Below are 57,352 nucleotides of genomic sequence, written 5' to 3' on the forward strand. Positions count from 1 at the left end.
TTGGACTGTACTTTCGACTTTTGAGGCTCTTCGCCAGTACCCAGCTTGCTGTGGGACTGGGACTGGGCCTGCATACTGCTGCCTCTATGAGCGATAGGTTAGTCTGGTCCAGCCTTTTTGTTGTTGTTGCTGTTGTTGCTGCTGCTGTTGTCACTTTATAATTAATTAGAAGTTACTAGTGAACTTACTAGAAATACCATTTTGGATCATTCACTAGTCACTTGACAATTTCTACATTATTCATAGTAAAGTTTAGTTAAGGTCAAAACAGTTCGTATGTCATTTATTCAAGAAATATAACATGGCACTATCTAGAAAATTGGAATGCCACAAATGTGCAAACAAGTTGGGGTCAAAAGGAGTAGTAAACAAATTATACAAGTGCAAAAAAGAAAATGGTCTGATCTGAAGTATTATAGAAACTTGTCTGATAATCTCTCAAGAAATTTCTTATCTTGTTAGTGCTGTGAGCCTGTGAACTAAATAGTGCATTAGGTTTGATTTTTGCGAAACAGTGATTAGCAAAGATATGAATGAGAGGTGGTAGCTTAGTGGAGTACCACCCTGAATTTCAAGGCATTGTCCAGGTTTTGAATTCTCATTCTAACAATATATTGGGGTATTTACTTTTGGGCTGTTTAGCCTTGTACCCAAACTCTGAGGTGGTTTAAGTACACTCTATGAGAGGAATAAAAAAAGAACAAGGACACAAGTGTTTCATCTTTATAACCATAGTTAGATAGGAGAGGACATTCAATAGAACCAACTACAGGAAAACAATGAAAATGTGCAAAGGTTGCAGTGAACGTAGTGTTACTGTGGTAGCCTGGTAGGTGGGGATGTTGGCAGCACATCTGCACATCAACACATGTGTTGTCGATGGTCTCGTCTGCCAAGGTACAGAGAATACCCTGTAGCCTTAGTACCTCGCCGACGAGAGCTCGAGCTTGGACTCCGTCAAGGGTATTTTGGTAATTTTTGCTAGAAATTGGTATTGAAAGTTTCAAATTGCCATCTTAAGTGTTTAAATTGGTACCGAAAATTAGTATGAATTCAACACTAAGTATCACCATCATTACCAATTTTAAGCTAAATTGACCAAAAAAAAAACCTTTTGGGAGCTCAATCTGGACTTTTGAGAGTTCCTCTCTTAGGGTGCGTTTTGCTCAACTTAAAAAATTAAGTTTCAGGTCCAATAAGTTCAGATAAATTCAGATAAGTTGCAATAAGGTCTAATAAGGGTAATAAGTTCCAATCAGGTTTCATGAACTAATGCTTGCTTTTTACTATTAGATAAGTATATTTTTGGTTGGGAGTTTGTCTTGTAAGAGCCCTTTTTCGGTAATTAGTTTAATTCATTTAGTGACTAGGTCTACTTTTATTTTAAAACTAGACCGTCAATTATCTACATTATATACCGTGAAAAATAATAATAAGTGGAACGACTATTAGAATGAGGATAAAGGAGGGTGTAAAAGCACAAAGATAGGAATCGGGGATTATTACTATTCAAAAATCAATGAGAACCCCTATTATAACCAAATAATTGCCAATGACGTCTATTGCTGTGGAGAGAAAAATAGAGATAATAATCTTTATTTAGAAAAAATATATTTAGAAAGAAAATAGAGATACATATCGTAAATTTAAAAGTTTCACTTATTTCAAAATGGTAGAAGTATCTTGTTTATAATATCGGACATCCATAATGGTTATGATCAGCAATTCTTTAAATAAATTATGCCCTAGCCCTACAAGTAACTCTTTATTAAAGAAAATTGGCTTCTATTTTAAAATTGTTGCTGGCATAACCCTACTCTATTGCTAAGCTTTTTGGGTGTCAGATGTGTGGTATGTCACATTTGATCCTTCTTTTCCTCAATTTCCTGAATACAAGGATTGTGTTCGCCATATCAATCCTTACTAATTACTCCATGGGTTTTAAAATATAAGGCATTTTCGTTTTACGAAAATTTATTTTGACCATAAATATTTCATAATATGATAAATAAAAATTATATCATTGAATCGTCTTGAAAAATACTATCATAACATTATTTTTTAAAAAATTTCTATCAACATATATTGAGAGTAATTAACAGTTAAAGTTCGATCTTAAACATTGTACGACACATGTCTTATATTTTAAACGGGGGAAGTAGTCGATAGAATTAATAAACATTTTGAATAAGCGAAAAATTAAACACCCCCACAAAAGTTATTTCGTTGTTCACAACATGTCAGTTCTGGTGCTAACAAGTATCAAGCATGCTCTTCCCTTCGAGTTTTATTGGACTCCACGTACTACTTTAAGTAAACAAATAAAGTTTAGAGGAGTTTAATGTAGTAACTAATTACTCCCCTTGTGTGAAGAATATCTGTATGGGTATAATTACTTTATTAATCATAACTTTGCCTTAAAAGATTAATTATGCTTCTAACTTTTAAGTCATCAATATTTCAAACCTACAACTCCCTTAGAAAAAAAAAAACTTACAACTTGCACCATGCTCATAGCACATTCAGCCGGGCTAACCCGATTCGATCCGCTCAACTCGACTCGAGTCATTAAAGTCAAATCTGACCTTGCTCATTATACTAAAGCTAACCAAATTTAACTAACCTAGACTGACCTAGTTATTAGCTGGTGAACCAACGAACTTAATTAAACTCTGTTCTTTTGAGCACAATCTCAATTTAATTCAGTTACTTTCTTCTCATAATTTTGCTTTTTTTTAACGTAGTTCAACCCCTAAAAAAGGGTTTTATATATAGTTAAATGTCACTCCTATTACCTACTCATCCGATTAAATCAACCTCTCAACCTAATACAACTCGTCCCATGACCACCTTTATTTGCACGAGTCAACTTTCTCACGAAAAATATATACTACACCCGTTTCGTATTATTTGCAACGATGTAACATAAGTGCGAGTAAAAAATGTCTAATCGTTACAAATAATATTAAACGGATGTACTACATTTTTTTTTTCCTTCATGGCTGGTCCTGAGGCCGTAATCAGCGTAGATTAATGCAAGTACTAGCTTCAATTTCATACACAAAACACATGTAATGTGCATTATTAATTAGTAATACACTCCACGTAACTTATAACTAACCACAAAATTAGCATTTGTTGACTAACATACAACTTATATAACCATCCTTAGACGCCATAATAGTTTTCATATATTACTACTACATCCACTCTTCTTTCTCTCTCTAAAAAAAATGGCAACTTCATCTTCATCTCAAAAACCACGTCACCATCTCAACCACCTATACGGTGGACCCACGTCAGCTCCACCACCAACACCATCATCAACACAATCTTCTCTCTCCTCCACGTCAGATTCCGCCATGGATACTCTCTCTCGTCTTCTCCATCGTCTTCCTCCTAATCTCTCTCTTCCTACACGACGCAAACCCTCCACGTCATCATCATCGTCATCATCTCTTCTTCCTACTCTATCTCTCTCCTCCACGTCATCACCACCTTCTTCTACGTTTGAACTCGGTTACTTCCAACTCAGTCACCATTCTATAACTCATCAACTCGCTGAGTCAGCCGAGTCTGACTCGGTCTCTCTACTCGAGTTACCCCTTGATGATAAAGTTAACTCCTTCCCTAGAGAATGGCCTTTGGGATTTTTTTACGACGACGAGGAGAACGACAACGATCACAAAACGGAGTCGTTTTGCTTGGATGGTTAGTTTTCTACTACTAGTACTAATAATAGTAACCATATTAATAATAATACTGATGATAGTAATAGTATTAGTAATACTTCCTTCGTCTCATTAAGGTCGTCTCATAAAAGTAGGGGTTTTGTGCTAAAATGAATTATAAAGATTAATTTTTTGAGTGAATAGAAAAGATGGAAGAGTTATAAATGTTTTTTTTTTTTGAGAAGAAGAAAAATAACAAATAAAGATTGATCTCTTTAAATTTATAATTAGATTTAGTTTTTTTTTTCCTTTAGGCATACCACTAATAGAATAAGGTCATTATATTTCGGAGTCCTGTACAGTTGCTCATAACCGTCTTTGTGTCTCTGATACCCACATAATATGTAGTGCTTTTTTTTCCACATAGTTTTCAAGACGGATTTTTAACTTTTAATATGTTTGATATTTTGTTAATGAAAAAATATGAAAAATTGATAGTATTATGAAACTAAACATTAACTTGTATTTTTAGAAAAAGCACGTAAAAGTGTGGACGAAGTACTTGTACTTCGGACCTTCCCCTGTCCCTCAAATTAAATTATTGTCTAAGTAATTTTGTAGTAGATTGTAATAACTTTGTATTTGAACCTATTTAAGTAATGCATTTCTCTTTAACAAAAAAAAATATTGACTCGAATTTAACAAATCTCGCAAGAGTATATTTTATTTTATATATCATTGACAATATTTAGTTAAAGTGATCTATTGAAATTGAAACAGACACTATATTATGCGACGAAGAAGGTAGTGATACCGAGTTGAAGTTAGCGAGTTTGAAAGGGTTGACTCGTGAGTTGGAAAAGATTGGGTTGGAGGTGGTGGAGAGGCTATCATGCGCCGGTGGGTTTGTGGGACCCAACCCAAAAGAATACAGTACGTTGATGTGGGTATCATCAGAATCGGACGGTGATAAAGCAAGGAGAGTGTACCCGTATGTGGTGGGATTGCAGTACCAGATTAGGCCAAAGAAGTGGGACCTGCTGTCTGATTCGGGTTTGGTGAATGTGGAGCCCCAGGTTGGGTCTGTATTGGTTACAATTGGAGACATCGCTCAGGTAACCACTACACTCGACAAACTTTTTTTCAGTTGTTTGGTGTAAATGATATGAGTCGAGTTTGAGTTTGAGCCAGTTCGATTTGACTCATGAGCATTTCAAGTCAAACGAGTCAAGTCCGGGTTGACTCGAGTTCACTTGAGTCGAGTTTTGATCTAGTAAATTTTAAGTAGTTTACAAGTTTCTCATGTTAAAAGCAACCTTAAGGTAGAAAAATGCTAAATTTATGTATTTTGGGTATATGGATACTCGAGCTTTTCACGAGTTTTTGAATCGAGTATCGAGTTGCTCAACTTGATTTGCTAATATCTCGAGTCGAGTTTTGATTGAGTCGATCACGAATAGTTCGCGAGTTATCTAATTTCCTTTACACCCCTAGTTTCATATTTGACATTTTCTTTGTATAAAAATATATAATCAAATGGAATCTTGAAAAATACGTCTCAATATATATAATTTTCAAATATCAACTTTTTCTAATTTTTACTTATATATAATTAGAGATATTTAAAATATAAATTATGCGTTGGTAATGTGTAAAGGAGAAAGGGAACCACTAGAAAAAAGGAAGTATTATTTTAATGTATGACAATTTATGAGTTTATTTGATGTTTATTGATTACCAATCCAAAAAAATTATAAGTAGATGTTGACATAATGCTTTGTCCACATACTAGTATCTATTCTTTTAGTCATAAGATCTTAGAATTGTAGTTGAATATATTGATGGCCTCTCAAATAAAACAAAAAAAAAAAGCTAAATATAATGATGGGATACAGATAATATCAGGTTAAAGTTGTATTAGTAGTTGACAACTAGTTGTTGAATTGATTAATCATATATTATATCAATTAGGAGTTTTTTTTAGTACAATAATGGTTGTGTAATATGGATTTATAGCCCATTTACATGTTGAAAATCGGGGAGGTTTTTAAGGAACTTAATGAGACATTATTAATTTACGTGGCAAGATTGTTGTATTAGAAAACTCTTAATTATCATTGTTGGTGTTAATTTGCATTTGACAGTACAACAATAAATCAATAATATGTAAATGTAATGCACGAATAAATATATACTTAAACTAGTGTTTTCTTCTGTGTTGAAAATGACAATTGACATGCACCTTCTAGTGGTTTTGGTGGAAACGTACGTAAGGCTGCTTAGCGCAACCTAATTATATGCTCAGCCAAATACCTTAGTGGCATAAGTTTGAAATTGGTAGCATCTAAAATTAATGAATAATAAGATAAGGGCACAAGAAGTGGAGTAGATAACAAAAGTTTAAGGGTGCCTCCTAGAGGTGATTGTGGGCCGGGTCGAGTCACGTCTAAAAATTACCCATTGGTCGGGCCAGGCCAAATTTTTGTGCCCAAAATTTGTTATTTCGGGTCAAAATGAGCGGGCTTTACGGGTCAAAATCTGATCAGGCTGAAAAAAAAGACTAAAAGTCATTTTTGGCTTGCCCCAAAAGCTCGGCCCAAAGCCAAAAAATCGGGACGGACCTGACCGCGGGCCAAAAAATCTTGCCCACAACCCATCCAAATTTGGGCTGGGCTGAGTTGGTCAGCTCTAGTGCGTCTTAGGTGTAACATATTATATCATAATTTATTGTGTAACATGCATAATGACATATATTTCAACAAGAATGACATGGATTATACAGATGATAATATAACGACTTTCATGTCATTCATTTCATGTCGTTTAAGTTTCTTTTACATAATAAGCGGTAGTTTATGACTTGTTACATCATAAATTATATTATATTGTAACAGCTACACCTATGGCATGTTGAATCTATTTTCTAAAAATGATTACTAGTTAAATGTGATTCATTATATAGAGATAAAGGGAGTACTTCAATTTGATAATGGCATTATTGTAGGATTAAGATCATTAAAAAGAAGAGGATATAATTAATGATGGAAAGAAAGGTAATTAGTTAGGTCATAGGTGCACTTGATGAGCTTAAGAATATCTAGTATTATTAGTGATATGCAAGTTTCTACTTATATGGAACAACCTAAAATTGAGAGAATTGACAGGTATGGAGCAATGGAAAGCTAAAGAAAGTAAGAGGAAGACCAGCTCCAATTTCAGATAAGGATGGAAAATCAAGCTTATCAATGACATTGTTGCTCACTCTTCCTCTTGAAAGCAATGTCTCACCTCTTCTCAAGAACCCTAACAACTTCGAAAAAGAAGCTTATTGTGAAACAAAAGTGATTAAGGAAGAAAACAATAACGATGAGCATCAAAGCATTGAGTCAATAAGTACGAGTGACTATGGTATCAACGACCATAACGAGAATCAAACTGTTTTTAACTCGTTCTCTTTCGAGGATTATGCATGGAGAGTTTACCATGAACGCCTTCTCTTAAAAGATCCCCTTGATAGATATCGTGTTATCGACTAATTTGGCTTGTTTTTGGATAATAATGTGTGTTAGTTGTATTATTGTGCTTGGAGGATTTGCATTTACATGTATGTCTTTTGGTTGGAGATTGGAGAGTTTTATTCTTTTGTTGGTGTTAGGAATTGGAGGAATGTCTTCATTTTTTTTTTTTTTAGAAGTGCTCGTTTTGTATGGGCTTTTAGTTTAATGTTTTTATTTAAAAGACGTGGTTATTGGCAAGAACTTATTGCATTTATTGTTTGGGTTCATAATAAATTAAACGGTTTTTTCACCAGGTACCCCTGTACTTTAACAAAATTCATGGGGTACCCCTAACTTTAAACTAATGCACAAGGTACCCTTATTATTTAAGTTAAATGCACCAAATACCCTTACTGACTAACGGTGTCAAGTTTCCGTTAGTCATTAGGGTTAATTAACTTCTCTAATCCTAATTAAACTCTAATTAAACCCTAATTAAGCCCTAATTAAACCCTAATTAACTAACTAAACCCTAACTCCATAACTTGAAACCCTAACCCCCAACCACCACCCAACCACCACCCAACCACCACCACCTCCCTTCCTCTCCCCTAACCCACCACCCCTCCAACAACCCCAGCCCCCCTCGCCGGCATTCCTCGCCGGCAACCCCTCTCCGTCGCCGGCAACCACCTCTGATCCCTCTCGCGCCGCCTTGCCGACAACCCCCTACAGCAAGCCTCATTCCCCCTTGATTTCCCCAACCCACCGCCATCCCCCAGCCCCAACCCCACGCCCACCCCCAACCCCACGCCCATCCCCAGCCCCTACAGCGTACCCCCCTATCCTAGCAGCAACCACCACCATTCTTGATTTCAAAACCTGTTTTCAAAAATCAATTTCAAAAACAATTTCGAAATCATTTTCGAAAACATTTTCGAAATCAAGAACCATTTTCGAAAAGGTTTTTGAAAATGGTTTTCGAAACCTTTTGCGAAAATTTGCAAAAACCTTTTGAAATCATTTTCGAAATTAGTTTTGAAATCAGTTTTTGAAATCAAGAAAAGCAATGAAGAAGAAGGAGAGAGAAATTAAGAACAACATTTGCGGGGTGGGGGAAATCGACGGGAATGGGGGAGGGGATAGGGCTGCGAGGGATGGGGGAGGGTGGCTGTCGTGGGGGTGTGGGAGGGGTGATGCGGGGGGCTGGGGGAAGGGCGGCTGCTGCGAAGGGTGGGTAAAGGAAGGGAGGGGTGTTGCAGGTGGTGGTGAGTGGGTGGGGAGGGGCTGGGAAGGTAGAAGGGGATGTAGTGGGTGGGTGGTAGTTAGGGTTAGGGTTTAGGTTGGGGTGGGTGTGGAGGTGTTAGGGTTAGAAGGCTTAATTAGAGTTAGAGGGCTAATTAGGGTTAATGACTAACGGAAACTTAACGCCGTTAGTCATTAAGGGCATTTGGTGCATTTTATTGAAACAATAAGGGTACCTTGTGCATTAGTTTAAAGTTAGAGGTACCCCATGAATTTTGTTAAAGTACAGGGGTACCTGGTGAAAAAACCGTAAATTAAAAGTTGTTCGTGTTACATACTTAGCCTAGAGTCTTGAGCATTGTACAAGCTAGGACGTGCTCTAGGAGTAACCCTTTTCTTTTAATAACCTACGCTATTATTGCCTCTCTAAAAATTGGTTGTATACTGCTAGTACTTGGCTTCCCTTCCATATAGTAGCTAGTGTATCAGAATGAGCTGAATCTGAGTGAATTATAAGCTTTCAGAAGTTCTTGCAGAACTCTTTTTATTGTAATAATATTATTATTGTGCTACAGTGCTAGTATATATGGTATTGGATAGCAAGTGAACCTATTGATCAAGTTTTGATCCCTAAGGATATCTTTTCATATGAATAATTCAAAGTTCGGTCATACTTTTGCCATATTAATACGCTTAAATGATAAAGCCGAACCTTTACAATTAATAAAAGACAGAGAGAGTATTATACAACAGAAGCTCTGTTCAAAGACTCGTATATACCTCAAGTCGAAAGAAGTGATTGATCAATGGAAACCAAGCCTTTTCCAGCCATATTCTAAAAATGAAGCAAAAGCTTGTATTGACAAACCTCTTATATAGTAAAAGTGAATTAGACGCATGTAATTACCCAACCCGAAAATTCAGTTAAAGCTAAATGTGAATTAACCCCTCTTTCCACCCATATAAACACACTTAAATGATTGGTATCTATATATGTGATAACCTTTATCTTTTGGGATGATATCCTAGGAAACTAAGAATAGTTGATGGAATTATCTCTTCATTATTTACCTACATTTAGCAACCACTAATATGGTGATTGATGATCACTAACTAGTAACTATAATCAACATAATTGAATTTTCAATCATACAACCTGACTTTCCCAATACTTAGACTTGGAAGTGAGTTGGTGATAGAGTATAAAAACCTAATCAACCATAAGCTTAAACTTTTGGTTGAGATGATCCTTTAACATAGTATCAGACCGGACGATATTGACCCATTATGAAATGCAAGATGGAAGGTGTTGAAGATCTGTTTGGAGCAAATTAAGCCCAACAGAATTGTAATGGCCCCAAGACGGGACCCAGTTGATCTCATGTTGGAGGTCCAAAGAGGGCCCAACGAGTATGTTCTGACCTATCCAAATTGCAAGATTGAAGGTGGCTCACATGTGAGGGAGAGTGTTAAGAGTAAAGCCCACATGTGAGTTAGGAATAATTGTCCCACATTGAAGTAGAGGTGATCATGGGTTGGGCTGCGCTTAAAAAAATTAGCCCAATAGTCAGGCCGGGCAAAAATTTTGTGCCCAAAACACGCTATTTTGGGCCAAAATGAGCGGGCTTTTCGGGCCAAAAAAATAGACAAAAAAATCATTTTTGGCTTGCACAAATCCCACACAAAGCAAAAAAAATATTTCGGGCCGGTCTGATCACGGGCCAAAAAATTCTCCCAAAAATCCGGCCCAAAATTGGGTCGGGTCGGGCTAAAATGATCAGCTCTACATTGAAGAATTAGAGAGAGAATGACTAACATATAGATTGATAGGTTACTCCACCTATCACCAATTGGTTTTAGGATGGAAACCCGACCAACCTTTATGTGGTCACTCACTCACTCACTCTCTCACTCTCTCCTTTGACGTGGGCTTGTGTACGGGCCCAATGAAGTTTATGAGTTGGTTGGTACTATATAGTATGATCTGAAAAATGGACTAAATTTTATGTTATTATATCTGTGTAACAATAGTTTGCTTGCCTTGGAAAAAAAGAGATGATATACCAATCACAAAGATAAGATTGAGATATGGTTAATGAGTATATGACTAAAGGAAGTAAAGTTGGCGGATAGTCGAAGTACAAAGACAAGACCAATTATAATGTACTTAGTTAGCTACGCATGGTTAGAAAGGTGTGGGCTTTTCCTTAGACTCTACTTTTCTAGAATAGAAAGCTACTAATTATTAAATAACTTATAAGTTTGGTTGATTTGTTTCTGAACCTAATCTTATGTCAAAGCTTCTAATGTCTTTGCTAATGATGCTTCAACTAGCACTTAATAATGTTGTTTGATCTAATTTTGCTCTTTACTACATGCTGGCATGGGTACAAGTTGTTACTTGTGTACATGCTAAGCATATTAATTAAAGACAGGAGCTACCGTACAATTATCCAAAAAATTCTATTTTTATGAATTTGACGTTATTTTGTCACTTATTTTATTTCATTTGAGACTTCTTTTAAAAATAAATGGTGTGTTTCTATGTTGTTACATTCAAAGTTATAGTGTAATAGTTAAACCAAAATTTCATAATAAGAGTAACCCAATATTATAGGACTAACTATTTTTATTACTAGAGTAGGAATGAATGTGAGACGAATTCGGGGTAGGACTAACTATTTTTATTATGTAGATCGTAAATTTTGATGTGGATCCATAGACTCACAAGGTCTAGAAAATCTAGACTCTTACCCAAATCCAATAGGTTTGGCGGGTCTTGGGTCCAAAATGGTCTCAAGCTTATTATAAGAAATCTCATTGTTTTTTTAATTCGTATTTCTTTTACTTTCATTTTTTATTAGTTATTAAAATGATAATAAAATAATAGTCTTATACTTCTAGAAAACATTCCAAATTAAAATATCCATATTAAGTCGGCTTAGTCCCAGTCGAGAATGGCTAAATTGAGAAGTTTAGGTTTCGAGGACTTGAGTCAATGCTGTATGTTTGAAAATCTAAAATTCCTATTGTTAGGTAAAAAGTTTCAAAATGAGTATGGTTTTGAATCTACTAATTAAACCCGATCACAAACCCATTTTATAGACCCAAACCTTAGTTAAGAGTAACCTCATCCGCCACGGGTAACCACATTTATTGTACAAGTAACTCATTTAATTATACGACAACTTCATTTAATCATATGAGTAACTCCAGTAGTTTACGGAGAGTAACCAGGACATTGATTGAGTGACCCTAAGGGTTGCCAACCCTCTTATTATTGAATTTTCCTTGGTTAGGAATATATTAAAACATTATTTTAATATCTCTTCTTTCCTCATTTATTACATACATATCAATATTTTATTCTAATGTATCTAAGAGGGTTGACAACCCTAAGGGTTACTCAAACATTTTCCTATTCATACGAGCAACATCGATCATTCAATCATAAGAATAAGTCACTAAACTGATTAGTATCCTCTTTTTGTCATAAATTTAACCTCAATTATTCATAAGTATGCCTTTTTATTGTTAAGAATAATCTCATTCGTCAAAGTAACCACATTAATTCATGAGTGTAACTGTATCCGTTAATAAGAGTAACCTCTTTTATTAATTAGTATTTTAGCTATCTTTTTAGAACTTAGAAATTTACCATTTTGTATATTTATGTTTTTGGTATTGCGTTCAAGGTCATCACTCCCACACATCGAGCATAAAAGGGTTGTTCATTGGGGGTAACACAAGATGTTTTCGAAGTGTGCACAAGGAAATAATTTATGCATAAGGGTCAATTTCAAATAGACGTTTTTCACAACACATTTAATATTTTAGGGAGATTTAAGTTAGAGATAAAATTTTAGTTTAATATCTTTCCAACGCATGGTCAAAAGCTCAATTCCGAAGAAAAAAGAGAGTGAGATATGACATTATGAAAACAGCTGATGGACCCGCAACTATACGGAGAACGCGTTGATTATGGAAATGTTTAGCTTTTTTTCCCATCTACCCTCACAAAAATGCTTATACTTCCAATCATTCTAAATAAATTAAAGGAAGGAAAAATTGACAAGAATAATTTCAACTTTCACCAATCTTTTCAAAATAATCCCAACTTTAAATTATTTCAAAATAATTCTAACTTTTGAGATTATTCATGTCAATTTTTCCAAATTAAACGACTACTCTATTGTTTGATTTATATGGATAAATTCATCATAAAGGAAAAGAAAATACAATTCAAGGCCCACAGTCTTTCTCCTCTCAATTGGTGCTAGGGTTGACTCGTCATACCAAGCATGGCTACCAATTTCTAAAGGCCCACAATCTTTAATCCTAACTCTTCTTATGTAATTAATTTTATGTTATACTAAAGAAATCTATCTTCAAAGAACATGTAACAAACCAAGATGTTATTAATTCTCTGAATTTCATGGAAAGAGCTACATGGTATATGAGCATTATTTTAAATATGTATACATTTAAAGAGGAATCTTCAATCAAACACATTTCCCCTGTTTTCATTTTTTTTAAAGAAATATTTTTTTACTTTTTTTTTTTGCCATTTTTTTTGGCAATCCTTAATCTAACTCTTCTTGCCATCCATACCCCATAAACTTGAAACCAAATCCATGTAATTAATTTTATTTCATACTCTTTTCGGTCTTTATTAATTTAGGGTCCGTTCGTTTTTTTTTTTTGTTTTTAGTTTTCAATTTTTTTAAAACTAAAAACCAAAAACAGAAAACCAGAAAAAGTGGTTTTCACTTTTTAGTTGCCAGTTTTCAAAATCATCATGTTCCCAATAAATTTGACTACTTTTTTATTCATTATAAGACATACATCATACTCCCTCCGTCCCATAATATAGTGCCTACTTCATTTTTGGTGGGTCAAATTTCAAAATCTTTGACCGAATATTCTCATTTGTATATATAAAAAAACATATTCATGTGAGATCTTGTTAGATTTGTCTCAATGTGTAGTTTCATAATATCAACTTTTTATATTGTTTATCAATACGGAATTGAAAATATTAAAGGTCAAAGTTATGTCTTGGAGACCGTATAAAAAAGAAACAAGCACTATATTATGGGACGGAGGGAATATGACTTTGAAAATCAAAAAACCAAAAAACAGAAAACCACAGTAATACCGAACGGGCCCTTAGCCTTTTGTTGTGGATTATAGAAAGAAAAATTATTATTTTATATTAAAATTGAATGTATGTGTCAAAAATAAAAACAAAAGAAAAAATTAAAAAAAGAATACGGATAAACTAACCGGAGGGAGTTGAAATCTATCTTCTTCCCCCTTTACCACATGTAACAAACCAAGATGTTATTAATTCTCTGAATTTCGTGGAAAGAGCTACATGGTATATGAGCTTAATTTTATATTATGTATACATTTAAAGAGGAATCTTCAATCAAACACATTTTCCCTGTTTTAATTTTCGGTTTTTTCACCAAATACCCCCGACAAATCAAAAAATTCACAATATACCCTCAATGTTTCAACAATTCACCATATACCCTTGACTTTTCATTTTTGTGCACCAAATACCCTTTTTTTAACCACCGTTAAGTCACCTTTAGCTTTATTTACGATTTTGCCATTATTAACTCCTAACCCTAACTTCTAAACCTAATTCCTAACCCTAATCCAAACCCTAATCCCTAATCATAATCTAACCCCTAAACCACCCCACCCCCACCCTAGCCCAGCCCCAACTGTCGTACCACCTGACCCCCCCCCACTGCCCACCAGTCTACAGCCCCCGCAACCCCCTCCCCCGTCAGACTCGCAACCCCCTGCAACCCCCCTCCCCCTGCCTCGCAACCCCCTTCCTCTGCCCCGCATTTCCGACGGACCCACAACCCCCCTCCCCGCCTCGCATTTCCGACGAACCCGCAACCCCCCTCCCCGTCAGATCCGCAAGCCCCCTCCCCCGTCAGACTCGCAACTCCCCCTCTCTCCTAACCCACCCACCCCCCACCCAGCCCCCCTCCCCCACGCCGGCAACCCCCACCCAGCCCCCCTCCCCTCCCGGCAACCCCCCTCCCTCTTCCGGTTTTGCCCCCCTCCCTCACTCTCTTCGCGCCTCCCCCCCCCTCCTTCCTTCGCGCGCTCCTCTTTCCGGCAGCCCCCTCCCCTCCCTCGCTCACTCTCGTCGCTCGTCGCGCGCGCCTCCCTCCCCCTTCGTCGCGCCTCCCCTTCCCCTCCCTCACTCTCGCCGGCCGCCGCTGCTGCTATTGTTTTCGCTGCTGTTGATTCGCTGCCGGAAAGAGAACCGCGAAGGAAGGAGGAGGGAGGGGAGGGGCAAGCCGGAAAGGCGGCGTGAGGGAGGGGCCGACGGTGGGAGGGAGGGGATGCGGCGGTGGAGGGGGAAGGGTGGGGCTAGGGTCAGGTGGGGGTTGGCCTAGGTTGGAGGGGTGTTAGGCTGGGTTAGGGTTAGGGTTTGGGGTAAGGGTAGGGTTAGATTAGGGTTAGGGTTAGATTAGAATTAGGGTTTAGGGTTAATAATGGCAAAATCGTAAATAAAGCTAACGGAGAAATAACGGACGTTAAAAAAAGGGTATTTGGTGCGCAAAAATGAAATGTCAGGGGTATATGGTGAATTGTTGAAACATTGAGGGTATATTGTGAATTTTTTGATTTGTCAGGGGTATTTGGTGAAATAACCGTTTAATTTTTTTTAAAGATTTTTTTTTTAGTTTTATTTTTTTGCCATTTTTTTTGATTGATAGATCATAGATCTCTACTACAAAGTAGTTAAGAAGCAAATGGAGTAGAAATAAGAGTAACCCACTTGAGAAAGACAACTCTCCCAATAGTTGGTTCCTTAAAGACAAATCCTTCTCACCAAACAAGCCCTTATTTCATCAAACAATTTTTTTGTAACAAAAAATTCATTCTTTTTTGTTCTTCTTTTGCATAGTATAATAATGCTATGTTTCCTCTGTTTCTTTAAATTTCATCTGTTTTTATCTTTGTATCTCACTCATTTTTCACTTTTTCTCTCAATCCCATGTCTCGAAAATCATCATTTCTTCTTCCATCTGATACAATGAAGCAAAAAAAAGGCAACAATCTTTCAGTTTTTGTTGTAGTTTTCTCAATTATTTTGTTTGCTTTTTTCATATACAATGAAGATGTGAAATCAATTGCAGAATTCCCATTTTCCAAGCAAAAAGTTCAAGAAATGCAAGAAAATCGACCAAATGATGAAAACCCAGTTCAAATTAAGGAAAACCCAGTTCAAGAAAATGAAATCCCAGTGAAAAATGGTGATAAAACAGCTGAAATTTCCATTGATGGAGTAAAAATAGAGCAAGAAAATTCTGGAAATAATGATGATGATGTAAAGAAAGAAATTGAGGAGAGAGAAAATGATGTTGAAGATGAAGATGATGAAGAGATTGAATTACCACCAGAAAAATGTGATCTTTTTACTGGAGAATGGGTTTTTGATAATGTTACACACCCTTTATACAAAGAAGATGAATGTGAGTTTCTCACTGAACAAGTAACTTGTATGAGAAATGGTAGGAAAAATTCCATGTATCAAAATTGGAAATGGCAGCCAAAAGATTGCAATTTACCCAAGTAAGAATGAAATTTTCAACTTTTTTATATGAAATTATATTATCTGGGTTTTTTTTTTCTTTGAATAATAAAATTTCTGATAATTTTTTTCTTATTTTTTGGTGGGTGATATATGAAGATTTAAGCCAAAATTGCTGCTTGAGAAGTTAAGAGGAAAAAGATTGATGTTTGTGGGAGATTCATTAAATAGAAATCAATGGGAGTCAATGGTGTGTTTTGTTCAATCTGCTGTTCCTTCAAGTAGGAAGAGTTTGATTAAGTCTGGTTCACTTAACATTTTCAGAATTGAGGTAATTTTTCTCTCTCCTACTATTACTTTAAATACAGTAACTATGTCAGAATTTATTTTACTTCCTTCGTAACAAATAGAACGCAATAAATAAATATTTTATACCTAGTTATTAGGTATGGAGCGAGTGACAAAAAGAACGCAACAAATAAATATTTTATACCTAGTTATTATGTTATGGAGAGAGTAATTATTTTGATGGGTAGTTTTTTCAGTTTTTGTTTTTCTCTAGGTGACTTTAATTTCACCTTATTCTAGTCATACAGCTAATGACGAAATTAAGCACCAAGGATGTTTTGGTATAGTAGTTAAGATCACCAAGGATGTTTTGGTATAGTAGTTAAGATCACCAAGGATGTTTTGGTATAGTAGTTAAGATTAAGATGTGTGAACGATAGTCGATAGGTCACGGGTTCAAATCCCCCCTTCCCGTCTTTACACTGCCTTCGTGACTCATATGGATAAATAAAATGACGAAATTAAGCAATCAAAATTTTATGATAATGGACTACGTTTACTTCAGAAATAAGTCTTGTTCACAAAAGGGACCATATTTTAGAAGTTTAATTTGTCTAGTGCAATATGCCATAGGGTCATCAGTCATAAATTTTGCTGTTATGGTTGGTTGGTTGGCTGATTATTAGCATCAGATAACATGTAACATTATTAGGTAATAGAATTATTGTTTTGGTACATGAGTTTGTGGCCGAGATCTCTATCTCAAGGAGGCTTAGACTCGAATGGAACACCCCCTACACTCGGCCAAAAGGCTGGATGAAGATTCGAACCCATGAAAATTGTTTATGTTCGGTAATAGAATAAGGTTTATGTTTGTAGGTCATTCTTTCAGAATTCGTAGTGACATTGTCACAACCTTTCTTAATTAACTACTTCCTCTGTTTCGTTTTAAATGTAATAAAAATGTATTTTTTGTGAGATATAAAATATTCCTTTGTTGCATTTAAAACGAAACAGAGGAAGTATATGATATAGTTTACGAAAAACTACAATATTTATAACAACAATGTTACTAATATTTATTTATCTAATTATTAACCTTTGCAATTAGTAACATGTTATTACTTTAAGAAATCTAACAAATACTTTAAACATCTCAAAATAGTATGTGTGACCGTGTGAGTGACTACTATTTTCATATGTTCCCCTTGATGCTACTAGAAATTCAACTTTAACATTGTGTTAGATGCTATGTTGCTCGGACTCTTCATTTTACCTCAAGTACTCGTGTCGGATCCTCGACACTCGAATATGGGTGGGACACTTGGACAATTTGTTTTGGGCTAAAAAATAGAATAAAAAACTCCAAAAAATAACCGAGTCGGACACTTGGACACGTACCCGTATCGGACATGGCTACCGGAGTCTCAACAACATAGGGTAGATGCAATTGTAATTTATTGTTTTGTACCAAAATTGAGGATGCAATTGATACAACTTTTGAGCTAGTAGTAAAAAAGAGATTGATTGCTTTTGAAAAATTACTACTATATTCCAATCAATCTTAATCAGCTTTACTTTACAAACCTAAACCAATTCCTATTTTTGTGTTTTGAAAGCATTTGGTCACCCACTCCTCATAAAGTGTAAAGTTAGCATGCAATTTTAACATATGATGAAATAGTGCACAAATAATTTAACCTACTCTTATACTATAATGTTTCCTTTTTGTTAGTTTCCCTTTCTTTTTGATAGGATATTGTTTGTTTCTATACTACTTTGCTTAAAGTTTAAGTGGGGAAAACAATATATTCATATATATTCTGTTATTTCCTGGTTGCAGGACTACAATGCTACTGTGGAATTTTACTGGGCACCATTCTTGGTAGAGTCAAATTCTGATGATCCAAAGATGCACAGCATATTAAACAGGATTATCATGCCTGAATCAATCAAAAAACATGGTGTTAATTGGAAGAACGCGGATTACCTTGTCTTTAACACCTACATTTGGTGGATGAACACTTTCTCTATGAAAGTTTTGTAAGTACTGATTAATTATTATCAATGTAGCATTGGTTTGGTAGTTTCTTTAATGAAATTGTGTAATGGTTGAGTATGTTGGTCTTGATCGATCGAGCAGGCGAGGATCATTCGATGAAGGCGCGACAGAGTATGATGAGGTAGAGAGGCCAGTAGCATATGCAAGGGTGATGAATACATGGTCTAAATGGGTGGATAAAAACATTGATCCTAATCGTACAACAGTCTTCTTCATGAGCATGTCTCCTCTTCATATCAAGTAAAATTCCGTCTTAGCTTTTCTAATCATATATGTCCAATTTCATGTTATGATCATTATATTACATAAATGCATCCTAGAGAAAGCCACCTAAAATTTTTGTCATGTAATTAATAAGGATTAGTCTGAACTTTTAGTTTGTTAACTAAGATTTGTTGTTGGATTATAGAAGTATTATTTGTCAATTAGGTTATGTGAATGTTCAGCAAGGAATTTTATAAAGCTATAAAGGATCAGGTTGCATGGTTATGAAGTACAGATAGGTGTTTAATTATTGAAATTAGGTGGATCCAATAGGTCAAAATTCTTTTAGGGAAAGCATATGGATGGAATTAAGAAGCTAAAAGACATACTATTATTAGATTATTCAAATCATATGAATTCTAAGGAAAACATTTATTATGTTACCTGCCCTACATGAACAACCTCCGCTATCTAGAAGATCATACGAGGAAAATAGTACTCTCTCCGTAACGAATTACTAGCAGTAATTGAATATTTTACTTCTTACAAATAATTCGTTACAGTCGGAGTACTAATTCTAAGACAGATGGACAAGTCAATATCAGGAAAGAAACCAAGGTTTGTTACATTGTTATATGCTGTGTAATCTTTATATGTAAGTTTCTTTACATGAATTACCTCCTGTCAATAAAAAAAATTACATAGATGCTTCTTTATACCACAAGATTTCTGGTGTTTGTCACTAGAAGTTTTGTGCTTCCAACCCATGTAATGTGTGTTCTCTTTTTACTACTAGTAATCTAACAAGATTAGCACATCATGAATTATTAATGATAGTATATTGGGCCTTGTTCAACTGCAACTTAATTAATAATGTTGTAGTAAAAACTAAAATCAGTTTAAATTTGTAAAAATCAATTTTTCTAGTACACTTAAAGAGTAAATTAGTAAAACACCATAAATCAGTAGAAAATCAGGTTAAGTCAGTGAATTATAGTAGATGTTTTAATCAGTGATAATCGATTTAATCCGTAAACATATTATAGTTCAACAAAGATTAGCTGGTAGATTTATAATACTGTTATTTCCTTACAGGAGTTTAGACTGGGACAACCCAGATGGTATAAAATGCGCCCTAGAGACTACACCAATCTTGAACACAAGCATGCCATTGGAAGTAGGCACCGATAAGCGCCTGTTCAGGCTCGCTCACAACGTAACACAGTCGATGAAAAGGGTTCCGGTGAGCTTCCTGAACATAACAGCATTGTCAGAGTACAGGAAAGACGCACACACGTCCGTGCACACCATAAAGCAAGGGAAATTGCTAACGCCAGAGCAACAGGCAGACCCTGAAACTTTTGCTGATTGCATTCACTGGTGCTTACCTGGTCTACCAGATACATGGAACGAGTTCCTCTATACTAGGATTATTTCCCGCAATACGTGACAGTTTTCTTGCTTACATGACGTGATACCTCGTGCTAGATTCATTTTTAAAAATGTCCAATTTTTGTGAGTCTTTTGATGATTTAAAATTGATGTCTAGGATTGCAACATTGCAAATTTGCAATCATATTGTGTAGAAAAGGGGTAAAAGTGTTTTTTTTTTGGGGGTAAAAGAATTTTCAAAGATCAGGGCGAAAATTGCTACTGTGAAAAGAAAGGAATTGAGATTGTAATATATGATTCAAAAGAAGCAATAAAAAGTGATAAAAGAAATGTATAGAGGAGTTTTTGCTCCAAGAAATTTAGTATTTTTCTCAGTAGTGTTCCTGGTTGAGGCATTGATTGATAGATGTATTGTTTGTTAAATGGAATTTGGGATTCAACTTTTTGTTGGTGTGGATGATGCTCCGGATAATTCGAGACTAAGCAAAAGTCATAGTTCGAAAATACAATTTTGGTCACGATCGCGGTAACGGTCACGTTGATGCAATGCGATTGTCGTACTGCTGAATATCGGCTTAAACCATGAAATATTTCTAAAACCCAACTACTATTCGTTTTTTTTTTCACCTTTACGATGCTGGTAATATCGATTCGGTAGATTTGAAAACCTTACGATGCGGGCAATACGATATGATGCAGCCTTGTTTTGACACCATGCCATTCCCTATAAAAAGTTTATCCTTGGTTAAGACCCCTTTGATCCAAGCTTATCTTCTTACACCATATGCTATTATGCTATATGTTCTGCTTGATTATGAAGTATAATAACATGGTCTTCAACTCTCTGAGAATACCAACTGCTAATTTATGCGGTTTCGTTCTCTCAGTCACACAACCTATCGCTCTCACTAGTAGTTCATGGGTCATATAAATATTGGTAGATCAAGACTTTCGGGTCCTATGATTCCTTATTCACCTTATTTTTTTCTTAATTTATTAGAACTTAAATGAAGTTATATGATATATGAATTTATTGGAAATTATCTGAACTTATCTAAATTTATTGAAAATCATTGAAGTTTATTTATAAGGTGTTGAAACTTTTTGTAACTTTACTGAAATTATTGGAACTTATCCAAACATATTAAAACTTATTAGATCTTATTGAAACTTAACTAAACTTGTTAAACGTGTTTAAAGGGGAAGAAAAAGCATGCGCTCTAAGTTATAAAATGTTTTGAGGTAACATCCAAAACTTGGGATTAAATATACACATCTCCTTTATCTTATACCATAAATCTTGTTTACTATGGCTCAAGGAAAATACACTATTTTCTCGTACTCCCTAGGATCCTATATTTATACTCGGAAATTTATTTTGACGGTAAATTATAAAATTATATCATTATAAGATTTTTCTTGAAAAATACCTATATATATATTACTTTTATCAATATGATTTAAGAGTAATTTATGGTCAAAGTCCGTCCTCAAATATGGGTGTCTTAGAAAAGAAATAGAGGGAGTATATATCATTTTGAATTGATAATGTACTATTGTACTTATATACTTGTAATAGTAATATCTTGGAATACCCCTTTATGATCCATAGTATCTAAAAGATATCATGGAAAAAAGTAGGGCAGAGGGTGATCATATCATCATATATTCATTTAGATTTTAGATAGTGTAAGTGCAACTAAATAAAACGATGGAAATAATAAATTACCTCCATAAAGAGAATATTAAATATGATCTTCAAGATGAATCAAGTAAAATGGTAACATAAACAAGTCAAAATGGTAAATAATCATACATGAAATATTCTAGAGATCATAAATTGATCATATAAATTTGTACTCCTTGATTTATTTTTCATTCTAAACATATACTCAAAATAAACAATCATGTATATATATTATATAAAACCCTCCATTTGAGTTATTTTCCATTGATCATATATACAAAAGATAATGGCATCAACTATAAATAACTTCAGCTTGTTATTTGTGCTAATTTCTCTTCTTATTCATGGTGTTATTTCTATAAATTATAAACAAGCCTTAAGCAAATCTTTGCTATACTTTGAAGCTCAAAGATCTGGCAAATTACCTGCTCATCAGCGAGTTACATGGCGCGGTAACTCGGGTCTTAAAGACGGCCAGGATGCCGGTGTACGTATACTCCAATTTACTAGCTCTGTATTTTTTTTTATCTTTCTCATCTAGAATCTCGACATTATTCAGAATTAGAGAGGATCTTTTAGATTTTTCTCAATATATAAGAAAAAACATAGTCTTATCGGGTCTTGTTTGATTCGTCGAAATGAGTACTTTATTAATATTCAATTATTATAATTTTTACTAATATGTAATAAAAAGATATTTAATATAGAATAATTACATTGATAAATGTGCAAAGTCAAAGTAGGAAAGATAAAAATAAACCGAGGGAGTATTTTATTACATGCATTTTTTTTATTATTGATATATTTAAAATTGATTGTTTCTTAAAGATTGTTGTCCAAAATTTAAAAAATGAAAGATTTAGTTTAAAGGGGGAGTTTTTTATTTTAAGTTTTTACAAAAAATGACAAATACATACTGTGTAGAAAGTTTCATGGCAAAACATATCAACGAGATAAGGAATTAATTAATTTTATCATCTCTCCAAATTCAATTACTCTTTTGTAATTGTTGGTAGGAGGCTAGGAGCTTTTACATCAATATTAGATTTCAAGTGATCAAGGGCAAAAAATTAACAATTTGAGAATACTCAATGTGGTTAGGTTTCTTCAACTCAATTTTGAAAATGATTGAATATTATTTTTTGATTTTATTGTTACAAAAAAATATAATAAGGTGTAAAATATCCTCCATAAATACATATTCATTTTGTTTCTTTGACTATAGATATATTTTAACAATCGATTAATAAAAACTACAAAAAGCTAATACTTATCGAATAAATTAAAACAAATTGAAAAATATTTTAAAGAATAAAATTTGTTTAACTATTAGTCTCAAATTTAGTTTAAGTGAGTTACGAAAATTGTGTTAAAAGTCAAAATAGAAAAAGTAAAAAAGAACGGAGAGAATAGTACTATTAATTGTACATTAAAATTGTGTGGATCTTACTCTATATATCTTTTATTGATACCACTAATGGTGCAATTATCATTGTAACTACTAAAGAAAACGAAATAGAAAATATTTGAGTCATTCGATCCTAAAAATTGTCAAACCATCTTAAATACAATAGAATAAAATATTGATATATACACATAATTAATTAATCGGACATAGAAATGTCATAAAATTGATGTTTTGATGTATTCTTGACGAAAAAACTTTCAATAATTAGAAGGTTAGCCATCCTTTAAGTTACTGAATCACGATAAATTAGTTTGATTGATTGTACATGAATATGAAATCAAATTAACAGGTGGATCTAGTAGGAGGATACTATGATGCAGGAGACAACGTTAAATTCGGATTTCCAATGGCATTTACAGTAACCCTACTTGCATGGGGTGTAGTTGAGTATAGTTCTCACTTTGAGGCTCATAATGAACTCCATAATGCATTAGCTGCTATCAAATGGGGGACTAATTATTTCATCAAAGCTCATCCGCAACCAAACCTCCTCTATGCCGGCGTCGGCGAAGGAAGCTCCGATCACCAGTGCTGGGAGAGGCCTGAGGACATGACCACGCCGAGGCCGGTTTTTAAGATCGACGAGCAAAACCCTGGCTCCGACTTGGCTGCTGAGACCTCGGCTGCTCTTGCGGCTGCTTCTATAGCTTTCAAGCATGTTGATAGTAAATATTCATCCTTGCTTCTTGTTCATGCAAAACAGGTAATTAGTTATTGGTAAACCCTCTCTTAAAGACTTCATTTGTTATGTTAATTCGATTGTAATAACAATAAATTGAGATCCTTTACTAGCAATTAGAACCTTACTTATCAAGGATGTGTCTTGGTCTAGTGGTTAAGATTGAGGTGCTGTGAACGATATTCGATAGGTCATAGGTTCGAATCCCTCCTCCACTTCTTTGTACTGCCTTCATGGCTCATATGGATCAAAAAAAATAAATTAGAACCTTACTTGCAATTAATTGAATATATCGGAAAATGGAGATCTTAGGTTTGAGCACCCAAATTTGCCTGCATGTATATGATAATATATAGGGGTGAATTCACAAAACTCAATTTTAACTTATCTGAACTTATCAGCCTTGAGCTTAATTTAATTACCAAAACGTACATGAACTTCTTTAATTTATTCGTTTAGTTTTTAAATTGTGTTCGACTACCGTGTACAAAAATCTCTAGTTAAACACATACTATTTACATTGTGTGTGTTTGGTCACAACACCTTGAACGATAGCTTGGATGCACCCGACACCACCAATTATGACTAGTAGCCTAAACACCACCAACTACAAGGTGGGGTGTAGTCTGTACCATAAAACCTACCGTCTTCGACAACATATTAGGCTTCCGGCCTCCTTTATATGGTACGGAATACACCCCACCCCTAGTTGGTAGTATTTAGGCTACTAATCGTAGTTAGTGAGGTTGGATACACCCAAGCTAAAATATCATAATAACGATGATATTGCATGTGAGCAGCTATTCAATTTTGCAACAAGTCACCAAGGAAAATATTCGGATAGTATTCCATCAGCTGCACAATTCTACTCGAGCAGTGGTTTCCAGGTATTACATAAAGATTTATGTAAATTAATTGTATTGATTAAAACAAAGATCAATTAATCAAATATTTATTATATTATGCAGGACGAGTTATTATGGGCAGCTGCATGGCTACATAGAGCTACTGGAGAGAAAGGCTACTACGACTTCTTGGGGAACTTTCAGGGTAGTGGTGGAACGAGATCCATGTTTTCTTGGGATGACAAGTTTGTTGGTGCCCAAATTCTTATTGCTAAGGTACTACTCTATTTCCTCCGTTTCAAAATATAAGACATTTACGTTTTATAAAAATTTGCTTTGATAAAAAATAACTATCATAATATGGTAAACAAAAATTATACCATTGGATCTATCTTGAAAAATACTATAATAACATTATTTTTTTAAAAAAAAATTATCAACATAAGTTGAGAGTAATAACTGTCAAAGTCCGACTTCAAATGTCATGTGTGCCTTATATTTTAAAACAGAGTAAGTATAATTTTTTTTTCTTAGCTACATATATAGGGTTTCTTGTATCATTTCTTTAGGAATTCAAATTGACTATGTAACCGTTAAATAACTAATTAAGTCCGCGAAATGCCGGTATTATATACCCTTAATTCTAAGGTTAGTTACACTTTCCTTATTAAGGGTTTTTTAAAACATTTAATCCTGCTCTATTAGTTGCTTCATTAATTAGTTGAGCTAAGGCTTCATGCATGATGCATGCATGCGTACATATCGTGCACTCCCCTACAACAATATATTAATCCCTTTTGTTTTTTGTTTATTTCTTTTTCTGTACTCTAGCTATCTGATTGATTTTAATTTTACAGTTGAAGTTAATTATGCGGGTCTACTTAAATTATTGTCTCGCCAGATTATTTGTCAAAATATTGAACTTTTTTACAATTTTTAACGCACACGAAAAATTGTATAAAACAAATAGAGAAAAACAAGAAAAAAGGCCGTACCATAGTGCGTAAATTAAAATATAAGTAATGTTTAAAGCATCAATCTGTCTCAAATCTCCGATCCCCTCCCTTTCTTTGTATTTTGTACTGCCATCGTGACTCATATAGATAAAAAAAATAATCAATTTGTTTCAAAAGATAAAATCATCAAATAGGAAACTTCTATACATGATGTCTTTGCAACGAGATTTGATTTTGACTTGCATCATGGAGTATCGTATTTGACGTACTTATTATTATCTTGTTAATCATTAATATGTTTTATTTATGGCAATTGTAATAATGAATTTATGATGATCAATATGTTAATCTTATATTACGGAAAATATATTAATCTGCAGCAAATTTTAGAGGGAAATGTTCAAAACTCAGGAAAATGGGGAGAATACAAAAGTGAAGCAGAGCAATTTCTTTGTAATTGCATTGAAAAGGGCAACACCAACATTTATAAGACAAGTGGTGGATTATTATGGTTTAATGATTGGGATAATCTCCAATACACATCAACTGCTACCTTTGTCATTACAATCTATGCTGATTACCTCTTTGCTTCTGGAAAATCCCTTAATTGTCCGTCTTCTTTGGTCAATCCACCTGACCTCATTGCTTTTGCTAAATCACAGGTATGTGTTTTTTTTCACCTCATAATCTTATGTTCACAACCAAACTAGAGATCGAATTTCGTTTATATGATAGACTATTATTTGTAACTCTCTCTATATAGCTTCAACGATCACATATTAGTATAATAACTACATAAATTATTAGAATAGAAGGTCTAATTTTAACATAAAATTAGACGAACTCAGTATTGAAATCTTCTAACAAGCCCATTCTATTTCACTCTAACCCAACACTATTCTAGTTAATAGTCATCCATTCTCTTTTCCTTTCTTTATTTTTCTTGATTCTCGAATTACAATAGACAATTTCAAAAAATAACACAGTGCTGTTATGGAACGGATTAAACTAGTCACTAAATGGATTAAACTAGTCACTGAATGGGTTAAAGAATATCATTATTGAATATAGATTAAACTGGTCACGAAATCAATAAAATTGGTCCTAAATAAATTAAATTGGTCAGAATATTAAAAAAAGTGGCATGTTCTCTTCTTAATATTGAGATTGGGCCGAGCCTAATATTAAAATAAAAGTAGGCGGTCTCTTACAAGACCAACTGTAATAACTATGGCCTGAATCTTAGCTTTCTTGTAATCTGTAACACTATTTCATGGCAACTAGGTTGACTACATACTAGGAGCCAACCCAAAGAACACAAGCTACATGGTTGGATATGGGTCAAACTACCCACAACAAGTGCATCATAGAGGATCTTCAATTGTATCAATCAAGAAGGATCCCACACCAGTTGGGTGCAAAGATGGGTTCACCAATTGGTTTAATAAAAACCAACCTAACCCAAATGTTTTGGTCGGAGCAATTGTAGGTGGACCTGATAAAAATGATAATTATGTTGATCAAAGAAGTGATTATCAGTTGGCTGAACCTGCTACCGCTAATTCTGCTGGCCTTGTTGGGGTGCTTGCTAGGATCAGTTAAAAACTTGATTAATAAAACCTGCTTTCTTCACTTCATGCAAATTAACTTAGTGAGATTAAGTTGGCTTTTAGAAATTAAATAGTCTCAATTATGCACATGTAATAAGTATTGGCTGAATAATAGTATGAATATAAATGATATTGTTATCATTTAGATGTTTACTCCATTAATCCCTCAAGTTTTCGACACAAGAACCTTAGCAAATTTTAAAATTGCAATGGCATATCATTCTTGTTCTTGAAGACGTTAACAAACTCGGTATTTGATACATTTCTGCATCACTGTAATCGTTTAATTTCTAAAATATAATTGGATACCGTAATTTTGAAAGTTAAAACTTTCAATTTTGATTACTAATAAAACATATCGATAAATGGTTTTTATAAGATAATAAAAGTACAAAAGTATCTATAAGTAAAAAAAAAAAAAAGTGTATTAGTTGTCCATTAAATTTAGTCCCAAGAAAAAAAACAGAACTTTATAATTACACAAATAATTGGGTAAAACTATGTAAACCCAAAAGAGGGAAGCAACGAACTGTTCTAACTACATAGGAGTAACTTCAATGGACATAGATTTCCTAAATTTTGCGGAGATCATCAATTCCTGATATACATTGGCGGCTAAACTTGAGATACAACAGTAAATTAAGCTTGGAGATACAACAGGTACTATGGACATTGTCAAGCTCTAAACCCCGATAATTTATACAAGAGTCGTCTGTATTGCTGAACCCGGGGGAACTCAACCTGATAATGTTTTGGAAGAGCCTTTCTTGTGAATGCCCTTAAGAGTGACAGATTTACTTTAGAAGCCATGACGAGCAGCCTTTCTGTCGAACTAACCAGCAACCAATAACATATCAATCTCAGAAATCACCCTGACATGAATCCGAGGAAACACTAACCGCAACAGAGGGACTGCAGAGGATGTCTTGAGCCTGGGCTTTAATCTCTCCAGGGTTGTCCGGATTACGAGTGGAGACGGTATGCAAAACCACTGAAGATACCACGATAATATTATAGAGCGGTTTTTACCTCGGAGCTTATCATCTGGCCATTTCCCAGACGTCAAATAGTTGTGTAAATCAGTCTGAATTTCAGGGGCATAGCAGAAGAGTTCTTCTATGCGCTTCCTCAGAGATCCGAGATAATTTGATTGAACAATGCCATCTCTTGAGGAGGATAATCTTCCCCTCACCAAGGCCTCATTGTAGGCTACTACAAGCTGCATGGATAAGTAATGCATAAAGATATTAGATGAAGAAATAGAAAGATGCACATAATAGTAAACCAAGATATCAATTCCTTGATAATATGAGCCCCCAAAATATCACTTCAATTAGAGAATTGGAGAAATTATTGCAGGTACTCTGTCAGCTTAATCAAGTGAGATCATTGATCAATTGAGAATTTTAATACTTTCCACAAGAAGTCTCTCAAGATTTTGCGATTGATATAAATGCAGGTAATATGAACAGATCATAATCAAAGCAAATGTTAGTGAAATCGACTGTGACTGCCTAATTTCGCCGGCATATTAAGTTGTGACAGCGCTCCCACGGCAACAATATAGTTTTCTCCAACTCTTTGTGTGTGTGTGTTTGGGGGGGGGGGGGAGGACTTTGTGAGCTATCTCAAAATGTATAAACCAAAAACTACGACAAACTGCAGTCTCTGATGAAGAGATTACCTTCAAACTAGATATTGGAAGGGAATCGAAGAAGGTGATGCTGTCGCCTGTAACCTGATCAGTCATTGATCTAATCATTGTATATAAGGACATGTAAACCTGCACAATTTTCAGTGTAATTGATATCAAAATAAGAATAATAGTGCAGCAACATGAGAAGAAGGAAAGGCCAATATTTTTCGACTGTTCTGCCAGCTGACAGAAGGTAATAGAAATATAAGCTGCAAAGTCCGAACAGAAGCCTTTGCACCATATGATTCATTATATAGCAAGAATAAGCAGAGACTATATACCTGCAAAAGAGCTGGTCTGTCCTTGCTAACACACTCGAACAAAACTTGCAAGCAGAACTCTTGGAAATCAGCATCTGACCTGTCACCCAAAATACAAGCAGTTACATACAAATCCGACCTAAGTTTAATATGACAAGAGTGCAATAAAGACCTAAAGGAAGCAATCTTTCAAGTAGCCAGTCTGAAAAGATGCATAATGGATTAACAACTTAAATCGGTCTACGGGATAACAACCTGTGTGATGATTGCTAATCATGGTTTCACATGTCAAATGTGGCCATTCCCCTTTCAGCCTCTACACGCACTAAAGCATGAACAATAGCATAGAATATAATTGTGACAATTTGGCATAACATCACATACTTCTCTCTAGAAATTGAGAAAAATAAGGTTATGCTACTCTAAAGCCTAACTTAGAAACTTTAACCAGCCACAATAAATTCAACAGATACCAAAAGCATAAACAGAGAAATTGGATTCTTTTGACATATTACATAAAGAGTATTATATGTCGGAGCAGAAATCCTTTATGAAGCCTTGAAAGAAATAGAAAAAACGATTTGATATTCAATCACCTTACAGGTTCATGTACTTGAAATTTGAAAAACAGAGATCTAGATATTTAAGGAATGAAGAATACGTCATTGCAGTTCCACACTTTACCTGCTGTTCCAGGAAGAGTCACAGCAAAGCTGGGCAAAAGCAATTAAGCTTGGATCAGAGGAAAATGTGCTGACTAAATGATCAACATTACTTGAACCAGGCACAGGATTCCTATTGATTTTGGGAGCATAACATTTCATGCTTGTCAAACTGAAGGCCTGCACAAGGTGAAAACAATCCTTGTTACCTATAGACACATTGATGAATCTACATTATAGAACAAATTAAATTAATATTACACTAGTACCAAAACAAGATGAAGTATTTCTTAATAAGAAACAAACCTTGTTCATGGCTCGTGATATTAGTGACTGACATCCAACAGGATCATCCACATAGGAACATGCTCCAACCTTTCTTTTGATATAAAGAACACCAGAATTAAATGGGTGATTCTTGTCGCCAGAAAGCCACCAAGGTTTATCTGAGTTACAGAAAGAAAACAACTATAAAATCTATTCTTTTTTCTTTTATAGTATTATCGTTGAGAAAACAGATACTTAGCATAGATTTACCTTCAGGAGTAAGTTCTATGACTTGGGGCCAGTACCGTGGACCACAAACACGAACATTGTTGAGCTGTAAGCAACACAACATTTTAGTCCAAGAACAGATATTCAGACCTGGTGTTCTCCAAAATGTTTTAGTGAGGAGCTAAAACTATTTAGAAAAGAACTAAATCTTGACACCACAGATGAACATGCTACTTCGAGAATTTTCTACATTATTTAAAGTTTAAGCACTTGATACCAAAGTTAAAAGGTATCCGCACTTCGAATATGTATGTGAACTTACGATGGCACGCTCTGGAAGAAGGCAAGGCGTGATCTCACAAAAACTTGTTTCTGCGTGATGTTCAGTTTCTTTGACAGTAATTTCAAGAGGGGCGTAAACTGGTAAGCCAGTGTCAACATCAACTGTTTGAATCCAACGAGCTTCTGTAGCAAGAACATAGAAGTGCCTATATGCCTGGAGAATGCAGGTGCAAGATATCAGAAGAAGAATATCTTGAACAAAGATCAAAGGTAATCAAGCACAACTACAACTAAAGTAAAAGAGGAAGACAAGGAGAAAAAACCCTTTCAGAAAAGATAAAGAGTGTGCATTGGTGTGTATATCTGTATGGCAGGACATTGTACCAATAAATCAGGATATGGCTTCAAAGGTGGTGCAGGCGGGCTAACTTTCAAGTTTTCAAGTACTTCATATTCTAGGATTAGGAAAAAGTTCTACGTAAACTATATGGAACATTTCCACTGAGAATGCTGTGTCTCAGGTCATGGGGTATCTCTGACTCTGTACTGTTAAAAGGTACATATGTCATTTCTTAGAGTGGGTGTTGGCAATAGACGATCTCTATGAATGCTGGCAATGAAGTGTAATTTGAAGAACTTTCATCTTTTTTAAGCAATTAATGTACATCCTATGTCCAGCTTAAGAGACTTTCCAAAAATTATAATAATAGATATGTTTTTGCACAAGATTGAGTAGGAGGCAAGGAGCTTGTAAAACTTTCTGCATAGTGAAGTAAAGGATCTTGAAGATCACATCTTTTTAACCTTATATCTGAACTGAGTAGGAATAGGTTCCCTGTTCGTGAAAAAAAACATCTATTACTATATTTTAGGATTTTTATTTTTATTTTTACCACCTTTTAGTGGCGTTAGCAGCATGTGGTTCTGAAGGATTGAGCTGAAGGAAACATATGCACAGAGAAGCCCACACATGCTTTAAAATACTAAAAGGTCTCGTCCTCACACACATGCTTCGGATTGTGGATAGCTGGTGCACTAAATCAGAACTGTTTTTGCCTAGTGGCTCTCTTCACTCTCTAGACTCCATTGCAGTTGAGGAACTGCTGAGAATGCCTGGATTTTGTGTTCAGAAACTCTCTTATCTACTTGAGAAGTTGGCTAAAAGCCTTGTTCATGTCCTTTCCACAGCTATGCGTAAAAGTGGAATTGTATGGACTGCAGACTCATTTCTTAGATCAGGACTGGTCCTGTCGTAAGAAAAGGCCATCCTCACATAAAAATCAATTTCCGCCAGCATTTGCATATTTCCGATTCACGGATCTATTCCTCTAATCTAGTTCAGAAGGGATTTTGACTATCTATCTTTCATACCTTTTATTAGCTGCTGTTATTGTTGGTGGAGAAAAAAGAAAAGTTAAAGAGTACCCTGACTTTCCCAATAAGCAGCATATCTAGATGATTTAAAAGTCTGTTTGGTTGCTCCAAAATTCTAGACATTTCAATCAGAGCAGCACAAGCAGAGAAGATAGAGAAAAAGAATTCGTATTAGCTAGACCAACAGATGTACCTGAAGATGGCAACGATTATCATTTGTACCAGTGGGAAAACGAGGATAGAGGGTAACCAATAAAGCAGCAATAGCACTTTTACATGAAGAAAAAGACTGCATTCCTCCTCCAAGAAACAAAAAGCCTATAGCCAGGCTTACCTATAAAGCAAGACAGTAGAATAAAATTACTTTGAACGACTCAGGAGAAGACTGCAATCATAAATGAAAATTACTAATGCTTGATTCGCTTTGTTCAGATGATTAGCTGGAATATGCAACAAAAAGATAGTCATTTTAAAATACATAAGGGATATAATACGAGTATATTAAAGAACAGAATAGAAAGGAAGAAAACTTGTAGAGACTAAAAACGTCCTCTGCAGTGTAGATCGAGCTAGTGGAACAGTATAAGGCAGGGATCTAAGTGGCACTATTTCACCACATGTATTGCTGGACCATAAATTACCAAGGAAAATATGCATTTGGGTCAAGCAAGCGAAAGATACACAAATCCCAATTTCTCAGCCTACATGTTGGATGATTCTGAAAATTTTCAAAGAGAAAAGCACATGTTTGGAAAAAATAATAAGGATTCGACATCCTCCAATGTAAGGATCCATTTTCCGCACAAAGATGGATAGTTGCCACAATTTCTTCTAAGATATGGTCATTGGACAGACTAGATGAAGCCAAAATCACTGTAGATATCTTGTTGTCTTTGAATGCATGTTATCATGATAGTGTAGCCAAGAGTGAAACACTTGTCCTTACGCAAGCTAGACACTCCCACGCTCAAACACCGTCCCCCTCTCCCCATCTCCCGTGGGGAAAAGACCCAGAAAGAAAAGCTGGGAGCAGCTCAGGCATGTTGGGCTATCATTCACATTAATGCAGCTCCGGGAAGCTGAGGGAAACCTAGTCCCTCGCAGAAAATCTTTTAGAGATGCTCCAGAAATCAGTATGCGATTTTGCAGTCACTTTCTAGTTTCTACATTCTGAATACTTCATTGACCACCTTACTTACGTAAATCCCCATAATGCCAAAAAAGTCGAAGGAGGCAGAGGATGAGCTAGACTAATAGAGTGAAGGCAAAAATGTAGAGACAATAGAATTGACACTGGGCTTCCATTGGAAATGCCAACAAGAGTGCAAAGCCAGCAAGTACAACAAGAACAACAGACATGACAGGTACAAACTACAAATTTTCAGAACTTGAACTGTCATATAGACAATTAACACTTACAGCCATTTGAATGCCAAAATTAGCTTGGCCATCAGAAGAATTTCGACTGCGCAGGAATCTGAGCAATCTGAATGTCTGCAGATTCCCAGAACCAGCCATGACCTGCTTCAAAAAGCTAGCATCACAAAACATGCAGTTGTAGGCAATTTACCTCAATGTGAGAAATAAAATACAAGTTCTGTATTTATCTCACCAAAGACAGGGAAAGGACAGCAAGGTGAAGGCATATTTCCAACGTGCTTCTGTCCACAAACTTCAACAACCCTCTAGGAAATATACTTCCAGCTGAACCAGAAACAGACTTTATCTGCAAAACCCAAACATCTAACTGAGAATGAAAATGAAAGGCGTGAAAAAAAGGGTAAACAAGATAAAGACCTCATTGAGGAAGTAAAGAGCATAGCTGTGCAGCAATTCCTGAGCATTGGCATTTCTTGATCCAGCATACTTCAAACCTGCCAAAGGAATGTGGATATGATTTTCCCCAATAAAACAGAAAGCATAAAAATATACCTACCAAATAACTAGGAACAAAGCCAGACTTGAAAAATAAGTATGATAATAATTGGCCATGAGTGACAGAAGTTAGAATTAGTTTATTGGGTCCAGGCAAGGATTAGAGCTATAAGAACATCCTATGATCCCACAACTCCAACCCCGCTGGTCCAGTTGCCTTGTTACAGAAGATAAGGCCATTAAGCCCCAACTTAGAATCAAATACCCAAAACATCACCATGAACGCGATTACACACATCCAGTGCATCTTCTACTATTTCCTCCTCCAGTCCTCCTAGTACCAGTCCATCTCACTTAAAAACATGAAAGAAGTATCGCACATCCAACCGAAAAGCCAACACCAGAAAGCGCCAGGCACATGGTTTACACCACCAAAAGGCAAAGTAATACAAGAAAATGGCACAATGATAAAATCGAATAAAAACAATAATTTCTTTCTTACCAAGAGATATGCATGCTCCTGCCACAATATTCACATATGCTTGGACAACTGCTTCTTCATCAACCTCATCCATATCAGTCCTTTCATCACCAAGAGCCTCAATACCTTCTTTCACAATTTGAGGAATCTGAGACTCAACCCATTCTTTGGTTGGCTTTACCCTGCATGAGTTCAGAGCTGAGCTAATAAGGTTTAATAATTATAATCGAGCATTTGAGCCTCCTAGTGAAAAGCTTATTCTACAGTATCAAACCTGTTCCACATTATCAAGTTACGTGCAATGACACGAAGCATAATGAAGTCAGGCCTTAGATATTGCAGATCAAAATGGGTACGAGGTATGGAAAGTCTGGAAGCTACCACTTCCGATTCAGTCTGAAAAAAGCATGAAACAAGCCATGTCAGATAAATATACAGAGTTACAAAGGTCGTACGATTACGAGCAATGTCAAAAACAAAAACCGGAATATCACAACGATGATTGTGTAATAGAGCAAACTGCAAAGTACTTTTTCAAACATATCCCCACCACAGAAAGAAAAAGGGAAACAAAATGTGCAAGTAATACTAAAAGATACAGGCTCGCTACAAATGCTTCATACTTAATGATGAAAATAAATTTGAGACACCTGCATATTACCAGAAATCAAAACATGATGACTAAGATAAGCATATATACTTCTTCTCTGTGAAAAAATCATCTATTTCATAGAGAGGCAGCACCATGAAGATAATATTATATTTTGGGGCCAATACATAAAATAAGAAACAGCTTACACATGCCTATATTTAGATGATAGGTAAGACTAAAAGTTTAGGAGTTAGAATTTAGCTCATATAATAGATCAATCCAAGAAAACTAACTGTATGGCAGTGTATGATCATAACCCACTGATAGTCTTTATCTTAGTTTAAGAAAGAAAGCCTTTTAAAAGATTATAAAATTTACAATGTAAAACAGAAAGATTTCCTCATGAAAATCACAGTCACACACTATTCTTATATCAATCATCGACGATCCTTCTAAGTTTGATGAAGCGTTCAGCCCCCAACTTGATTTTGAGTCACTTACCAACCTTCTCTGTGACTTGCTTGGGTAAGACTTAAGAGGGAGGGGAGGCGGAGCAGTACAAATTCAAAAGAACTGTTAGGTTCAAACCCACGATTGATGTTAGTTTTTCGTATCATCAAGAAAAAACTGAAGAACAAAAATTTCAGGGCAAGTATGGTAATATCAAGAAGCACTTTGGAAGAATCTTAAATATTGTATATGACATATGCGGGCCAGTGAGGTCATACAAGGAATATTTGTTCCTTTGGTTTTTGGGGTTAACTTCCCATGCTGTGAGAAAAAGGAAATTTGTCTGAATGCTAGTAAACTCAATTTAATATATAGTTATTTAGTAGCAAGAGATGGGTTTTTCGGAGGTATATACGTCTTTAAGGAGTATCGATGCTATGTCTCGTATGTGGAAAATAGACAATGTATCGAGGCAATAACCTCATCTAATTCATCAGATTGAATTTGTAGAAACACATACCTTCAAAAATAACAAGGCTAAAGCAAGTATGGCTCCAGGTGCAGTGACATCTACATTAACAGGAATGCCATCCAACATCTACTAAGATGATCCAAATAGAGGACAAATTAGAGACGATGCCAAATCTCAAGGAATAAACATCTACACAAGGAAAAGGCCACAACAATGCTACCATCCAAGGCCTTTTTTTTTTGCATTACCTGTCCAACACCCCTGCTGTGCTCATCTGTCACTGGTGCAAAGAGGGACTTTTCCTGGAATAAAAACAATTGATAGCAGAGTCTAAGGGATTTGAAAAATCTTCACAATTTTTATGCTTATGTAGTATTTGATTTCACAATGAGAGACAGAAAAGTTAAGCACTGGTCGAGAAGCACCTGTGAAAATACATCGGTCTTTTCTCCAGCATAGTGGAACAGTCGATCAACTAATGTGTCCATGCAAGCGAACTTATCCTCACCACGACCTACAATTGGAGAGCAAAGTCAGCAAGAATAGGTCTTAAAAATACCATCAAATCATTCATACCTAACGCAACAAGTCCAAGTGCAAATCCAGCAGAAACAGCATAGCCCTCCCTCTCAAGCACATTATCACCACCACTTCTACGGCCTATTTCAGCCTGCAAAAGTTCTAGTCAGTTATTGTTACTTCGATGAATGACTACAAGAGGTGTGAATAAGACTTATGCAGCTATTTGTGCTAAAACAGAAGAACTTAAGCAATAAAAGAAATGCAAGATATTTTTCATTGGAAAAAAACTGTCTCCACCCTGTTGTGCAGAAAAACCTCAGCCACATGCAATTCAAATCCTGAAATTCTCACTGTAACTATAGGGTTGTTTAAAATCCTACAACTACCACTTGAGGTCCATTCAGAGCTCATTCCTCTAAATGTCGTTCCTCACGAACATCTAAAGAGGCCTTCTCTCCTGACTTTAGGCTTCACCCAAAGCCTTTAAACAAATACAGAGTTTGCACAACCTTTCATCAATTCCCTGGTACAAATACAGAGTTCGCACAACCTTCTATCAACTACTAGGAATGTTATTGGAATTACGATGATGTTGAAAAAATATGAATTACTTTTGCAATGCTTTTCCACTAAAGTTGGATACCTTTCAGATAAAAATATATTTGCTTTTCCAGATATTTCAAGCAAGTAAAACTGGTCCTAATTTCACGCCACTACATGTAATGATCTATAATCAAGGCATAATGTAACATATTCCTACTTTTATATGACAGTTATAGAACTTCAAACATGCATTTTATTAAACTAAACACAAGGTTAGCTAAGCCATGGAGAAATCTTATGAATTTTTTCAAATATTGATCAAAAAAATTTTTTTTTTTGGGTTCAAATTCTTTAGCAGGGTATAACTCTAATGAACAAGTGTTGTAACTCTAATCTAATCGTGTGGTTGAGATCCATTCTCATTTCTCATGTAAAGAGCATTCTCATTTCTCATGTAAAAAGCATTTTCATGTGATCTTGCCTCTATATATATATATATGTGTGTGTGTGTGTAAAGCATGTTGAGAAAACGAACATTAAGCACAATAGACAAATGCAGTTACAAAAATTTAAAATATATGTATAGTCATTTGGAAGATTTTGTAGCAGAATATGCAGAAAAGGTGGTTACTCAAAACAGTAAAGAGAACACCTTTGTCAAAAGAATCCTTTGGTCGTCTAGACAGAATTGGCTCAACAGGGCAGCCAGATATGAAAATTGAATATATTGTTATAGACATCTCTTAACAAAGAGCAATAAACAGATTTCAGATAGATATTGTAACCAATACTGGCAAATAAATAGAAACTACTGATGCATGATATCCCAAAAGGCCTTCTCTTCCACTATATTGTCTTATAGTGCCAACTGATGGAATTCGAACTTCAAGTACCCAGGGTACAAACTCCATACTGTATAGTGAAGCAAAGGAGATATATACCAGTAGAAATTGCATAGTCTGAGGATGTGCAGATCCTTCAAAAAGGAGACCAAGAGCCATCAAAGCTGCAGACTGTGAAGCATGCAGAGAAAAATATAATCAGAAAAGTAACAACTTCTGTTCCACTAAAATGATTTTGCAACTACAACAATTGAAAAACCACCAAGCTGTTTAGTATAAAACACAATAACTAAAATCAGATATGTCTGCATTCCCCAAATAATTTCCATTTTCAGCCAACAAGAAATTACATATTACTCTATAAGCCATTGTCACAATGTTACATATAGGCTATAGCTATCCAAAGAAATTCTATTTTTCTTCAACATGATAACTCAAAAGAACTCCCCCATTTTCTAAAAACATCAAGAAGTCAGGCAGCACAATCATTTATCTACCAGCTAGCATCAGAAGATTTCTTAATATTTCTTTCTGGATATGGATGATTTCAATTAAACGCTACACAGGATTGTCCTCCTGTATCAAAACTCCAAAGATATAGGTCCACAAAATATAAACGTAGGAGCATCAATAAATAATAAACCTTAGGGGACACCTGCAAAGATGTGAAGCAGCTTAAAATGGCAGGAATAGGTGCATACCTGCAGAACTGTTGGAACTTCTAGCTCTGGGAAGGAAGATGGATGACGAGCAGGTAGATGAACATAGAAGGACTGGAAGAAATAATTAAGCAGCAATACAACATCGTAAGATTATATTTTGTTGCAGAAAGTGTAGCATAATCCAACAAGGGGAAGGAAGATGGACTTTGACTATGACAAAGATGACTGAGAATGCATAACAATAAAGAAATTGAAGTAACAAGTTCATCAAATGAATCACTCGTTAGTTAGCATGTACCTTTGACATTGTTGGCTCCATAGTGCCCCTGTATGAAGCTGCAAGGCCAAGCATTAACCCCACAGTTGTGCTTTCATGTCCCTTAAAGAAGCAAAAATGTGGTCAGTGAAAATGTGTTAAGAACGCCTATATATCTTGTCTAATTTTGACTGTTGACACTAGGGTGTGACCTAGTTATAGTGAAAAAAGCCTAGTGCCGTTATCGAGCTTAACAGTATGATATCTACAAGTAGTATTTGTTACTGAAAGACCTATGAAATCAATTGAGCATCTTTACGAAGCACAGACATTATATTTACACCCATTTGTAAATTTTCGCCAATACTGATGTAGTGATGTTCATGAACAATTTATTGTTTTAAAAGCCTTGTATACAAATCAGTTTCTGATTGTTGTTAACATGTTCATGACATCCTACTCTCATGGAACTTCTTCACATTTCCTTCCCTTCTTCTCATTTCTGTCTATTTGGCACACTCCAGCAACAAATCGTGTGCAAGTTTGGCCAGTCTCTTGCTGTAAAGAGACAAGAGAATCAAAAGACAATACTGCCCTCTTGTTTAAAGGGAATCGCCATTAGACAAGAGAAGCAAAAAACAAAGACAAGGGTTTTGCAACTTGTAGCTCGAAGAATTTTGTATTAGGATTATACTTCCTTCAAATTACTTGGGTGCAACAACCCAAATGGCAGAGAATTCAGAAGGGGTGACAGACAAAATTAAAGGACAGTACAACGCGCTTGATTACCCAACGCCTTCCCACCTCCATGCTAGACCCCACCCCCCCTCACTTTCTCTCTCTATTGCTTCACTACATCTCCAATCCCCAATCGGATTTCTAAAATACAAAAGAAAGAATACAGTAGTTGGAAAAAGAAAGTTAACCACCTAGGCACCAACTTTATCACACACCTTGTTATAATACTGAAATATGTCATTTATGGTTAGAACAGTTAGGTGTCCATGTAACCCCAATGCAAAAAGAAGTCCTGCATGGATAGCATTTGGCTCGTCAGGCCTGTTATATATGATCCAAGTTCTAGACACTTTACCCTGCAATGAGTTGAAAACAAAAGAAGTCATCCAACCGCAAAGAACTTTTGCATCAATAGTAAATGCAATGAAACCAGAAACAAGATGAAAAAAATATCCGATGTATCCTTGAGCTAGATTCTATAAAAGTTCATACATCACATAAAAGTGAAGAAAAAAAAAAAAAAAAAAAAACGCAAGGGAAATCTCATCCATTAACACCAAAAAAAAAAGCACAAACCTGAAAAGGTGTGAGCCTTAACCCAGCAGCAACTGCATTGTGAAACTCAGGCCAAGATCGAAGCTCATGCAAATTTCGTATATTTGGGTCTAAATTGACCTACCAGAGAACACACAGTTATAAAAATTTAAAAACACATTTTCATTTTGGAAAAACAGCATGTGCACAAACTCTAGGGTAAATTGAAGCAAGACCCTGGTAGGAGAGCATATACAGACTACTATATAAGTGTAATAGTTCAGCAAAGTTAGGCCAAACAAAATAAGTTAATAACGTATTAAGGTAACATAGAAAAGGGTATAATAAGTAAGATGTTCAATCATCATAGATCAGATTCATAACTTCTCAAGTACACAACTAAGCAGAATTTTGATATTGACATGAAAAACCGGAGCCCTCACTAAAAAAGCACATATAGTTACTTCATATGAAATTCCCAAGTTTTTGAAACAGTGACTTGGCAGTTAGAAAATTAGCTTGTAACTGATAAGCAACGGCCCAAAAGAGACATGAAAAGTAACTTCAAGATAGCATAAATGAGACAATGACACATCTATTGACACTCAACAAGCAAAGATAACAGCTAATCAACATTTTCTTATGAAATTCATACAGCATTAACATCTAAAAGGTGATGTACTATTTAGCATACTATCCCCATGTTCTTCAAAAAAATTAATAGAAACAAAGCTTGAGTTTGGCGATAAAAAAATATCAAATTAAATACATATGTCACAGCATACAGTGGCATTCTGCTGAGCAGGCAACCTTCCAGCCAAAACAAGCTTTGGTACGATGAGTGCCTGCGAAAGAATTCAGTGTCATAAACAAGGACTATCTTCTTTAAAAGGGGGAGGCACCACCATCCCCCCCCCCCCCAAACCAAAAAAAGAAGAAAGAACAAACATAAACCATTTTGATAGCACATGATGGAATTACAAGCTTAGTGTATCTTCACCATAGATAAATAGATATGAATATCACAAACAACAGCAAGACAACAGAATTTGAGAAATCGAAAGTACCTCTGTTAAAAGGGTGCACGAAGTTGCCAGAGTAAATGCTCCACGTCCAAGCGGAAGAGCAGTTGTCCTATGAGCAAGCTGCCATAGCTGAGCCTTTTTACAGAGATATAAAATAAAATTAATCTTGTTTGACAAGACAGTAACAATATTTTTAATTTAGCTAACAAGGTAATGAACAGAACAGAAGCCATAAAATTAAACATCAGCAGATATGTATCAGAAATTCAGTTTGCCAAGCCAATATTTTCAAAGTTGTAAAGGACTGTTACATGTCAGCCAATACAAAGCGGATACAGCAGGTATGGCTGAAAATTAAATCATCACCCTTTACGCGACACTCGGAGGAAATATAGCTTCATAATGCCTAACCATTATGGCACTAACGATCATAAGAAAAACATATGGTCCACATAGAGGCAAGGAGCCGACATCTATATTCCCAAAAAAGGACCCGAGGATGGAGCATAGCTCTTCAATTTCAAGGATCTCAAGATGACTAGTGTTGACCTGCCTGATCCTAGCTTTTTTCTTTTTGGATAAGAAAACAGATTACATTCGACAGCAACAGCAATGATACAATGTAAGGGGACTGAAAGTCCACCATTAATCACGGCAAAAGAAGGAAGAATTCCAATCTCATAATACATCACAAACAGACATGTTAAGTTTAGTGTAGGTTGTTCAGTGTAAATAGTCATGCATTCAAAGAGGGGGAGCTTCAATAGTTTCAAGAACTTGACCATTTATTTCTGGAAAATGTGAAGTGTAGCACTCAGCACTATGGACAAGAATCTAAAAGTAGAAATATCAAACATTAGTAACGCTACTAGATGCATTATCGAATTCTAATTTTAGCACTTCTTCAGTAAGTATGATCAATGCTTGAACATATTCTTTAGGAATACGAATAGAAAAACCTTTATTTTAGATGCAGACTGCATTTTGGGATACCCAAAAAATCCAATAATGCAAGCAAAGACAGAAACTTGGACAGAGAAAGTACTATTTAGGGATGTCCCAAAAAGCTCCTCTTTCCTCTTCAAAGTAACAAGTTACGATTTATTTTCAATCACGCCCCTTCAATGATTTATTGTTTAAGATATTAGATGTGTTTGATAGGGACAAATATGTAGGAAAAAAAAAGTTCTCTGATCCAGAAGTAGAACTTCACTTTAAAATGGAGGGAATATGTATCACACTAGTATATACATACCTGTTGCAGCTCCTGATCTGATGCAGTGGGATTAACAGATGTTTGAATTGCTACAGGTCTTGCAGAACACAAGACACGTCTGACCTGGAAGATAAAAGAAAATTAATCCATATGACAGAAGCAGCAAGGTTAAGAAGATTAAACATGGTAGAATCACATCCCCCTATCCCATAACATAGAGAAGGACGATGGTTTGAGTATGCTACTCCCTCCAATCACTATGATAGCCACTTTTAGCTTTTTATATGTTTCAATGGGATAATCATAGTTACTTTTCTCCTTACTAAGCATCTAATGCGCTAGTCTACTGATGCTTATTCCTATAGTTTCTTGTTCCCTTCATATATGCATCATAGTCAAACCATGAGAGTGTATAGGAAACCAGCAACCCAGCAGATATCCCTACACATGGTGACAAGGTAGTCCCCAACATGCAATATACCTTTAAAGTGCCAGGAGTTTAAGCAGCACTGAAATGTTTAAAGATGGGAAGACTCAGTTGCTTGTACCAAGTCATAAATTTAAAGCGCAACGATAATTATCAATTAAAATCTAAAAGGCAACACAATTCAACCCAAGCGCACATAAAAGTCTTCCAACAAGTGGCAGTGCATAAAAAATCAGGCGCGCCTAGGCGCTGAGACGCAAAGCGTTTTGGGTAAAGGGTGCACTAGTATCCTTGTTGCCTCAGTGCGCCTCGAGCTTTTTTATATATGGAAAAGTGGAGTGTTTTAGTTCACAGAAAGAATCCTGGATATTCACTGAAATATTCGTACAAGTGCCTCCTCACTACCACAACCTAGTGTCTTTCCTATAGTTTATCATAACTCTGCGTTTTATTTCGATTTGACAAGTGATTCTCCAGAGTAAGATCAGATCGCATATTATCCCAATAAATATCAAAGTGTCACATCCAAAGTTTGGTTTCACTTGCTCATAATAACAAACATCGCACATGGACCTGCTCATGCACAAGAAGCATATAGCCCAGGAAGGATCCTTCCACACAGGCGCATCCCAGTTGCAACTTTGGTGTTTCAGCCAGAACCTACAGCAACTAGATTAGATTACAAGTTACAACAAGAGATTGAGATGAACCACCACCACCCTCCCCGCTCCAAATCCTTTTGGCCATGAAAATGATGGAATCATCGATATCATTGGCAATAAAGAAAAGGTTTAACGTCCATGCTAAAAAGTGATGCTGGGAAGAGAAACAAAACAGGGATAACATATGAGCCATCATTTCTCATAGAGAATGAATAACTGAAAGAGGACTATAAGTTGGCAGACTAGATCTTGACCTTTTATATGGTGCTCTTGGCATTCTTAAGAGATCTATGCCTTGTTGTATCATTCTTGTGTATGACTGGAAATATCATCCAGTTTCAATAATTTTTAATTTCCACCACCTGCAGACTGACCAAAGAAGCAGAAACAAGCTTATCCTCACTCAGCTGTCTTAGGTTGTCAGGTACTCAGGCATCAATTTTGTGGTTCTGACATTCTGTCATGGCTCCTGACATTTGAGTCAAACTAGGCTTTACCTCTCATAGACAAAAGAAACCATGCCTTAATCTCTTAACTGACATTGTATATTCACATTCCCAGACCTGCAGGTCTCCTGTAAGAATATGCAGCAGTGTCTGAAGAATATGCAGAAGTGTCCGAAGAATTTAGGCATCTTCCCAGTCCTTATGTACCAAGTACCAACCCACTTTCTACAATACAATCTCATGTTCATTTTATCTCTGAAATCAGAAGAAAATGAATACGCTAAAAAAAGAGAGGAGGGCATTCCTCGTAAGTCATAGCCAGCACAAAATCTAGAAAGAAATAGATGATTCTAATTACAGCTACAGTATATATAATATAAATATATATATTTTTAAAACTGTGACCTGAAATTATCACAATCCAATTTTCAACTATCTTTACGCAGTCTAAGTTCTCATAACAGAATACGGTAAAAAATTAGGCAAAATAGAGTTCATTGCATTGTCAAACATGAGTCCCACTGACTTCCGATTAGGCAGATATTGAACCCCATGTATTCTTTGGTCCTGAATAAACGTCAGTGCTCATAACTGCAACAACATTCATGTTTGTTCGCAAAGCAGAGCTGTGAACAACTCACCTCATTCAAGCGTAGATCCCTACCATATCGCAACTGAGTGCTGGAGTTAAATAAATGCTCCATGCCATCTATTGAAGAATCGTCAGAAGTATCAACATTGTCAAATTTTGAAGTATCTGTGGCAATTGTATCTGACACTGTTGAGGGAACCGTCACTGGCTGTAAATGTAGCATATAAGGCGCAGATAATGAAATTGAATGCCTGTTGGTTTGAGTCTCAAGCTGCACAGATTTCTTCGAGTGTGCCACGCAAGACAAAGCCAAATCTTCTCGTCCAAGTAGGACATAAGCAGCTGGTGGCCAGCCAGTAGGAGGAGACTCCCGGCACTTATCGACTCCCTGTACAGCAGACATAAAGACAATGAATTCGTATAAAGCAGGAAAGAAATTAACATGAGATGCCGCACCATAAACAGTGGAAGAAAAAAAAAACAAGAAGATATCATTCACTGAAATGAGTATCTATGCTAAAGTTCCAGCATTATTAACAGACATGGACATACATGTCTTAACGGTAATGAAACGCCTATGGGCAATGAATCTAACTGTTGCAAACCAAATCCTTCAGCAACCATTGCAAGGACCATCTTCTCCTCAGGAGTTGAAGATGAACCTGCAGCAATCTTGCATGATACACCAGAAGAGAGCCTCCCTCTCATGCTCTCTGCACCAGATAATATGCTATAAAATGAGACTACTTTACGAGACCAGCTGACAGCCGAGCTTCCACCCTTACGAGCCAGAGGTGGAATGTCATCAATATTTGCAAAGCCAACTCCATGAAGCAAACAATTTTCAAGCCATCTATATAAACATGGGGGAGATCTTGGGGAGGAAGTCTGACACCTTCTAATTTTCTTGGACAGAAAAGGAAAATCACGAACATAGTGATCAATATAGCTCTCCTCTCCCAGAAAACTAGCAATTTCACATAGGAGAACAACAAGATGCTCTAAATCTCTGCAATAAACAACTCAAAAATCAATATAGAATACCAGATAACAATGCAGAAGCTATCCATCATAAAACAACATCCACAACTAAGAAGCCAGCACATTAAGAAAATTCCTCTAAATAATACATTGAACCTCTTACAGACCACTTAGCACAAAAGTGATAGATCTTTTTGCATCAAGGCACATGACTGCAACTTAATGCATACAAAATGGTTGGTGGAAAAAATTTATAGTCACTGCTTGTTTGCTCCATAACTCTTATAAAAAGTTGTTGAAAGTGGTATAGCGTATCAAGAAAGTATACATTGTCCTTAATGTCCTATAAAGGGTCACAGCCTAAATTATACAACCCCTGAGATCTTTTATTGGCCAGTATCGGTTGGTAAATAACACCCCTTTCTGACTAAAAAATATTTATCCAGAAGAGCAAAATTAGTCACAGAAACAAATGTTTTCATTGACCCTTTATCCAAGATGATTACCTTCACCTACCTCATAAAATATAAAACGAGAATACAGTCTAGTGAGCTGCTTTGACTTAGCCTGGAATGTATATACCTGAGTTAAGGCTTTTTAAAAAATGTAAGATTTCTCCATCTAACACTCGAGATCATAGTTTCAACTTCCAAGACGATATAACTCATCAAGTCAGTTTTCTAATTCATTGGACTAAGGCCTTAAATTTTTTCACCTTTAAAAAATTCAGACTTCTGATAATGCCTACCAAATTTATTTCGCAGTAAAACTAAGTTTAGATACGTTCAGTTCAGAGAGATTGATAGTTTTCCCTTTTCAGGTGAAGAAAACGAAAGCCTAAATCCGATTAGCTCACCCAACTGTCCATGATTCTTAATTTTCAAAAGCATATCAGTATATACATAAATCAACCCACCCCCACCTCCAAAACCCTTCCCCAGGCAATATTGACCAATAGTCTCTATAAAAACAACCACCACCCAGCACAAAAGGCCCACACCTAACGTCAAGATAAGTCTCGAGCATGCAGAATCCTCTCGAAAGTAAAAGTGACTATTCCCAAGGAAACGCAAGTCACAAATTACTAAAAGACATGATTATAATGATGAATTTGGAGTTTACCTCTTCCGAAGATTGATAAGTTTAAGATTTTCATACACAGCATGCAGAGAATCCAAGCATTCAATTAGAAACTTGGAATAGGATTGTTCTTCTGGGTCATGCACATCTTCCCTGTTTGAAGAAGAGATGTGATTAACCAAACTGTCCTTCGACCCTTCAGCTGAGATTTCATGAAATAACTTATGATCGCGATAATCCTTATGAAAGTCACTATTAACAAGAAATTCCCATGCTGAGCAGGATACATGAGTGGATTCTGGTTGTGAAGTCAACTCAGACTTCCTGTAAAGTTGCATTATGACACTCCTAAAAGATTCCCACTCATCAACGCTTGTATTAGCCTTTGATAAATCCCCAGTCTCACAATTACCCCAAAAGAGCTGAAGAAAATGATTGTAGAACGGAGAACTAAGGCCTTCAGCCATTGCTGTGATGCAATCATTTGACAATGAATATGAAGGACCTCTTCGCAACGCACATCTAAGCATCTGGTGAATTTTCATAGAAAGCCAGTGTCAACTGAAGAAGAATTAACGATAGAAAAGATCGTTCATGTTGAACACTGCATACAACATGCATCAGTAAGTTCAGATGCACACATTCTTTATCCCAACAAGTAGTCTAAATATAAGTATATAACTCATGAAGCAGAAGTATTGCATAAGCAAGAAAAATCAACTGCCCAATCTTAAATGGACCAGAAGATTGAAATCAACTTCATGAAAGGAGAGTTTGACGAAACCCTCTCGTCAAAATATAAAGAAAAGACACAAGCACCTTTGACATTAATTCTTCCACAGACTAAAAAGACTCCACCAGTGGCTCTTTAAGAATCAAATACTCTTCTCTAGCACCACAGAACATGCAGTGTTGCACATTTAATTAGCTTCAGCAAAAGCAGAAAAGCATCTGCACAACTTCACAACATATGAATTCCTGAAAGCATGACAGAGTAGTAGAGATCCTCCATCTTCTATATACAGTTATACACGATTCTACATATACTCCATTCAGAGAAAGATATCAGTTCAGGCAACATACTTTGAAAAATTGAATATCGGCATATACCTGTCCATTGTTTAACATGACATTTACTCTTGCCCCAATAGCATCAGCCAATCCGATAATCTTCACATCGTATATATCTCTGCTCTTAGGAGAACTAATAGTTTCTTTGAGATGATGATTGACTAAATGGAGAGGAAGTGTATATTTACAAAGGCACTGCTTCCCTGACTGCCATTGCAGAAAAGATAATACATCATAGGATGAATAGAAAGATCGAAAACAATATTTTTTTATATGAAAGGGCAAGATCGAAAATAATGTTATATAGAAAAATAAAAATAACAGCAAGAAAAAATGTACTAGTGATAAAGGAAAAGAGAGCAGCCCTCAAAAAGAAAAGAAGCAACCAATATTATAAATCCTCTCAGTCTTGTGGTCCATCAATCAAAGGCAATCCGTTTCAAAGAACCTATGTGGACCGAGATTTCTCTACAGAAAGGGGCCAGGTCTAAAGGACCAGGTCATGAGACAAAAGCTGAGAAAATGGATTGTGCACAACTGCGGATAGGGAGGTTCGAACACCAAACATGAAGTCTTGAATAATGTCAACCATCTAATACCAACTCAATTATGATAAAACTAGTGTAATCACTTTCCACTTTTGATAAATATTCATAAACACAAGGGAGGCCATAGCCTACCCTAGCCCCCTTGGTTCAGCCACTGCAAAGAGAACCTCATAACTTTTATCTACAAAAGATCCTGCAATATATTCTATTCAAAAGTATCCAGCTATTTTGATCATCAAAAACCATCTGGCAGGAAAAGAGATCAGAAAACCACATATTAGGTACAGAAAGATCATTAAGAAATGCATCTGTCAGCTAGAAACCAAGGTAAGACATTCTGATCCTTTAGAGCCAGATCGGGAGAGGGCCTTCCATCTTAAAAGTATACACTTATTATTTATGCATATCACAAAGCTTTCTATGGCTCTAACAAATTCTCTTTATATAGAAGTAAAAGTGGAGAAAGAGAAAGACCTCCATTTCAAACACAGGGGAAGCAAATTCCATCATCAAGCTCTTCTGTTATTTCATTAACTCCCTCTATCTCCCCCCCCCCTCCCCACACACACACACACAATATGATATGAATCCATTGCCAGACTCCTCACTATTTTCCCAACCCACACTTTCAAAGAGACACGACAGCATCAGCCTTTATATGTTTTCAAATAAATTGCATCTAACTAAATTATGATGAGGTTTTGGTAAACAGAACATACCCCAAAAGAAACTATGAATGTAAAATTCCTGCATCTAAGGTCATCATCTTTTTTTCCATTTCTTCTCAAAAGTCTAGGGGAAAATTTGAAGTAAAAATGAAAAGGTCTACAGAATTGCAGAATTCAAATGAAGGCTGCACTTAATGCAAGTATTCACATTTTATCCAAAAGCATTCACATGGCTCACCTCAAGCACTGAGATGCTGCCAACAACAGATGCTAGATAACCACAATATCCCAATACCAACTAGGGGAACAGCACTCAAGATGGTGTAAACAGCCAGAGAAACCTTCACTCAAATGGGAGCACAGACAAATTGGCCAGAGTTGAAATTCACACTTCCAAAACAAATTAAGAGAGGACCCATGCTGAAACGGATGAGGATTGGTTGGGCATCCTAAAGTACTTAAGCAGTAGGGTGTTTATTAGATGACACTCAACTTAAACTCTTGGTCTTAGACCCAATGCAAATGAAAAAGACCACTAGTCATAATGACTAAGAACACCAGAATGGATGGAAGTATTCTCTAGCAGCAAGCTTTTATACTTCTGTACTTCCGTATCCAACCTTCTCAACAAAGAAACATATTTTCATCAAAGTTTCTCATTCAAACACGCAGAAACTTGAAGACCAGACAAATTAATAAAAGAAACTCAAGGTCTTATGTGAAAACTGAAAAGTGCCATGCATATAGAAATAACAAGGGACAATCATAAGGAGGAAGGACCTTGAAAGAAGGGAAAGACAAGCAAAGCAGAAGGACTACTTTGAAGCTCAGCCTACTACAAATTCGGTGATACTGAGATTTCTGAACGCCCAGTAAGGATAAAGCTATTAACAAACCTACATAATTTGTTGTTCTTTCTATCTGACTTCCACACATACCAAGGAAACGGCAAAAATGGTGGGGCCATAGTATCACAAGGGTAGTTGTTGTGAGAGAGAAACGAAAGACAGAAGAAATTCTCAAAAAAAAAGGAGTATATAGTACAGACTGATAAGTGCATAACGTTATTTGAAGGCACTCTACCAACTACATGAAACTTACATATAGAAAAACCGTATTTTCTGAATCCAGAACAAGAATGTCCATTAGAGGCAGCAGCCCAACCTTTGCCCTATAAAAATACTTACCATCAAAACGAATTCCTAAGTTTAGAATTAACATATAAATCTTACAACCAAAACAACCTTGGACGGGTGACGGCGACCGGTTCAGCTGCAACTGCCTGTATGCTCCAACTCACGTCTGGATCGACATCAAAGAGGGTATCGTCATTCATTTGAACAATGTGAAGCCTTATAGATAGCAACCTTCTCTGTTCTTGGAGAAAGAAACAAATAACAGGTGCCGCATCATCATCGGTGGCGACAAAGACCTAGAGAGGACAAAGGTTTAGCTTGAAGGAAAACAAAATATAAAGAACTTTTAGACCTCTTCCTCTCTTTTTTTCTTTGATTTTCTTTCTTTTCTTTTATCCAGGACAGGCAAAAAAATCATCAAGGCAAGTAGTCATGAACTCATGACAGATGTATATATTAAAGTTCAAATAATGCAAAGAAATAAATATCTTCGCAAGACCCAACTTTTCTGCATTGTAGCTTCAATTTATATTCGTTAGCTGCAATCAGTCCAATCTGAGAGCAAAATTTTCCTTTTGGATATAATAAGCAAACCATTAAGATAGTAGACATGTTAGTAAAGTTGTGAAACTAGACACTACTACAAAGATGTCACTGATATGTTATTATTAGTTCATTAAAGTTTCCTAGTCAAATATTGTCGCATATATAATAGTTGAAGACAAAAGTATCCTACAAATTAAGAGACTAGACTTGACTGATAATTTTAAAATAAATATATTAAATACATATAGATTGAAATTTTTAAAGTGTTAAAACAATGAGTACTAAAAAAATGTATTATCCTAAATGATTTTATAGTACAAGTTTCCAATGACTCTTAATGGCTTACAATGATCAAAGCAACTACATGGAATAAGGTGCAGATATAGAAATTATGAACCAAAATTTTTAATTTCAATGTGTACAAAAGTTTTTAATTGTAAGCAAAAAATGGTACTTTCAAAATGACAAGACGTAAAGTGACACTTGCCTATAGAATCATTTTTTGAAGTCAGTTTCTAAGAAGCAGCAGGGAAAATGGAGACAGAAAGAAAACTGGCATCGAACAAGTAGAGGCGAATGAAGAATAAGAAAAGAGAGGTAAAAATCAACAAAAGGCTATGTTGAGGGATGAGAAAGGAACCTTGTTGAACGGGGAGTAGTTCATTTGTGGATGTACATACTAACTTAACTAGCCAAGTTTTATGATCAGGAGTGCAGATTACTTGATATATTAAGGAAACATGAGAGCAATGGCCTACCCACCCCCCCAATTCACTCCTACGACTCAATTCCTCCATACCCTGCCAACAATAGAATACATGGAAGATCGTGATGGTTGTTTTACCAACACATCACCTAGCCATATGTCCTCCTCCATTATTCAAAGAATTGCAGCTTTTCATAAGCCTTTCTCAATTATCAACAACACTGTCAAAAAATCAATTCAAGAGACATAGCAAATTAAATTTTAGAGAGAGAAACATAATTGACCTGAGATAATCTAAGCTCCTAATGGAGAAAAAAGCTTTTTCCCAAGCTAATTTAAAAACTAGGGTCCAAATGATTTCTTTCACAGGATCTTGCTGCAGAGTGTACAATAAAGTGATAAACTAGTAAAGTTTTTCGAAATTCTAGAACAATTTCTCCCCCCCCCCCCAACAAGGTTCGTACCAACTTTGCTTATTCAAACACCCTACATAAATCTTAAACACATAAATTGAACGAATAAAACCAAAGAAAAGCACTTCGTTAAACTTTTGTATATCATACAAGAGAGACAAAAGAGGTTTCTTTTGCGTCTGAACTCTGAAGCTTAGAGATAACAACAACGTAATCCCAAGAGATGGGGTTAGCTGCATGATTCTAGACATTATCGCCTATGGTTGTCCACACTTCTTCCTCCTTTCATTTCTACCTAGTGCTAGATGCACCAGCAAACCCACTTTCTTTATACCCTTCTTAATTCCCTTGATCAAAGTCATCTTTGATCTCCCTCGGCTTAAAATCCTCATAACCTTAGCTCTCTACTTTCTTACCAGTGCATCTTATGTCCGAGCATGTGCCTGAACCAAAGTAATGAGCTCTCTTTTATCTTATCTTCATCATTGGGAACTTCAACTTTCCTTCGAAATTCCTCATTCCAAATTTATTATCTTAAAAACACTCCCACACATCCATATGATCATATGCATCTCTCCTACATTCATATCCTTAACAAGATCCTTCCTAAATGCCCAACTATTGAACATATTATAACATTGGTCTATCAGCCGTCTTATAGCAGATTCCCTTTAATCTTGGTAAAATACTACTCTGAAATCCTCGCAACCCCTTAGAAAAAATTAGATCATGAAGCATGGAACTTGCATCTTCACTTCATCTCAAAAATCACACATATCCTTAAAAATCTTAACCACAAGTACTATCCTATATCCCTATTGGGACTCCAAAGAATCACCATTATCTTTCTTAGGACAATATATGCACTTCAATTACATACATGTTGAGATAATTGAGCATAGAGTCTCAACCGTCACTAACTACCACGATATATGTGACGGATAAATTTTAAAAAATGCATTTGAAGTTGGCTTAAATATGGAAGAAATTTTAGACAATTCAAGAGAACAAACATAGAAGATAGGGGGTTGGTAGTAATTTTCCCCTCTACCAGATTGTCAAATTTTTCAAGGCCTTGATCAGTCAATATTTTAAATAGACAACTATCCTTCTGCAGCCAAAAATGCTAGATATGCAGGGATAACATTGGATAATTAGTCAACAATAAAATACAGTATCAAATATGGACTCAAATTTCACAGAAAGTGCAGGTAGAATGGAGAGAGCAACAAATAAGAATAAAGGCACCTTACTAGCAGCTGCCTGGTAACCTTTTGCTTGCCAGATTCTCCGGAGTGAGAACTGGCATGGGAATACTTCGGTGTGGGGAACATGAGATGTAGAAACTGCATGATCTCCAAGACGAGGATTGACACTTTCTGCTACCCAAAGTGAGTGTTGCATCTTGTCTGCAAGCACAATAGAGAAATTCACCAAGATGAAGGGTTTTGTTTGTTTACCATTCTGGGAGTAAATGCACAAGGATGAAAACTGCAACTACAGGAACCTCTGTTATAGGAAGCAAATAGAGGCACGCGATCACTGGTCCAAATTGTCCTCTCATCAAAATCTTTCATTATCTTCAAATCACCTCTTTCATCAATATACACCGGCTGGGAAATATAAGAAAGAAAATGAATTGGCTAAAAGTTTTGGAGTATGAATCCAGATTCAGATGCAATCAAGAGGTAGAAAACTTCCAACCTGCGCATCACATGATCTAGTCATCAATAATAATAGAGAAAAAGAGAAAAGCAAGAACAGTAAAATAAGTGAATGCCAAATTAACAGCCCCCAAGGGATGGGGATCCTAATGATAGACAAATGTGGCCCATCATGCACACCTGGGGTTCTTCAAGGGGATCATTCAAGATTAGATGAGAAGACACTGAAGCTATATTATCTTTAACAATGTCATCAGAACTGGAAAGACCAAAGCCTTGGGGACTTTGTCGGGCTTCTCTTTTTGAGAGTGTCTCCCTACCACTTATCAATGGGATAGAAGATGAGAGAGGCGGATAAGTTGGAGGGTTGCCTTCTGCTGCTTGCTGCACAAGCAGCCCAAACGGGAGGGGCCATATAGAAGTAACTATGCCTGGAAGTGGGATTGATGTCAACTCACCTGCAGATAAAGTTGTACATTAAATTTGATTTATTTACATGTTGCAGTGAGAAGTGCTACCTTCAGTAAAAATTAATAATTCAATGGGATATTACTGTCACATATGCTAACAACCAGAATTTTTATTTCTCTCAATTCTTTTGCAATCTCATTAATTTCTAGATTATATCTTTACGCGGTATCCAGATATGCAAAGTCACTACATTTTATTAAAAAGGAAATCACATAAAAGCCGCTTAACCCTTTCCTTAGTTCCCACATGATTGCCGTCTGTAAGAATCCTGTATATCATTATTATAGATCTAACTGTTAACAGCTAAATGGGTTTGAATACCCTTACCAGATGTATTGAAGATTGTCAAGGCATCAACTTGTAGTATACACAGTACAGCCTCAGATGAATGAGCCATATGACACCAGCAAGCCTGAACATATAATTTGTACATCAATCAGAACAGATGCGCTCTCCGTACAAAATAGAGAGCAACAAGACGAAATCTACAAAACTAATAGAAAAACTGAAATGTGACACAGCATAGACTAAAGCAAACATTAGTGTCCCTCGTATAGCAATAATGTACTTTGCTATCTGCTGGAGAGTATAGTAGCTATGAAATTAATCAATATGCAGCTATTCACTGGTTCTTCCTAGATGAGATATGTTAAGACATTTCATCACACGAACATCTATATTAAAAAACACTTTAAGCTCCTACTTATGATGTGCTTCAACAGAGATCGTTTCCATAAGCTCCAAGAACATTGCTTACTAATATAACAAACCAATAGTTTTAGCTTCAAACCAAAAACAAAATTACAAGAACAACATTAAGGAAGTACCATAGTTACTGCAGAACTTAAGGTGAATCTCTTGTACACGCGTGAGCCCGCGATCCACATTATCCTGTAGCCAATTAAATAATAACTTCAGGTTCTGAAAGACACATTTCGATTTTCAAGAATAGATACATTGAGACTTGATCAAATGAACTTTCAAAGTTAGTGCATTTGAACTTTGTACATATTTACTAACTTCATTTCAAAATAACAAGCCACAATATACAATTTGACATTTCTAGATAGGCCATTTTTCATTACTCTTGATTCATTTAAAGAATCTCGCAATTTTTCTTTCCATATGACTTGCTTATTACCTTTTTGTTCCTACACAGCATTTATGGACAATGCTTTCGCTATGCTAATAATCAACTTCAAATAACATTTATGCTAGAAGAGATGAACCCCCCTCCCACACGAAAACATTTAACATTGTGATGGTATTATTTGAACTTGCAATGCAATAAATGATGGCTAATATAGACAAAGTATCAATTTATTCATAAAATCCATGAAAAGTGCAAGTTTCAACAAGAAACGATCAACTGAATCATACGAACTAAAGAAGCACAGTATAGATTTCAACAATACAAGATTCAACACCACAAAGCAGCAAGTGCAATTCTCTGAGCAGCAATATAGATTTCAACAACCAAAATTTGTAATTGAAAGTTCAGAGCTTCAAGCAACCAATCTAAAGAGCTTAATTTCACACGAAAAGACATTATTTCCATCAGAATTTATCAGTGACGACGATTATACTAGGGAACATAATTAAACACCATCCTTACTTCACTCATAAGCTCCGAAAACAACATCAATTGAAACGCTAATCATACTAAACAACAAATCTCCAAGACTATTTTGAAAAAATTAAAATTAATAATAAATAAATCCTACGCCAGTAATACACATCATCTTCTACTCTCCAACGCTTCAATTTGGCCAAAAAAATCATGAAAAATTGCAGTACAATTTATACATAAAACGCATAGCAAAAAAAACAAAAGCATAACTCTCTTAAATTAAAATTTTACTGCAACAAAATCATACTTCCTCCATTCTCAAATGAATCATCTTCTACTCTTCAACGCTTCAATTTGGCCAAAAAAATCATGAAAAATTGCAACACAATTTGTACATAAAACGCATAGCATAAAAAACAAAAGCATAACTCTCGTAAATTAAAATTTTACTTCAACAAAATCATACTTCCTCCATTCTCAAATAAATGAAAGATTTCTCCAAAAAAATCGAATATACCTATTTCCGCGAATAAATATTTCATGATCACAACCATCAGCGGAAATCGACGATGATGCCGAAGAATCAATGCCGTCAAATTCATCGGCTTCCTTAGTAATTTCTGGATCAAAAAGGAAGTAATCATACTTATTTGATACATTATCGGTTGATTTTCCGTCGAGAGCTTCAGCAATTAAGCCAAATGGTTTGAATTCTCCGAGCACACTTAGCTCTCGAACTCCAATAGGCATTTCTAATGAGTTTTACTGTTGTTTAATCTTTCTCTCTCTTCTCTTTTGAGTTTACTCTCTAATGTGTCTTTCTCTCTCCTGTCGATTTGGGGGTTTAACGTTTATAGCTCCCGCTCTTTTTCCCGAGGTTTGAGTTTTTATCGGAAGATACTAAACCCTAAGATGGGTTTATATTTTTTTTGAAACGATAAAATGGGTTTATATTGTTTAGGTTCTATTTGTTTGGACCGAATTAAAAAATTCAGTTCAATTCATACAAATTTATTTCAGTTCAATTCAATTAGTTTTTTCTCGTAGTTTTCATTCATTTTAGTTCAGATCTTATCAGTTCAATATCAATATATTGACTAGTCGGACTAAGGGGGCTACCCGTATTATCTTTCCCCCATCAGTTATATCATAAATTATAAATATTAATTGCTTCTTAGTATGAATGGAAATGGATTACAGGTGTGAGTCGGATGTTGGTATTTGTTGGCACCCGTCATCGACCAATCATTCGTTTAATATCCACAATCATCCATATTAGCAATTTCACATGTTTATTTATTTACTTTATTGAACTTTTTTGTTGAAAATTTTACTAAGTATGTATCTTTTAACATAATTTTTTATAAAAAATGTTATATATCTTCTCACTCACTAACGTATCCAATCAATCCATTTAACCCGTGGATGATATTTGGATGCATGCACGATAGATGGATGCGGGTGTAACTCCACCCGTCCTAAACCGCGATCCACCCCTACTTCTTAGATTATCAAATAAAATAAAATTCAGCTGGTTTCAGTTATTATCGCGCGATGTAGAGCATGAGCTCAATAGGTCATTAATTTTAATCCACGTGTTGATCATCTTATTTTTGCTTATTTCAGATCAGATCAGATCAGATCAGAAAAAATAAGTTCAGATCACGCTTATATTTAGAAATCATTATATCTTTCATTATATATTAGTAAAAATTATAATAGTTGAATATTAATAAACTACTCATTGAGCCGAATCAAACAAGACCCCACATGACTATATTTTTTCTTATATATTGAGAAAAATCTAAAAGATAAGATCATGTAATCAGATCAGATCAGATTAGTTCAGATCAAATCAAATCAAATCAGATAGATCATAAAATTTCAGGTGAACTAAATATGGCCTAATACAGATTCATATAATTTATGAAAAAAGAATCACTATATTAAAAATATTAATATAAAAATGAGTAAATATAGATTGTAAAATTTAACTATGTAAATAAATAAAGGAAAAAGCTAAATGCAGCCCTAAGGGCTGCATATAAGAAGCTAAAAATGAAAAAAATAAGCATTAACTAAGCATTTATTACATAGAGTAATGTAAACTTTTGTCATAAATTTACAACTAAATTCCATTTTAAGCAATGCATTTATGTCTTATATGCAGCCCTAAGGGCTGCATATAGCATAACCCATAAATAAAACTACTATATGACA

The 57,352-nt window shown here is 35.5% G+C and overlaps 4 protein-coding genes across 6 annotated transcripts; 3 read left to right on the forward strand and 1 right to left on the reverse strand.

Moving 5' to 3' along the window:
• Window positions 1-3,170: 3,170 nt before the first annotated feature.
• On the forward strand, window positions 3,171-7,481 carry LOC104903226 (uncharacterized). Its single transcript, XM_010691231.3, has 3 exons — window positions 3,171-3,711; window positions 4,452-4,786; window positions 6,836-7,481. The coding sequence occupies exons 1-3, from the start codon at window positions 3,234-3,236 to the stop codon at window positions 7,205-7,207; spliced, it is 1,185 nt and encodes a 394-aa protein (XP_010689533.2). The 5' UTR covers window positions 3,171-3,233; the 3' UTR covers window positions 7,208-7,481.
• A 7,418-nt stretch (window positions 7,482-14,899) lies between these two features.
• On the forward strand, window positions 14,900-20,287 carry LOC104903217 (xylan O-acetyltransferase 1). The gene is made up of 5 exons (XM_010691218.4): window positions 14,900-16,024; window positions 16,143-16,314; window positions 18,115-18,314; window positions 18,415-18,573; window positions 19,633-20,287. Exons 1-5 carry the CDS (start codon window positions 15,447-15,449, stop codon window positions 19,985-19,987), a joined length of 1,464 nt encoding a protein of 487 aa, XP_010689520.2. The 5' UTR covers window positions 14,900-15,446; the 3' UTR covers window positions 19,988-20,287.
• A 1,615-nt stretch (window positions 20,288-21,902) lies between these two features.
• LOC104883353 (endoglucanase 14) lies at window positions 21,903-27,449 on the forward strand. Its single transcript, XM_010667863.4, has 6 exons — window positions 21,903-22,103; window positions 23,374-23,787; window positions 24,564-24,650; window positions 24,732-24,884; window positions 25,945-26,226; window positions 26,849-27,449. Exons 1-6 carry the CDS (start codon window positions 21,903-21,905, stop codon window positions 27,164-27,166), a joined length of 1,455 nt encoding a protein of 484 aa, XP_010666165.2. The 3' UTR covers window positions 27,167-27,449.
• Window positions 27,450-27,575: 126 nt separating this feature from the next.
• LOC104903210 (anaphase-promoting complex subunit 1) lies at window positions 27,576-56,032 on the reverse strand. 3 transcript variants are annotated; one of them, XM_010691211.4, is made up of 37 exons: window positions 55,650-56,032; window positions 54,390-54,453; window positions 53,890-53,974; window positions 53,272-53,549; window positions 52,935-53,040; window positions 52,676-52,836; window positions 49,871-50,058; window positions 49,728-49,797; window positions 47,450-47,617; window positions 46,382-46,869; window positions 44,831-45,287; window positions 44,328-44,666; window positions 42,191-42,274; window positions 40,978-41,070; window positions 40,696-40,755; window positions 39,953-40,051; window positions 39,592-39,732; window positions 38,681-38,761; window positions 38,422-38,493; window positions 37,820-37,891; window positions 36,390-36,483; window positions 36,239-36,327; window positions 36,062-36,115; window positions 35,862-35,939; window positions 34,574-34,695; window positions 34,321-34,481; window positions 33,741-33,817; window positions 33,556-33,669; window positions 33,363-33,464; window positions 32,137-32,277; window positions 30,610-30,783; window positions 30,330-30,393; window positions 30,099-30,238; window positions 29,815-29,972; window positions 29,152-29,230; window positions 28,859-28,957; window positions 27,576-28,393 (listed from the first exon to the last, which is right to left on the reverse strand). In XM_010691211.4, the coding sequence occupies exons 1-37, from the start codon at window positions 55,880-55,882 to the stop codon at window positions 28,007-28,009; spliced, it is 5,472 nt and encodes a 1,823-aa protein (XP_010689513.2). In that variant the 5' UTR covers window positions 55,883-56,032; the 3' UTR covers window positions 27,576-28,006. The 3 variants fall into 3 exon arrangements, with proteins under 3 accessions (XP_010689513.2, XP_048495602.1, XP_048495603.1); XM_048639645.2 differs by lacking the exons at window positions 53,890-53,974; window positions 54,390-54,453; window positions 55,650-56,032 and having other exon boundaries at window positions 52,935-53,131; window positions 53,272-53,410; XM_048639646.2 differs by lacking the exons at window positions 53,272-53,549; window positions 53,890-53,974; window positions 54,390-54,453; window positions 55,650-56,032 and having other exon boundaries at window positions 52,681-52,836.
• Between the last annotated feature and the right edge of the window lie 1,320 nt (window positions 56,033-57,352).

Source organism: Beta vulgaris, chromosome 2 (genome assembly GCF_026745355.1).
Source record: "Beta vulgaris subsp. vulgaris cultivar EL10 chromosome 2, EL10.2, whole genome shotgun sequence".
NCBI lineage: Eukaryota > Viridiplantae > Streptophyta > Magnoliopsida > Caryophyllales > Amaranthaceae > Beta > Beta vulgaris.

Coding starts and splice junctions, on each gene's coding strand:
- LOC104903210 (XM_010691211.4), bottom strand. CDS start 55,882: ATGCCTATTGGAGTTCGAGAGCTAAGTGTGCTCGGAGAATTCAAACCA. Junction 33,670..33,740: donor CTCTTTACTTCCTCAATGAG/GTCTTTATCTTG, acceptor TGGGTTTTGCAG/ATAAAGTCTGTTTCTGGTTC. Junction 32,278..33,362: donor ATTTTGGCATTCAAATGGCT/GTAAGTGTTAAT, acceptor CTTGCTTTATAG/GTAAGCCTGGCTATAGGCTT.
- LOC104883353 (XM_010667863.4), top strand. CDS start 21,903: ATGGCATCAACTATAAATAACTTCAGCTTGTTATTTGTGCTAATTTCT. Junction 24,885..25,944: donor CCCAAATTCTTATTGCTAAG/GTACTACTCTAT, acceptor ATTAATCTGCAG/CAAATTTTAGAGGGAAATGT. Junction 26,227..26,848: donor TTGCTTTTGCTAAATCACAG/GTATGTGTTTTT, acceptor CATGGCAACTAG/GTTGACTACATACTAGGAGC.
- LOC104903217 (XM_010691218.4), top strand. CDS start 15,447: ATGTCTCGAAAATCATCATTTCTTCTTCCATCTGATACAATGAAGCAA. Junction 16,315..18,114: donor TTAACATTTTCAGAATTGAG/GTAATTTTTCTC, acceptor TCCTGGTTGCAG/GACTACAATGCTACTGTGGA. Junction 18,574..19,632: donor ATGTCTCCTCTTCATATCAA/GTAAAATTCCGT, acceptor ATTTCCTTACAG/GAGTTTAGACTGGGACAACC.
- LOC104903226 (XM_010691231.3), top strand. CDS start 3,234: ATGGCAACTTCATCTTCATCTCAAAAACCACGTCACCATCTCAACCAC. Junction 3,712..4,451: donor GGAGTCGTTTTGCTTGGATG/GTTAGTTTTCTA, acceptor AAATTGAAACAG/ACACTATATTATGCGACGAA. Junction 4,787..6,835: donor CAATTGGAGACATCGCTCAG/GTAACCACTACA, acceptor GAGAATTGACAG/GTATGGAGCAATGGAAAGCT.